This window comes from Schistocerca cancellata, chromosome 5, assembly GCF_023864275.1.
Source record: "Schistocerca cancellata isolate TAMUIC-IGC-003103 chromosome 5, iqSchCanc2.1, whole genome shotgun sequence".
NCBI classification, from domain to species: Eukaryota; Metazoa; Arthropoda; class Insecta; order Orthoptera; family Acrididae; genus Schistocerca; species Schistocerca cancellata.
The window spans coordinates 192,061,129-192,133,217 of NC_064630.1; the positions used below are offsets into that span (position 1 = coordinate 192,061,129).

The window sequence follows — 72,089 nt, forward strand, 5'->3', positions numbered from 1 at the left end:
AGACTGCCCACGACACGTCAGAAGATATCCAGAACAGTCGGGCTGGATGCTGTGAAGTGCAGTGCCCTATGTTACGTAAATGCTGCGTTAACGTCAGGTGTACGTTGGAGAGTACAATGAAAAATTCGATAAGTCAGTACAACATCTCTGCCCAATGGCTATGTTAAACATTCTATAAATCTTTGTGGAGTTTATGAATTCTCATGTATGCCTTCTAGTGTCACCCGTTTTGGAACTGTAGAGAAGTTATATCACTGTTTTCACCTTTAGCATGTTTATAAATGGGTATTCCTTGTAGAAAGAAAAGGAAAATAGTTTTAAGCGATTGTCTGGTACTAGCTGAAGTACTCATTAATTCAGTTAGTCATAAAAGAAAACATAAAACAATTGTGGACACTCTGGAATCATATGCCGGATCCATCTAAGACAACCCTTGATGATGGATCTGCAGCAAGCTTGCCTTTTCGACCTTCATCAGCATTTAGTACACGATACTGGATGAAGTAAATTTATCCCACCAATATCTACAGTCTCCAAAAATGATTCTGTATGAAAGACTAGCCAAATTAGAAACCCTGAATAAGATTTCATTGATGAAACGGACTACAGTTAAAGAGAATGCTATCATATTTGGCACTAAAAATGCAGTTATATGGACATTAACATTGATCGACGACGAAGAAAGAGGACAAATAAAACAATACCAGATGAACTAGATGATTACGCTGGATTATCAATTGAAGAATTGGGAATGCAGAGAACGATTTATACTCTGACGGGGGAAAAAATCGCGATGCCAAGAAGGAGTTTGGCGACGTTAACAAAAGTTAGTAGGTGTGTTTCTACATTTGAAAGATGATGTCTATTCCAAATTCGCGCCAGTCGCATAAGAGTGGCGCTGGTAACGCCACTGCGAGGATGCAAATCAGGTTTTCTTTAAATACACGCTGTAACGGTAGTTAGCTGTGAGATTGGACGTGATGAGCTGATGTTAGCCACGAATACCTGTAAGGCGACGAAGACGCCATTATCAGTACCTCACTGAATTTGAACGAGGTCGTGTAATAGGGCTACGACAAGCTGGATGTTCCTTCTGCGATACTACAGGAAGACTTGGCAGGTTCAAATGGTTCAAATGGCTCTTAGCACTATGGGACTTAACTTCTGAGGTCGTCAGTCCCCTAGAACTTAGAACTACTTAAACCTAACTAACCTAAGGACACCACACACATCCATGCCCGAGACAGGATTCGAACCTGCGACCGTAGGGGTCGCGCGGTTCCAAACTGTAGCGCCTAGAACCGCTCGGCCACCACGGCCGGCGACTTGGCAGGAATGTAGCCATTGTACATTAGTACTGGCAGCGATGGTCACGAGAATGTATGGTCGCAAGAAGACTTGTCTCCAGCAGCCACATGACAGTATCGAGAGGAAAGGCCATCACGTTCACCGTGTGGCTCTGGCGCATCGTACTGCATCTGCAGCTACAATCTGAGCAGCAGTTGACACCACAGTGACACAATGAACTGGTATACATCGATTACTTCAAGAACAATCCCTAGTCGGACGCCTTGTAGCTTGCATTTCACTGATACCAAATCCCTCCATTTTCAACTTCATTGGGGTCAAGTGAGAGCTCATTGGAGGGCAGGTTTGAAGTATGTTGTGTTACCTGATGGAAGCTGGTTCTGCCTCGGTACCATTGAGGCCGTGTGTTGGTTGTAAGGATGCCAATTGAGAGTCTGCAACCAACCTGCTTGTGTGCTAGACACACTGGACCTACACCTGGAGTTATGGTCTGGGTTGCGATTTCGTATGACAGCAAGAAAAGTCTCGTGGTCACCCCGCGCACCATGACTGCAAATCTGTACGTCAGTCTGGTGATTCGACCTGTTGTGCTGCCATTCATGAACAGCATTCCAGGAGGTGTTTTCCAACAGGATAATGCTCACTCACGTACTGCTGTTGTAGCTCAACGTGCTCTACAGAATGTCGACATGTTGCCTTGTCCCTTTTCGAGCACTAAATCTGTCTCCAATCGAGCACTTATGAGACATCTTCGGACGACACCTCCAGTGTCGTCCACAAGCAGCATTAAATGTCGCTGTACTGACCGACCAAGTGCAACAGACATGGAACTCCATACCACGAACTGACACCCGGAACCTGTACAACACAACGCAAGCACGTTTGCACGCTTGCATTCAATATTTTGACGGTTACATCGGGTAATAATGTACCAGTATTTCACAGTTGCAATTGCTTATTTCTCGGTTACATTAACTTGTGACCTTGCAACGGCAATCACTTAAATATTTTACCTAGACAAATGTATTCCCAAAATTTCATTACTCTAAATTTTTATTTTTTGGTGCTGCGATTTTTTTCCCGTCAGTGTACAAGAATTGTCACTACGCTACAAGGCCACGAAAGAAATCACCAAACTTTTCCAAACTGTTGAAATAAAATTTATGCTTGAAGCTTTCACTGACGCTTTTGCTGAACCACTTGAGAATCTTGTAGAAATTTACGATAAGTTTGATAAGAAGCGAGTACAGCAAGAAACAAAAAGGTACCTCAGGCATTTACGTGAATCCAATACGGGTGGGACGTTGCTGCTAGATGGACAGCCCAAGAAATCCTTCAATTTACAAATAAGTGAGGCACCAGTGAATTATTGCTGTGGAGAGGTCTTTCTGAACTGAAACTAATAACATATTTTGGAAAATGGATTTTAACCATCAGCTGTTTTATTTACTCTGTATATCAGTTTCGGTCATAGATCATCATGACTGGATGTAAGGTAAAACAGATAACTTAAAAACATATCCCACTTCCTTTTAAGTCGATACAACGTCAAGGCTATTACAGTGAAACTATCCAAACCCGTCCTTGAAATACTAACGAACATTTCTCACAATGCTTCAAGTAAAATAGACAACGTAACATAGAAGAACGAGACGAACATCGTTCTTCTATGGCTTGAGGGAAGATTGATTGTCGGTAAGTCTCTGCATTAGCTCAAAGTTTTCGAATTTTCTCGTCGTGGTCATGTCGCGAGACGTATGTGGGAGGAAGTAATACGTTCTCCGACTCTCCTCGGAAGGTACTCTCTCGAAATTTCATTAGTAAACGTCACTATTATGCACAATGCCTCTCTAGTAGGGTCTAACACTGGAATTCGACGAGCATCTCTGTAACTTTCTCGCGCTGACCCAACGACTCCATGACGAAAGGCTCCGCTCTTGGCTGGACCTTCTCTTTTCTATCAGTCCTACTCGGTAAGGGCCTCAGACTGTTGGATGAGGTACATTTCCATAAGATTCGTCCTATGAATCTCAGTCTGACATATGCTTTTCCTACTATTTATCGTATGTGGTCATTCCACTTAACATTGCTTTGTATAGTTACTCCTAGGTATTTTACGGTAGATATTGTTTCCAGCCATTTTTCATTGGTAGTGTAGTAGTACATTAGTTGATTTCTTTTTCTATGTATGCGCAGCATTTGACTTTTATTGACGTTCAGGGTCAACTGCTAGATCCTGCACCTTTCATCAGTCGTCTGTAGGTCATTCTGCAAATCGATACTGTGTTATGGCGTTGCTAGTTTCTTACAGACAACCGCATCATCTCAACAGTTTAAGAGCTTCCGATGCTTTCTGCTAGATAATTTATATACGTTGTAAACAGGAACGGTCCATCACACTTTCTTGATGATGATGATGTTTGGTTTTGTGGGGCGCTCAACGACGTGGTTATCAGCGCCCGTACAATTATCCAATCTTTACTCAGTCCAATTTCGCCACTTTCCTGGATGATGATGAAATGATGAGGACAACACAAACACCCAGTCATCTCGAGGCAGGTGAAAATCCCTGACCCCGCCGGGAATCGAACCCGGGACCCCGTGCTCGGGAAGCGAGAACGCTACCGCGAAACCACGAGCGGCGGACACACTTTCTTGGGATACTCCGGAAGTTACCTTCACGTTTGTCGATTTTGTTCCTTTAAGAACGACTTGTTGAGCTGTTTCTGCAAGGAAGTCTTGAATCCAGTCGCAAATCTGGTCCGATTCTCGGTAGGCTTGTATTTTTTTCACTAAACGGCAGTGCGGAACGTTGTCAGATACCTTCCTAAAATCAAGCATCAACCTGAGCGCCGTTGTCTACAGAGCTATTGGATCTCATGGAGCTAAAGAGCGAGCTGAGCTTCGCAGGATCTCTGTTTGCAAAATCCATGTTGATTTTTATAGAGCAGATTTTGGTTTTCAAAAAACATCATAAGTCTCGAGCATAAAACATGTTCCATGATTTTACAACACATTGATGTCAGCTGTGTAGGCCTATAAATATGTGCAATGTCCTGCGACCCTTCTTGAAAATGTAAACGACCTGCGCTTTTTCCCTATCTCTAGGTACCCTTCGTTGCTCTAGCGATCTACGATAAACTGTTGCTAGAAGGGGAGCAAGTTCTATCTCAAAATCCTTATGGAATCTAACAGGTATCACATGTGACCTTAATGCCTTACCACTACAGAGCGATTGTATTTGATTTTCTGTTCTGCTATCGTTTATCACAATATCTGCCATTTCGACGTACGTATGTTTCTTAAAAGGAGGGACCGTATTACGATCTTCCGCGGTAAAACGATTTGGCAAGACCGAATTCAGTATTTCGGTGTTCTCTTTGTTACCTTTCCGTTTGGATACTAGTACGGTCACCGAATGATAGAATAGAAGATTTTACGTAATAACAAAGCCTCTTAGGGTTTATAGTCAGATCAACTGACAAAATTTTATTTTCAAAGTCACTGAATACTTGTCTCATTGCTCTCCTGATGCTCCTGTTCGCTTCGTTCACCGTTCGTTTGTCGGGTAGGATCTGACTCCTCTTTAATCTGCGGTGAAGCTCTCTTTCTTTGCGTGACAGTTTTCTAACACGGCTATTAAACGATTGTGTGTCTTTCCCATCCGTTAAGACCTTGCTCAAAACATGCTTGTTTGAGGCATATGAAGAAGAACGACTAGCCAATTTGTCCATTTTATCAAATGAAAGAAAAGTTTCACATGAAACAGATTTCAGAGACGTTATTAAGAATTTAAGGAAAATAAAGGCACGAGAAAATGTACTGTAATAATATCGATAATAACTACTATCTCGTACTTAAGTTACGAGACTGACTAATATTATAATTGTAGAAGCTTTATTTCCAGACATTTAAAATAAAAGGTAATTTTCTGATTCTAATCTTTATCATTTCTTTGCACTCTACCTGATGGTTGCTGTGCTAAATGATGATTCACATTCTACGTTTCTCACCTATATATTTAAGTATGTATATTACAATTACTGGACGCTAGAGAACACACATTACAAGAGTTGGTTCTTTTGTTGGTCATTACATCTATTATATTCATTTTCTACAAAACATACACTACAAATACATCAATTTATAAGCAGGTCAGGGACCTCATTTTAGTTATGCCGTCCCAGACCTCCGATGGGCTTTGTCCACCATTGCCAAGAACCACAAGGAGGCAAACACGGCATCTGAACTTCAAGACAAGGAGTCTTGAAGAGTATTTCAGGATTTAAATTTTCCTTCCTTTTACAGAATGTTTCATCAGGCAGCCCAAGGACAGGTTCTTAACGTAGCGAAAAAATAATGCGAGCATCGAATGAAGACTTATAAACTACTGTTGATGCTATAGTAAAACAGTGGCCTAATATTGCGTATGCATCACCAGAGACTTTCTTCAATGAACTGAAGATGAGGAGAAGAAATCTCCTTAACCAGAAAGGTCACCTCTTACTAACCACCGATTTTATTACCAGTATATCTTCAAATATATGTAATGAAATTATTTTTCCGTGCACTCATAAGGCACTGAAACTTTTCTGCACATAGCTGGTAACGGCAGCTACTGCAGAAAGTTCGTTCTCAACATTGTGGCATTTGAAGACTTATTTAAAGAGGAAAATGCCAGTAGACAGATTAAATGGACCAGCCTTGATGTATATTCACAAAAAAAGAGATAAAAACGAGTGAAGTACTGGATAAAACGTCTAAGAAACATCGCCACCCTCTTTTGTAAGTTCCATTTTGTCGTTACTTGTACATTAAAGTCATTATAATGTTTGTGACTATATTATGTTAGTTCTGATTATTACGTTTTACCAATTCCTGAAATAAATCAGTCCTCCCCCCCATCCTTGCCCCCCCCTCCCCCCCCCCGAGAAACCTTCTGTGTCAGCTCTGCTCGTCTCATCAGTTCCTTTTTTTTGTGCAGTCATGTCAAATGGACTACACAAATGGTATAACGATACCTGCATGTTGCACTGTGCTGAGAAGATTGTGGATTATGTTTCGGCAATGTCATCTAAAGGTCCCCATCCGCCATTACTCTAAAACAACGCTGAAACCGTCTCTGCGCCAAGGAAATAGTATAGTGCCCTGTGAACGTTCTGACAACAAAACGAATCCAAGTTCTGTAATACAGTCCTTGCTAATACCATAGCATTCCCTTTTTCATTTGACATTGCTAAATCGGGTCTCAGCAGCATTTCAATTATTTTCAGGAAAGGGTGTGAATCCTGTCAGGAATAGGGAGTCTACGATCCTGATTCCAGGAGGAGCCAAGTGTCCCCTCTTGCCCCCCACCCCCTTGTGGACGTCGATGTCGCCTACTGTCTCTACCGACACTGATGAGAGTAAAAGTCAAATGCCATAACCAGATTTCCCAGAAACTACGCCCAGTGGAAGAGCGGTCAAAATAAGCAAACACATGTCTCGGCTTAGTCGTAATACTCGACAGTTTCTGAGAAACCAACAAGCAAAGATTTCGAGGTGCTTTATGTGCCTTTTAGCGAATATGTGGTGTAAGTGAAGTTGTGGCACAGCGGGTTATGTTGCGGTTTCACACTTTTGCGCCCCATCTTCGAAACCCAGTTATTATTTTTATTTTTGTTTTTCATGTATGTACTGATGTCAGTAGAAGATTACTACACGGATGTTTCCCAAAATACAAAAAAAAAAAAAGATTTTTTTATTTGTCTGCTAATTACATGCCTGGCGAATGAATTTAAAAAAGCAATAACTGAATGGGAACGCTATTTGAAATTGCTTCCAGTGTATTCCTGTAGTGTATTTTGATTTATTGTCAATTGCAAGCACTAGTCTTCGGGAAAATGATCCGTTATGCGTTGTTTGCCGCTAAATTATTGCCAAGACTTAAAATCTTCGGCAGTGTTTAACGACATTTCCTTCCCGAGTGAGATTCATACAAAGAAATGTTGCTGTGTCAAACCTGCCTTCGGCTGATGCTCGTGGTGTTTGGAATTTCTATGTTTCGAGTTTGTTTTACGATCAATATCACCCAAGCGAATAGCCCTAATCTTCCTGAAGAATAAACATAAAAATAAAATATAAGAATCAAGACTTGATATAAGAAAGAAATATAAGATTGTAAATAGATTGCAACCCTTGAAAATACCTTGCACGCGTGTATTACATATTCTGAAGTGCCAAAGAAACTGGTATAAGCATGCGTATTCAAATAGATATGTAAACAGGCAGAATACGGCACTGCGGTCGCAACGCGTGTAAAAGACAAGTGTCCGGTGCAGCTGTTAGATCGGTTACTGCTGCTACAATGGCAGGTTATCAAGATTTAAGTTAGTTTACACGAGGTGTTATAGTCGGAGCACGAGCGATGGCAGACATCTCCAAGATATCGATGAAGTGGGGATTTTCCCGTACTACCATTTCACGAGTGTACCGTGAATATCAGGTATCTGTTAAAACATCAGATCTCCGACATCGCTGCGGCCGGCAAAAGATCCTGTAACAACGGGACCAATGATGATTGAAGAGAACCGTTCAACATGAAAGAAGTGCAACCCTTCCGCAAATTGCTGCAGGTTTCAATGCTGGGCCATCAACAAGTGTCATCGTGCAGACCAATCAACAAAACATCATCGCTATGGGCTTTCAGAGCCAAAGGCCCGCTCATACTTCCTTGATGACTGCACGACACAAAGCTTTACGCCTTGCCTGGGCCCGTCAACACCGTGGACTGTTGACGATTGGTGGAGTCTCTGCAATGGTGTGGGGCTAGGGCAGTTGGAGTGATTGGGACCCCTGATATGTGTAGATAAGACTCTGACACATGACACATATGTAAGCATCCTGTCTGATCATCTGCATCCATTCATGTCCATTGTGCTTTCTGACAGACTTGGGCAGGACAATGCGACACCCTACATGTCCAGAACTGCTACAGAGTGGCTCAAGGAACACTCTTCTGAGCTTAAACACTTCCGCTGGCCACCAAACTCCCAAGACATGAACGTTATTGAGCATATCTGGAATGCCTTGCAACGTGCTGCTCAGAAGAGACCTCCAACCCCTCATAGTCTTACGGATTTATAGGCAGCCCTGCAGGATTTATGGTGACAGTCCCTTCCAACACTACATCAGACATTAGTCAAGTCCATACCACAAAAGTGGGATAAGGCAGGCGTCACCCCACTTTCCATTGTTGCCAGATGTATTCAAGATGGCGGCGATGACGTCATCCAAGATGGCGGCCTGTAGACTTGGCAACAGTGCCTGACGTCATCCAAGATGGCTGCTGTGACGTCATTCGAGACGGTGGGTTTTGGTAGCAAGATAGGTCACTTGGGCTCCCTCCACTAATGTAACCCCCTCCCCATCCCCTCCCCCCTCCACCAGAAAATGGCAGTAAGTTCAAATTCCATCAGTACCATGCAGCACACCTCAACTAACCTAAGAAAATGGCGGGAAAAGTAGGTCACTTGGGCTACCTCCAGTAACCTCAGTCATCCGACCGCCACCTCTTCCTAGGAACTGGTGGGAAGTTTGAATTCTGGAGGGAAGGTAGGTCAATTGGGCTATCTCTACTAACTTAAGAAAATGGCAGTGAGGAAAGAAGTACTACCTCCACTAACCTCAGTCCTCTGACCGCCACCTCGTCCTAGGAAATGGCGGGAAGAGGACTCAACCTGTGCTGGTGATATGTCTTTATTTTGCATGCACTATTTATTTAAACAGTTAAAGGCAGTACCAGCTTCAAGAGTAGTTTCCATGAGGTCCAGAATCCAACAGACCTAGTACACAGTACTACCTCCAGAGGGCGTTGTCATCCATTCTGTCACATAATCCAAGATGGCTGTCTGGGGTGGGGGGTGGGTGAATGGCAGGAAATAGTGTGGTCGCCATGGGGTTCAGAGTCCAACTGACCTAGTACATAGTTCTGCCACTAGAGAGCACTGTCATCCATTCCGCGACATAATGCCAGATGGCGGGGGAAAATGGTGGGAAACAGTGTGTTCTCCAGGAGGTCTGGGTCTAGTACACAGTATCGCCACCAGTGTGTGCTGTCATCCATTCCGTGACGTAACTCAAGATGCCTGTCTGGAGGGGAAAATGACAGCCTGCACTGGGCTGCTGGAGAGAGGAAGGAGTGTGCCTTATGTATTTTGGAACAATTTATTTAGGGATGGATTTGAGATAGTATATTTATCACAATGATACAAAACACACGCCCTGACATGCTTGGGGTCACACCACACAGCCTACAGACCTGTAAACTACTGGTAAATTACCGAAATAACGCTCTGCAGACATGTAAACAACTCCTAAATTACCAAATAAGCAGCAATCAGTCGCAAAATCATGTGTTCTTTATTTACTTGTGCAAATCGATTTCAACTGTTTAACAGCCATCATCGGTGCTACAAATACAAAAATAAAAGTAAAAATAGTTAGTAACAGTGACCAAATGAATAAATGTACATAAAGCAACGTAAAACCAATTAAATGTATGTAGATGCATTAAACCATTTAAAATGCACATACAAATTCACCTTTCAACGAATATGTGCCCTGAGTAGTAACACTGTCTTAAGCAGAGGTCAAACATAAAGTTGTCATAGTCAATTCTCGATGTATCACTTTATGTTTGACCTCTGCTTAAGACAGTGTTACTACTCAGGGCACATATTCGTTGAAAGGTAATTTTGTATATTCATTTTAAATGGTTTAATGCATCTGTATACATTTAATTAGTTTTACATTGCTTTATGTGCATTTCTTCATTTGGTCACTGTTATTAATTATTTTTATTTTTATTCTTGTATTTGTAATGATGGCTGTTAATCAGCTGAAATCGATTTGCAAAAGTAAATAAAGAAAACATGATTTTGCGACTGGTTGCTGCTTATTTGGTAATTTTATGGTTTACGGTCACTGCCAAACTTGGGAATCACATGGAGCCCACCATTCAGAACTCGTAAATTACGGAAATAATTTCAGTACACAGCTCAGCGACATGCAAATTCCTCCTAAATAATGCAGTACACTGATGTGCAGACACGAAATCAACTTATAATCTGTCCATATAATACATAGCACCGCTTACAGACCTGCTCGCAAAGGAATGCAACAGACATGCAAACAACTGTCAGCCCCCATGAAGTGACGCAGCTGTCATCTGCCAAGCCATGCACAGGTGCCCATCTGGGTCCCTCAAGAATGAAGTGGCGGCATCCCTAACACGTTTTCTAATCGTCAACTGTCAAATTCATGCACGGCACACCTGTTCATAAAATAATGCAACAAGCCCATAACAACTCCTAAATCGTCAAAAGATATGCATGTGTAATGCTCACAACGCTTAAATAGCCGAAAATAATCCAGTGCACAAACACTCAGTGCACGTAAAAAGCGCTTCCGAATTATCATCAACCGCAACTGTCAGAGGCTCCAACATGCTTTGCAGTGGCAGCCGGATGCAAGCCAGTGCAGGAGTGCTGCCGACAGCATGTCAAAGTCCCCTTTACAGTTAAAGTTCTTCAAGTGTTATACTGACATCACATGTCTGTCTAAATAAGCGCCAAGTCATCCTCTGGGCCACGTGTGTGTTCACTGCTGCTGGTGTGATCCCTTTCTCTACCTGCAGTCCAGCGAAGACCTATTTGCCTGTGACTCACCCTCACAGACGCTGTAGAAATCAGTTCCCAAAATGGCATAGGTCTAACATCGACTGGCAATGGCCTTGCCATGGTGGGTACACTGGTTCCCATGAGATCACCGAAGTTAAGCACTGTCGGGCATGGCCGGCACTTGGATGGGTGACCATCCAGCAGCCATGCGCTGTTGCCATTTTTTGGGGTGCACTCAGCCTCGTGATGCCAATTGAGGAGCTACTCGACTGAACAGTAGTGTCTCCGGTCAAAGAAAGCCATCATAACGACCGGGAGAGCGGTGTGCTGACCACGTGTCCCTCCGATCCGCATCCTCAACTGAGAATAACACGGCGGTTGGGTACCCCGATGGGCCACTTGTCGCCTGAAGATGGAGTGCTAACATCGACTGCTTTCCCCCAAACAAACTTAATGGGACTTCACGTGTTCCCTTCCTGGAAATCGTGCTGTCAACATTCATCTCAGCAATGTTAAACATTCTCACCACTAAAAGCCTTCATCATCTCCATGCATGCTCTCGAAAATACCATTAATCATAAAAGTTTTCTTGTTATTTGGAAAGAGAGCACCGTCTAAGCACAGACAGGAGGAAATCAGAACAATTACGCAAACAGAATTCGAAGCACTGTCCTAAAGAAGAGAATAATGGTAGGAATTTTCGCTATCCTACAGCTACTGATCTGGATATGTTCTAACACCACATTCGCAGATTAGTGACTGCATCGTCGGCCAGAGGTCGATGGTCTGCTTCAACTTGTCTTTGAACACTAGCTTTCTTAGAACTTTCCATAGATACCTAGTCTCCATCTTGTTCGAATCAGTTGGTAGATGCACCAATATCCCAGTACAAAGGATGTCTTGTGAAATGAATGGGGCATTATTATTAGCTCTTATCGAATTTCTCCTCCAAATTTCTGATGCCTCCACTGTGGAAGCACGAACTGCATTTTCTTTTTCTTGCTGCAGACGAGACTTTCAGTGGCAAAAAGCTATTTTACACAAATCATCATGGTGCACCGACAGTTAAACCTTACAGATGGTCAAATATGAAAAGACCATTACTCAGTTCCACTGCTCTCCCACTGAGGACAGGATCTTGAATATTAGAGTGTAAAACCAATCTCCAACCTATCAATATATCATTGTGTACCATGTCGATGCAGTGAACACACAATTCATATCCTGCGCCATACAAAATCACCCATTTTACATCATTCACACATATTCCGTGAAGACATACAGCACCATATATACTCCTCACAGCACTAGATATGTTCCCACAGCCGTCGGTCACTAGTGATCCACTCCCAAGCTGAAGCTGAAGATGGGGTGATATGTGTAAATTGAGCGAATATACACCAAAACGCGAGGAAATTTAGGAAGTACTTGCGAAACTACTGGTTCGTGCAAAACAGTTTGTACATGGAAACAAGTATGCACCAGCAAGAAGAATGCGAGAAAACGTCGACATGGAAGCGAAGGGAATCAGGGAAGCAGTCAATTTTTCTCCATTGTGGTTGCGTTATACTGTATGTCTATTGAAGTACCAGTGATACACACAAGTTGACTATTGTATTTGACGCTTTACAGGAAGACAGAGAACCTTCCTCCTCTAAGCTTACATGCATCTGCGTTAGAAGATGAGAGAGAGACGACAGGTGATCGATTTAGAAGGAGCTGTAACGAGGTTCGATTTAATGGTAGACTGATGATGCATTCTAGATGGGGAGAAGTTTCTGTGGGTCGATTTTTCCACTGTTCTGTCAGGATGCATCAGTTGCTTAACATAGCCTGTGTTCGACTTGTATACAGCCACATGTTCCGTATCTGATTTAAAGCACTGTCTACCTGTGATCATTAACGGTAAACCTGTCAATCATCAGAGGATTTCCATCTCATGTGTGATGAAACGTGAAAAATTCCTCTAAACGGCCTTTGATTTATGCAATGTACCCCATCCCCTGTCGCATCTTGGGTGTAAAATCGAGACTTCAGCATCATAACTAAGTTAGCGATAGGTGCTTGTGAGCCACTGGAATCCCTGTGTATTCATTTACCTGTCAGATGTGCTGTTTACAGAGTTAGTGGCGGAATGACTTGTAATTTTCAAATGTCAGACGCTGCTGCTACGCGTTTATCTGTTTCCTTGTAAGAGGTATTACCCGTTACTGATTATCATTTGATATAGGGCTGAGGCATGCATAGTACAATTTCTGAACTGTGACCGGATGTGAACATTGGAGGCTATACATCTCTGGAAAGCTGTACTCGTGTCACACAGAGCAATTGTTTTAAGAAAATAGTTTCTTCGTTTTACTGTTTGATAACATAGTTTATCGTAGAGAAACCGGGAAGAAGGATGTACATCAAGCGCTTGAAATATATTTCTTACATTGGAATATTAACAGCGCTACATTCCATATGGGTGATAGGTCGGAAATGCAAGCGATCTAACATTATAGCCCATTTGAAGTGCAGAACGTTGCGGCCTTAGGAGTGTGTGTGTGTGTGTGTGTGTGTGTGCGTTTATGTTCTCTCTTACCAGTACCTTCCAGCTAATGTTCCTAGACTCTGCAGTAAATTGATAGCTTGTTTGATTTACATAAAAATGCGTCGAACTCCATCTCTCTGGAGCTCCATCACGAATAAAAATCATCCATTTCTTGTTCTTCTGAACTGTCTGCTATTATATCACGACACTTTCAAATCTGTTACTATACATCGATAAGGAGTGCTAACGTCCTTGACATGGGATCATCTCGAGAAATATTATGCACTTGGATGGGTGAGGACTCGGCAAACTCCATTCATTCACGAGACATGGAATGTAGTGATCTACTTCTGTTCGGTTGCAGATTACATCGGTAACGGTGCTGCAGGGCAGGTTGGTCAATGACAGTGTGAGGGGGTCTTACAGTCTCTGCTTTTATCCTAATACTGCAAGAATGCGCTGTGACTCCCATCAGCATAGAGATAAACTGTAAATTAAGCACTATGCTCGAGGTGTCAGAAATATGTAGAGCATTGTCAGATATGCTTTGGTGATGTATGTATTCGAAAATTAACGCTGAATGGATGTACTGCATAGTCATATATCCACATTCACAATGATACTCGCAAAATGGAGAAGGGGTGGATTAGCTATGATACTGAAAGTGGAAAAAAGGCTCTCACATCACTGGTTCGTGTTAACATTTGTGCAAAATTGCTAAAACTGTTCACAGTATCAACTGTGATGCTTATTATTTCAGTACATCGGTGGTTGGTTACGACATAATGATTGACTGACAATGCTTGTTTGAGTTGGAGAAAGAGTTTTGTGGAGGGACAACAGCTTCAGGGGTGGACAGCACCGAAACAGTCATCACGTACATGACTGCAATATGAGGAATCAGTCGAAATGGAATGGAATGCAGAGTAATCGGCTGATGACTTTAAATATAGGGCTCGTGAATCACCTTCGAGTTTGGAAAGCCTCCCACAACGCCACAAAACTTGTCCAATTTCCTTATGTTGTAACTGTCTTTTATTTAAAATGATCCAGTGTGTGTGGTGTGTTATGGTAACAGCTATAACAACATGATTTACAGCGTGGAATGTCTAGTTTCCTGCAACAGGCCATGGATCAAAACATCTTAATGTCAGTTTAGAACCTAACACAGACCTTGAAGTCGTGGCAGAAAAACAAAATGTTTGGAAGTGTACAAAGGGTGTTACAGCAGAGAAAACAGTGTTTCAAACAACTAGACAGGGCCACAGGGAGCGTCTCTTGCGATTTACAGTATAGTCCGTGGGATACGATCATCCTCCTACAGTACAGGTGATGAAACTTTAAACTGGCCTCTGCAGTGATCAACACCTGTATATTTAATAGGATCGTTCCACACCAGCAGCAGTTTGACGGGTAAATTCAGTGACAGACGGGGTGTCCCGAGCTATGCATCATCGCGCCGGTAATGGTGCCTAGGTGAGTTCTACATCGAGTGATGTTAGTGGAGCTTTTGGAGTTCGTAATTTTTCTCTGTTTGATGGTACAGAATAACGATGATAGCGTTCTGGGTTGATAGATGTCAATGGACACGGATCTGCTTCGGGCTGTAGTATCTGTATTTAGTTTGGAGACGCACCATAATGCACCCATTTGCACCGAATGGTCAAAACACGGTTCTGTTGCACCAGTTCAGGTCACTCTGTTTCTACATGGGTTGCAGAAAGTGGTGGATATGACTTTTTCCGACTTCTGCTCAGTTCCAACTTAAATTGGGACGATCACATGCGCAAAGCTGCAGAAATGGCAGCAGTTGCAAGATGCATAGGGGCTGACTAAAACTACGTTGTATTTTTACTGTATCAGACAGGTTCGAGAAAGATGACGCGTTTCGAGATATGAGAGTGCCAGAAATATGCTTCACTTGTGGCTGTAATCATTAAAAGTTCCAACGCAGGATATGCTTGAATTGAGGGACTTGATTCCAAATCCCTGACAGCATTTCTAGCACAACATTAGAGATCTAAAAAGTTAGACTAGATGCCGTACGACCTCAATCAGCACACCATCTATTACTGTTTGTGATCCTTCTCAATCAGTTATCGCGTATAACTCAGTAGATATATCACAGTGTCTCTGACATGGCATCGAGAGATAATAGGTTACAAATACTGTAGAAAGATCTAGCTGGGGTGGTGTGAGGGAGTCGCAAAAACCAGTTTCATACCACTTTCCGTAGCCAAATCACTTTCAAAATTCAACGATTTTATCACGAGGTTGCATTGTGGGCTACATCTAACCGGACTGTTAGTCTGATAATATACACTCCTATGATCACCGTCACAGTATCTGTGTGGAAAAGAAACCACCTCATTCAGAGGTAATTTCATGCCTCGGTTTATGAAGGAAGTATAGCTTTTAACATCCATACTTGTATGCACCTGTAGAACCAAGACTGCTTGTGATGGTGATATGGTTATGTTTTTTTTTAACATCTCGCTGTTTGTAAGATGATTACACCTCTCCTTCTAAGACACAGTGGTAGCACTCCAAAGAAAAGCTTACAAGACATGTCCACCCATCTTTGATTTTTGGTCAGTGTTATTTTGTATCGCCAGCAATCAGTTACTGATGAAATATTATACTTAGTAGTTGTATGGGATGTGTGAAGGATTCGCGTTATGGTTCAAATAAAATGGCTCTGAGCACTATGGGACTTAACATCTGTGGTCATCAGGGCCCTAGAACTTAGAACTACTTAAATCTAACTAACCTAAGGACATCACACACATCCATGCCTGGGGCAGGATTCGAACCTGCAACCGTAGCAGTTGAGCGGTTCCGGACTGAGCGCCTAGAACCGCGAGACCACCGCGGCCGGCTCGCGTTAAGTATCAGGCTTATAAAATATATGTTTGTGGTCAGACATGAGCAAAGGAAGGTATGGATTTGATGTGGAATACTGTGATGGCAAAGGGAAGAGTATGTCAAGTCATAAGAATGGTACAGATATTTCTATTTCCAGAGCCGTCAGCAGGTTGCTTTTCCGATATTTTGCTCATTGTTGAATGTCATTCAACTGAAACCACAATCGTAACATTTAAGTGTAAGTATAGCGATCAAATATACATGTGATTGAATTTCGTTGGATGATTCCGTCTATGCGTGGCCTGTGGTGGGAATGATTCAAGTTTCCAGCTAACGGTAGAGGCCGTCCGAACGGAGACAGCCGAAAAGCGAACAAATACTTAGTATGTGTTGGATAGCTTTGTGATCTCATGGAAATTTGAGAAGATTCAATATGGACATGTGTTTGAGCTGGGCCATTATTCCCTCCTATGTAAATTGTTCAGTTGACTGCTTGTTCCATTTCGTGTCTTTATTTAGTTGAGAGAACTTCGATTGTGGTGTGTGCTTCTAGCAGGTGGAAGACATGTTTGCTGGTTCGTTAAGACATGAGAAGCACCTTACTTGACTTTGTAAATTATACGAATGACTTGTAATCTGTTACATCATAGACATCGGTATTAGAGAGTGGAAATATCAATTTCGTGTATTTGTTTTGAGTTCTCACGTAAAGGTCTTCACAGACGGGATAAGTTTCTAGTTACTCAGTGGTCTATAGCACACTTGACCTAGCTAAACTTCTGGGTTGCTAGAGAAATAATTTCCAGTGTATGTCTTTGGTATTATGTTGCGCGGGCGATATTGATATGTGCTTGATATCGAGAAGTACTGTGAAAATGGTGTGATATTCTAGCAAACAATGTGAAATCAGATATGTTCTCGTAATCCCTGAGTCTGGAGATGGGTGTAGGAAAGCGAGCGAGCAAGCAAGCAAGCAGGTTCAGACCAGAAACAGTAACAGTTTGTGCCCAGGGGAAACGAGACTGAATTTATACAACAGTTCTGAGAGCGACTTTGGTCCCATGAGGGTGCTCTGGTCGCGTGTTGGGAGTGGATGACTTGTGACCGATGGCTGTTGTAACATATCTACTGTTGTGAGGAGTATATACAGTGCTGTATGTCTTCCCAGTATATGTATGAAGGATGTAAAATGGGTGATTTTGTATGGCGCAGAATGTGAATTGTATGTTTCCTACATCGACATGGTACATGGTGATATATTGATGGGTTGGAGATTGGTTTTACACTCTGATATTCAAGCTCCTGTCCTCAGTGGGAGAGCAGTCTAATTGAGTAAGAGTCTTTCCATATTTGACCATCTGTAGGGCACTTTGCTAGATTTAATTGTCAGTTCAGTATGATAATCTGTGTAAAATAGTTTTTTTGCCACTGAAAGTCTCGTCTGCAGCAAGAAAAATAAAATGCGGATGGTGCTTCCACAGTGGCAGCATCAGTAATTTGGAGGAGAAATTCGATAAGAGCTAATAATAATGTCCCATTCATTTCACAAAACATTCTTTGTGCTGGGATATTGGTGTGTCTACCAACTGATTCGAACACGATGGAGGCTAGGTATCTTCAGAAAGTTCTGAGAAACCAAGTGTTCAAAGACAAGTTGGAGCAGACCATCGATCTCAGGCCAGGAATGCCATCACTATTCCATGACTGTGGCATTAGGACATCTCCAGACCAGTAGCTGTAGCTGATAGCGAAAATTCCTACCATTATTCTCTTCTTTAGGACAGTGCTTCGAATTCTGTTTGCGTAATTGTTCTGATTTCCTCTTCTCTGTGCCTAGACAGTGCTCTCTTTCCAAAAAAACAAGAATACTTTTATGATTAACGGTTTTTTCGAGAGCATGCATGGAGATGATGAAGGTTTTTAGCGGTGAGAATGTTTAACGTTTCTGAGATGAATGTTGACAGCACGATTTCCAGGAAGGGAACACGTGATGTCCCATTAGGATTTCTTGGGGGAAAGCAGTCTATGTTAGATCCATGACATCAGTACATGTGCACTGCCTAGATGCAGCCCGAATGTCCCATTAGGATGGCGAGGAATACAAAGTAGCCTGTGTTATTTTGGGAACTGATTTCTACAGCATCTGTGAGGGTGAGTCACTCTGCAAATAGGTCTTTGCTAGACTACAGGTAGAGAAAGGGATCACACCAGCAGCGGTGAACGCATGCTTGGCCCAGAGGATGATTTGGCGCTTATTTAGATAGACATTTTATGTCAGTATAACACTCGAAGAACGTTAACTGTAGAGGTGACTTTGACATGCCGTTGTCAGCGCTCCTGCACTGGCTTGCATCCGGCTGCCCCTGCAGATCAGGTTGGAGCCTCTGATAGTTGCGGTTGATGATAAATCAGAAGCGCTTTTTACGTGCACTGAGTGTTTGTGCACTGGATTATTTTTGGCTGTTTAAGCATTGTGAGCATCACACATGCATTACCTTTTGACGATTTAGGAGTTTTTATGGTGCTTGTTGCATTATTTTGTGAACAGGTGTGCCGTGCATGGTTTCGACAGTTGACGATTAGCAAACGTGTTAGTGATGCCGCTGCCTCATGCTTGAGGGACCCAAATGGGCACCTGTGCATGGCTTGGCAGATGACGGCTATGTCACTTTGTGGGGGCTGATGGTTGTTTGCGAGTGTGTTGCATTACTTTGCGAGCAGGTCTGTAGGCTGTGCTATGCGTTATTTGGACAGATTATGAGTTGATTTCATGTTTGCACATTAGTGTACTGCATTATTTAGGAGAAATTTGCACGCCGCTGTGCTGTGTACTGAAATTATTTTGGTAATTTAGGAGTTGTTTACGTGTCTGAAGAGTGATATTTCGGTAATTTACCAGTAGTTTACAGGTCTGTAGGCTGTGTGGTGTGACCTCAAGAATGTCAGGGCATGTGTTTTGCATTGGTGTGATAAATATACTATCTCAAATCCATGCCTTAATAAATTGTCCCTTAAATAAATGAAGTACACTCCTTCCTCTCTCCAGCAGCCCAGTGCAGGTTGAGTCATTTTCCCCTCCCTCTACGACACAGAAAGGACGACTGCACCCTCTGGTGGGGGTACTGTGTACTAGACCCAGACCCCCTGGTGAACACACTGTTTCCCACCATTTTCCCCCATCATCTTGGATTACGTCACAGAATGGACAGCCGGCCGGAGTAACCCAGCTGTTCTAGGCACTTCAGTCTGGAACCGCGCGACCGCTACAGTCACAGGTTCGAATCCTGCCTCGGGCATGGATGTGTGTAATGTCCTTAGGTTAGTTAGGTTTAAGTAGTTCTAAGTTCTATGGGACTGATGACGTAAGATATTAAGTCCCATAGTGCTCAGAGCCATTTGAACAGAATGGATGACAGCGGCCTCTGGTGGCAGTACTGTGTACTAGGTGAGTTTGACTCTGGACACCATGTCGACCACACTGTTTCCTGACATTTCTCCCCCACCCCCTCCCCAACCACAGATCGCCATCTTGGATTACGTCATGGATCAGACAACAGTGCCTTGTGGTGGCAGTACTGTGTATTAGGTCAGTTGGACTCTGGACCCCATGGCAACTACACTTGATGGTGGTACTGCCTCTAATTGTTTAAATAAATAGTGCATGCAAAATAAAGACTTATGTCCAACACAGGTTGAGTTGTCTTGCCACCATTTCCTAGGACGAGGTGGCAGTTGGATGACTTAGGTTAGTGGAGGTAATCCTACTGCCCTTTCCTTCCTGCTGTTTTCTTAGGTTAGTAAAGATAGCCCAATTGAACAATCTTCTCTCCAAAATTCACCTTACCACCAGTTCATAGGGAAAGGTGGCGGTCAGATGACTTAGGTTGTTGGAGGGTGCCCAAGTGACCTATTTCCTCCATTTTCTTTGGTTAGTAGAGGTGTGTTGCATTGTAATGATGGAATTTGAATGTCCCGCCATTTTCTGGGGGGAGAGGGGAAGGGGATTGGGAGGGGGTTAGGTTAGTGGAGGTAGTCCAAGTGATCTATCTTCCCACCAAAATCCGCCATCTTGACTGACATCACGGCCGCCATTTTGGATGATGTCAGGCTCAGGTTGCCAAGTCTACAGGCCGCCATCTTGGATGGCGTCATCGCCGCCATCTTGGATACGTCTGGGAACAATGGGAACTGGGGTGTCGCTGACCTAGTGCCACTACTTGCCATGTTGTGTTGCGGCACTTCTGCATGCTCATGGGGGCCGTATGCGATATTAGGCAGATGTACCAGTCTCTTTCGCTCTTCAGTGTAATAAATATACGAACGTATTTTGAAACCCAGCTGTAATTTTACAATTAATATAACGCCCTTGTACACCTAAGTGGATGAGAAACATTTGTGTAGTAACACTCTGCGGATACGGGTAGATGAGTGAAAAAAAATAATATTTGGGTTTCGATGCTAGCTGCTCTGCCAACAGTTGGACTGAGCTTACCATCCGTTAAACAGCACCTAAATTATGATGTAAACTTTGATGGTCGTTTTCTCAGAAGCAGCTGAATATCTACAAATAAGCCGAGACACGTGTTCACTTGTTTTCAAGCCTCTTACACTGAGCAAAGTGTCTGATAAATCAGTTTATGGCACTTGGTGTGATCTGCTAGTGAGAAGGATGCGACTACGAGGTCTTCGAGCTCTGGGTACCCTCCAAACAACTTCCAGTGCCCAGAAAATTGTACCAAATACAACAGCTTTGCGACGAGAAATAATAAACGTTAACTGACTTAACACTTGCAACTGCAGTTACTGAACAGACAAGTAATTCGGTCAGTTTCTAATATAAAATCCATCCTCTACTGATATTGCCGCTTTTGAAAGCGTTTGACCACTGAGGCGCTTCGTAGTTAGTTTTAGCAAAAGTACTGTAATATAGATGCACACCTGTGGGTCCAAAACGGTCTTGAGCCCGCGAATCGAGTTTCTGGCATCGTGGCTTTTGAGGTGACTGCAAGCAGGCAGGAGAGGGTGATGACAGAACCGCTCAGTTACAAAATATTATTAACTTTTCGAAGCACAAAAAAATCCTAGAGACTCTGCCGTGCCCGCAGCTTGTGAGTGGACAAAGAAAGACAACGCTGATAGTGCGCGGTTGGGCGCGGGAAAGGGAGGCGGTGGCCCAGTTAACATAGGTTTGTGGAGCCATTAAACAGGTGATGCGACCCGCCCACTGACGCTGGCTAGGTTGCAGACGCGGTGTATGCGTATGCGCAGTCCGGAATAGAAACAAGTCAAGCTGAACATAAATCTAAAACTTCATGGATTCAGTTCATAGCATTTGCCAGTTAGTTAGCAGTACAATCGACTGCAAATTACGTGGATAGAGCGTCAGTCTCTTGTTTGATCTTGATGGGTGTTGAATGAAGTCCGATTAGCAATGAATAATTAACCAGCAGCCGGTGAGTACATCGAAAGCAGTTGGATATTTCACAGAATAGAGTGTTCCATATAGTGTAGGACATTCTTTACATATTCAGGACCCCCAGGTGATTTGTAGTTTTTACAGTTTTTATTGCTTCTTTTGGACACTTTCTTCCACCTTACTATGCTCCATTTATTTCCGAATTTCACAGCAAATGCTGGATCTGTTCCTTCTTTTCAATATCTTTAAAAATTATTCGTGACATTTATCTCGACTCCAAGAATTAGAGCAAGAGGTAGGCTTTTTCTTGTGCTCATTAGGCCTAAACATATCCCACGTTGCCTTGCAATAACTGTGAGCTTCTTCAGTAACCCTATCACTGCTTTCCGTTTTTGCTTTTTCTGTTTCATTTCTATAGATCATTTTGATCTGTAAATAATTACAGAACAGTCTCTCCTTCATGCCAAAATCATTAGCTGCTTTGACCTTATGATTTAGTATTTGGAAAATGGTTCAAATGGCTCTGAGCACTATGGGACTTAACTTCTGAGGTCATCAGTCCCCTAGAACTTAGAACTACTTAAACCTAACTAACCTAAGGACGTCACTCACATCCATGCCCGAGACAGGATTCGAACCTGCGACCGTAGCGGTCACGCGGTTCCAGACTGTAGTGTCTAGAACCACTCGGCTACCTGGGCCAGCTAGTATTTGGACAATGCATTTTATTTTAGCTGGTCCAGAAGCATACCACCTCTTAACTTTGATAGTTTTCTTTGTGCATTTAGTTTTGGAAGACACTTCAGTTTTCAAAGCAGCTAAATTTTTCTTTGTAATAAAACATTTTATGAACACACAATTTGATTGCCAACTGGGAATTTGTTGTATACTCACTGCGTTTTTCCATGGCTTCCTCATTACTACTCTGTAATCTGCAAGCACAAGGTCGCCAGCCTTACTTACTTTGTAGTTCAAACTAGTGGCGTACTTTGAGGAGAAGCAACTGCAGTGTTAGCGGTAGCAGGCGGAAGACGCATTTTCTTAGCGCTTCACATTTTAGCGATTTTAACCTAGACAAACTCGCGCTGCAGTATTCGTCCTCGGCACGTCAGTGCAGAAGTGTACACAGAAAAAGCTACGTGAAAAATCCATGCAATACGCACGTTTATTTATATGTAAAAGCCGACTGCGGAATTTTCCTTTCTGTGAGATTCCATGTACACGATTTGTGTGAGGATTGGAGGTTCTAGATTCGTTTATTTTACTGTTCGCGTCGCTTCTGCATGGTCTTTCATTGATTGTACCAGTATCCGATCATGTATTGTGATATATTGTGGAATTTCGAACATTCGCGAGAACCGCGATAAACTGGTACTGTTATTGTCAATTGAAGAATTAAATTTAATTGCCTTTTTTAATTTTTGAGGACAGTAGGCTTGTTCTCTCAAAACAATCATTCTCTAATTTCTTGGCATAATTATAGAAATGGCTATTTTTGAGAATTTTTGGAGGCTTAAAAACCATTTTCGTATGTTACTGATGCGAGTGTTTTGGATACATAGCTTACTTCGTAAGAAATCAGCGTTTGTGGTTCACAGTTACTGCCAAAGAATACATCACCCCGGAATTTCATTGTATGTCAACACAAATAAACGTGCGGTTTTGAGAATTTTTGGAAGCGAGGATTGTCCTATGTGTAATTTATGAGTAATTTGTACTAAATCGGCTTTTGTGATTTTGTTACTGTAGCAGATATTCTAACAAACATGTTGCATTACATCTAGCTTTCCCTTAAAGAGGATAGCTCTAGATATTATCTACATCTATCACAAATGAATTCTGTTTTCGAATTTGCTAACAACTACAATTAACCCCAAACCGTTTTAGAAAACTAGTAATTTTTACCATAGGTCTTTGGGTTGCCTTAATAGAAATCTTGATCAGTGTATTTGCTTCAATTCTTATAGGGAATTAACAACTTTTTGTCTCAACAGATTTAAAGATAATCAGGTGGCTTTATTTAAAGTTATTTGTTCACTGCCCTTTAATATGTTGCACCAGGCAAAATGCAGCTTCACTGTGTATGCTGTTGTTGAACACGAGATGAGTTGGTCGGTGTTCATAAGCAGCTGGAAATCATCATGAGTGTCAAACGATTGGTAGCTGCTGTGAATTGGAGTGTTGGAAGAGCTCTCGAGAGTTGTGTACCTGTGATGCTCGTACCAGAGGTTCCTCAAGTACTATCCTAATCATTAGCAGTTAAAACGATTGGCGAATGATGGTACTCCTTAGGGAAATGGCAGCAAAGGTAAATTGCGAGATGAGGTCGATGTGGCAAAATTTCCTTGTTGCGGTGTTGATTGCATCTGCAAAACGCTTGTGGATGATGCAAATGGTTAAAGAGAACATCCGTCAGTGTCATCTAAAAAATGGCGGACCACCTCACAGATGTCCAAGAGCTCCCTATCAGAAGTCGGTAATTTCCAAGAATGATTGCCTATCGAAGTTGGAGGGCCCCAAACGATACATATCGAACGGGGGATAGCAAATCGATTACGGAAGTCTCGTGGAGGGCGTTACGAGTATGTTTCAAGTTGTCACTACAGCAACGAAAAAAGAAAAGCATTAGAGAAGCACTTGTAAATTCAAAGGAGGCGACTTACCTTACTCGTCGGCGGTGTTATCGTCTTGTGACAGTCCGCGTGATGTATAAGCTACAAGGGCAATTCCTTTTTTCCCGTACCCAGGGTAAACACAGCCAATATCACGCAGGAATATCGGCAGAGTGTCCCATGCAAACGCAATTTGTGGAAGTATAGGTACTGGAACAAGTACAGTTCGTCCCTCTGTCTTGGACGGCCTTCTCTTTTTATGGTAGACTTGACAGACTTCCACAGCTGTTCTGTATTCTGGGTATGGACACTGGCGTCATCTGAAGAGACAAACTCCTCGGAGTGGTTGACAAATTCGTGGTCGAACCCTTCAGCTTTCAGAGTCTGGTACGACTGAAACCCGCTTGTGATGACTTTTGTTCCAGGCAGTATGAAATGTTTAATGAGACCCACTAAAGTCACCTTGTCTCGGGACAATACCCTCACAATGAAACACTTCCGGGACTCTCTTTCTATCCCACAGAAAACCCAAATATGATCTACTTCACTTTTAGAAGGTCATCCTCTCTGATTCTTTCGTCTAGCAATATGAGATTTGTCTACTTCTACTGTTTTATTCGGTCCACCAATTGGCAAACTGTCATTTGTCACTACCACATAGCACACTTCTCGGCAAAACCCAAAGTAGTTACACATGGTATTTGCTGATAACTCAGTTTCTGATGCTGTGGCTTGCAACGTGTAATCTCGAATCCAGCACGACACAAGAATTACACTTGTCTGAATCGATAATTTGGAGGACTTCAACCATGTACACTCCTGGAAATGGAAAAAAGAACACATTGACATCGGTGTGTCAGACCCACCATACTTGCTCCGGACACTGTGAGAGGGCTGTACAAGCAATGATCACACACACGGCACAGCGGACACACCAGGAACCGCGGTGTTGGCCGTCGAATGGCGCTAGCTGCGCAGCATTTGTCCACCGTCGCCGTCAGTGTCAGCCAGTTTGCCGTGGCATACGGAGCTCCATCGCAGTCTTTAACACTGGTAGCATGCCGCGACAGCGTGGACGTGAACCGTATGTGCAGTTGACGGTCTTTGAGCGAGGGCGTATAGTGGGCATGCGGGAGGCCGGGTGGACGTACCGCCGAATTGCTCAACACGTGGGGCGTGAGGTCTCCACAGTACATCGATGTTGTCGCCAGTGGTCGGCGGAAGGTGCACGTGCCCGTCGACCTGGGACCGGACCGCAGCGACGCACGGATGCACGCCAAGACCGTAGGATCCTACGCAGTGCCGTAGGGGACCGCACCGCCACTTCCCAGCAAATTAGGGACACTGTTGCTCCTGGGGTATCGGCGAGGACCATTCGCAACCGTCTCCATGAAGCTGGGCTACGGTCCCGCACACCGTTAGGCCGTCTTCCGCTCACGCTCCAACATCGTGCAGCCCGCCTCCAGTGGTGTCGCGACAGGCGTGAATGGAGGGACGAATGGAGACGTGTCGTCTTCAGCGATGAGAGTCGCTTCTGCCTTAGTGCCAATGATGGTCGTATGCGTGTTTGGCGCCGTGCAGGTGAGCGCCACAATTAGGACTGCATACGACCGAGGCACACAGGGCCAACACCCGGCATCATGGTGTGGGGAGCGATCTCCTACACTGGCCGTACACCACTGGTGATCGTCGAGGGGACACTGCATAGTGCACGGTACATCCAAACCGTCATCGAACCCATCGTTCTACCATTCCTAGGCCGGCAAGGGAACTTGCTGTTCTAACAGGACAACGCACGTCCGCATGTATCCCGTGCCACCCGACGTGCTCTAGAAGGTGTAAGTCAACTACCCTGGCCAGCAAGATCACCGGATCTGTCCCCCATTGAGCATGTTTGGGACTGGATGAAGCGTCGTCTCACGCGGTCTGCACGTCCAGCACGAACGCTGGTCCAACTGAGGCGCCAGGTGGAAATGGCATGGCAAGCCATTCCACAGGACTACATCCAGCATCTCTACGATCGTCTTCATGGGAGAATAGCAGCCTGCATTGCTGCGAAAGGTGGATATACACTGTACTAGTGCCGACATTGTGCATGCTCTGTTGCCTGTGTCTATGTGCCTGTGGTTCTGTCAGTGTGATCATGTGATGTATCTGACCCCAGGAATGTGTCAATAAAATTCCCCCTTCCTGGGACAATGAATTCACGGTGTTCTTATTTCAATTTCCAGGAGTGTATTTTTCCTGATGCTGGTTCGCTTTCTGCAAAGTACGCAATGAAATTGCCACGGAATCTCAGTGTCGACACTCCTCTTACGAAGTTTTACAGATTTCACAACACCACAGTCAACACAGTCCCTTCTTTCCTTGTCGGGCAGAAGTCCATATTTCCAGGAAAAAGTCAAACATTTGTCTATGCTGGATTTGCATGGAATTAGAGTTTTCCATGTCAGGCAATCCACTCGCGCTCAAGAGAAACCGTGTCGATTTCCCAATGGAATCACAAATAATTACGGTGGGAGTGTAATGTACACGAACTGAAGAAACAACGGAAAACTGACGGAAAAATGATTATCACAAATAATTGACCATAATGCGCGCCACAAGACTTCTGTAATTGATTTACTATCGTACGTTCGATATGTATCGTTTGGAGCCCTCCAACTTCGATAGACAATCGTTCTTGGAAATTACCCAGAAGTCTACCACTTCTGAGTATCGGTCAACTTTCAAGAGAAGAAGTGCAGTGGCTGTGTTATGCCGGCAATCTTTTGTTGCAGCACCACGCCAGTCATGCAGTCACTGGCATCTGCAGTCAACATGAGAAGTGTATACAGTGATGGAAGGGTGAGGGTGACAGCCTTTGTGAGGCCAGGTTTAATCTCGTTGAAGGCCATTTGCATTTCAGGCATCCACCTCAGTTGTCATTTGCCAGTGGTGTTCTTGAAGCACTGTGGCTCATTCAGAGGCAAGAGCGTTTCACCACCATGTGGCAGAATACGCTGTAAAAATTGATGACTCCAAGGATAGTTCTTGATAGTCCGAGGGAGGAGGCAGATTTGCTCCCTTTTCTCCAGCATGTGGTGTATCTCTGAATTGTCAACCAAATGTCCAATGAAGGTGACATGATTGCCATAGTTGGAGTTTATCATTATTAATTACAATGCTGTGTGCCACTAAATTCGTGTAAATTCTTGAAACACTACAGACTCAGGACGATGAAAACATGCTACCGTCTGGATTTGGTGCTGAATAAGTTTGATTACCTCCTCAGCTCTTCAATGTTTCTATGTAATGCAACTGTAATTTCATTAATTGTTTGTACAAAAGTGATTTGTTTAATGCAGAAACCAAACTTTTTGTACCTTCCAATAAAAAGATCTCAATAAAACACTTAATTATTTATATGAAGATAGTAACTGTTCTTGAAAGAACAGAATACCATTGATGATTGTGCAGCTTCTCTAGAATAAATGATAATTGACTAAAACCCTCAGCTGCTGACCGGTGTAGTTGATATATCTCGATGGGGACAGCAGAAAATGTGTGCCCCAAATGGAATCTCCTGCTTATATGGCAGATGCTCTATCCATCTGAGCCACCAATAACACAGACGAATAGCGTGACTGGAGGGACTTATCCCTTGCACGCTTCCCGTGAGACTCACATTCCCAGCTGTCCAGAATTTACATACATAATGTACATAATAGATATTTGCCCATCCACTCATTACTTGTGCACACTAAGGTGACGATTCCTGTATGAGGAAGGTCAATGGCTGGGTAGCCTTTAACTACACTCCTGGAAATGGAAAAAAGAACACATTGACACCGGTGTGTCAGACCCACCATACTTGCTCCGGACACTGCGAGAGGGCTGTACAAGCAATGATCACACACACGGCACAGCGGACACACCAGGAACCGCGGTGTTGGCCGTCGAATGGCGCTAGCTGCGCAGCATTTGTCCACCGCCGCCGTCAGTGTCAGCCAGTTTGCCGTGGCATACGGAGCTCCATCGCAGTCTTTAACACTGGTAGCATGCCGCGACAGCGTGGACGTAAACCGTATGTGCAGTTGACGGACTTTGAGCGAGGGCGTATAGTGGGCATGCGGGAGGCCGGGTGGACGTACCGCCAAATTGCTCAACACGTGGGGCGTGAGGTCTCCACAGTACATCGATGTTGTCGCCAGTGGTCGGCGGAAGGTGCACGTGCCCGTCGACCTGGGACCGGACCGCAACGATGCACGGATGCACGCCAAGACCGTAGGATCCTACGCAGTGCCGTAGGGGACCGCACCGCCACTTCCCAGCAAATTTGGGACACTGTTGCTCCTGGGGTATCGGCGAGGACCATTCGCAACCGTCTCCATGAAGCTGGGCTACAGTCCCGCACACCGTTAGGCCATCTTCCGCTCACGCCCCAACATCGTGCAGCCCGCCTCCAGTGGTGTCGCGACAGGCATGAATGGAGGGACGAATGGAGACGTGTCGTCTTCAGCGATGAGAGTCGCTTCTGCCTTGGTGCCAATGATGGTCGTATGCGTGTTTGGCGCCGTGCAGGTGAGCGCCACAATCAGGACTGCATACGACCGAGGCACACAGGGCCAACACCCGGCATCATGGTGTGGGGAGCGATCTCCTACACTGGCCGTACACCACTGGTGATCGTCGAGGGGACACTGAATAGTGCACGGTACATCCAAACCGTCATCGAACCCATCGTTCTACCATTCCTAGACCGGCAAGGGAACTTGCTGTTCCAACAGGACAATGCACGTCCGCATGTATCCCGTGCCACCCAACGTGCTCTAGAAGGTGTAAGTCAACTACCCTGGCCAGCAAGATCTCCGGATCTGTCCCCCATTGAGCATGTTTGGGACTGGATGAAGCGTCGTCTCATGCGGCCTGCACGTCCAGCACGAACGCTGGTCCAACTGAGGCGCCAGGTGGAAATGGCATGGAAAGCCGTTCCACAGGACTACATCCAGCATCTCTACGATCGTCTCCATGGGAGAATAGCAGCCTGCATTGCTGCGAAAGGTGGATATACACTGTACTAGTGCCGACATTGTGCATGCTCTGTTGCCTGTGTCTATGTGCCTGTGGTTCTGTCAGTGTGATCATGTGATGTATCTGACCCCAGGAATGTGTCAATAAAGTTTCCCCTTCCTGGGACAATGAATTCACAATGTTCTTATTTCAATTTCCGGGAGTGTATATATATGACTATAGAGTAAATGTTCCTGAAAGAACAGAATACCGTTGATGACCATGCAGCTTCTCTAGAATAAATGATAATTAATTGAAACCCTCAGCTGCATACAGGTGTTGTTGATATACCTCTTGCGAATGCAGGTGTTGTTGATATACCTCTGTGCGAATGCCCACAGGTTGCCCAATCTCTTATGGGAATCATCACCTTAGTGTGCATGAGTAATGAGTGGATGGGTAAATATCTATTAGGTACATTACGTATGTAGATTGTGGACAGTTGGGAATGTGAGTCTCATGGGAAGCATGCAAGGGAGAAGTCCCTGCAGTCACGCTAGTTATCTGTGTCCTCGGTGGCTCAGATGGATAGAGAGTCTGCCATGTAAGCAGGAGATCAGGGGTTCAAGTCCCAGTCGGAGCACACATTTTCAACTGTCCCCGTCGAGGTATATCAACAACACCTGTTGGCAGCTGAGGGTTTCAATTAATTATCACTTAATTATTTATTTTAACATATTAGTCAACATTTCATTAAAGATTAAACTGTAAAAAGTGACTCATTTCCCTCAAACAAACACAAACATGTTTCTCTAGTTTTCTCAAAATGTCGAGAATTCCACTTGGATCATTATGGTCCAACTGTGCAATCAAATGCGACCAAAACACTACTGAAACAAACTTGTTTAAAAATGCAGTTAAAGAGTAGCTTTTAACCCAAACATTCTATGCAATGAAGGTTTATTTAGATTACACAGAGAGGGGTTTTAGTAAAAAGTGTAGCACAAATAATAATAACAATAATAAAACTTCTGAAATTCCACACAACACTTTCACTCTATATCTTTCCTTCTTTTTCTTTTTTTTTCCTCTTCTGGAAAAACTTGCTCCCAAAACTATGCAGTGTATAGTACTAACACCATATTGTCCTTCTGAACTCAAATCTCACTCGTTGTAGAGGAATGATGTCTGACTCAGTTTTTGAAGCTAGCAAAAGGAAAGTTGCATGGCACAAAACGTTCCTGGCATCACCCGATGGTATGTGTAGTGTTATGAACCAATGTGTGTATAGTGTGTGCAGTATGTGCAGTAACTGGGAGTGAGTAATGAATGAACATTGTGGCACAGGGGCATTCAAATATCATTCTTCCCACATTCTGTACGTGAATGAAACAGTAAGAAACCTTAATAACTGGTACAGTGGGAAGTACTCTCTGCCATGCACCTCATGATGGTTTGCAGAGAATAGATGTAGATGCAGATTAGCTTTTTTCATTATCAACTAACTTACTTGTAAAACTGTATTGTGTACTAGGGGTAAACCAAATGAAGCAGCACTTTTTTCAATAGATTTGTCTTGTATCTGGGAGGGTGGAGGGTCCAATCTTTATCCACTCATCCTGATTTTGCTTTTCTGTGGTTTCCCTAAATCATTTCAAGAAAATGACAGGACGGTTCATGCTATAAGGTCATGACATGTCCCATTCTTGTCACACTAGACCTGTTAGTTTGTAAATGTATGTTTATGTGAATTACTATGTTTCGGTTCTCTTAAATTGTGATAGCAAGGTATGTCCAATATTCTTGTAAATGGGACATGTGGATGAATAAAACTATTAACAACTACTACTGCTAACTAATGCAACATTCTGTTATTGTGATCACACTTGGCCTACTGTTCCCTGTTCTTATGATTTGTGGCATTTTTTTTTCTATGTATTCAACTTAAAGGCTAAGCATCCTGCAACATTTAATCCTCAAAGAAGAAGCTTTGTAAGTCCAAGCTATCTAAATAAAAAAAGGATGCATTTCTCTGATGTTGTTATTTATTAACTTAGTTTGTTGTGACATGACAGCCCTATAAAAATGAATGTCTACAGTACAATGCATAATCCTTTGTTGCAGCAATCATGATAACTTTGACACCCCTACAACTGCATCAGCTTGTAGGATTGAGAGGAGATGTAGCTTCTGCTTGGCTGTCACAGTTAGGAGGCTACTCTGAATTTGCTAAAGGACTTGATACACATGAAAAGGAAGGTATGACAAATAATTCACATAATTGAAATAATGTTAATTAATTTCTTCTCATAATGAATTAATGTACTGTGAAAAATTAAAGTGTGTTCATATGACTACCACATGAAATCAGAATTTGATGCTGATAGTTATTGATTAAAGTCTCACTTATATGACAAAACATAAAATAACAATTTCATGGCAAAATTTGTGGGCAGCAGGTAAGAAAAAGTATACTTTCAGCAAATAATATGTTTTTACACCTAAAAAGATGCCTGTGTACATCTGCACACTTCAAAATAGCAAGGAAATGAAGCATGTGTTAACTTGATGTGATTTTTGAAGCTGTGAAGTAAGTTTTACCCCTCCAGTATCTTCAGTTAAAAGATTTTCTGTGTAATTGATGGACTGACAGCTACACTTTAAATAAAAAAAAATAAAAAAAAAACACACAGTGACACTGAGTAATCCTGTGACACTGCTTCAAAATTCCTTATACAGTGAAGCTAAAGTTTTTTTGTAAATATACATACATTTATCTTGTCACCATTTGTTAGAAGCAACCAAAATACCGACAAACAATTTGATTTGTAGTTCTTAAGTGTAGAAACAAATTACATTGTGTTCCTGAACCAGTATAATGATTTTTGCTGTGATAAAAGCAGTACAGGATGTTCAATTATGAGGTACAATGTTTGGATGACTTCTGTGTACATTCATCTTTTTGCTGATAACATACACATATTTAAAATTATGGGGTAGGATAGCTTACCAGAGTTTACCTCCAGGGGACAATATATTTAGTATTGCCAACAGACAGAACGATTTTTGTATCCCCTCATCTTCACAAAAGGTAGGTCCCTTCCATCATGGGGTCTGAGTGAGTGATCTGCTCTTCCTCTTTAACCTTCTTCAACATATCCCCTCCCCTCTCCTCTCCTCAGAGAAAGAAGTCTATAGTTCTAAACACTAGGATATGTAGTGTTGTATAATTTTGTATCTATCTATCAGCAGTACTAAATTTTATCATCATGGAAGTACTGCTTGTAAATTCTGTCTCATGATTTATTAGTTTTTTGATTGAATTTTCCATTTAAATTGCTAGTTTTGTGTCATTTCTATTTTCAAAAAAGTCTCACTTGTACATAACCTCAATCCCATGAAGAGATTTCTAACCACCTGAAGCTGTACCATCACATGGCTAAGTTAACCACAAATCTTAGTTCTGCCTGCATGTTTTTCACACTGTCACTCAGTACTGTCTTACACCATTATGTTCTAGGACATTGCTACAATCTTAAATTTATTCTTCAAAAGAGTGCAGGAACAATATTATCTAAATTTGGTTATCTGACATCTTGCAAAAGTATTTTCAGGGACTCTGATATTAGTATTCTTTTGTGCCCATACATGTACTCTATGATTTCTGTGGTGAATAATAAATGTGAAGTTAAAACAACAACACCACAAGTACAAATAATTTCCGTATAGACTGTACAGTGCTACGTAGGGTTCAGGAGGGTGATTTATATTCTGGTGCAAAAGTCTGTATCAAGTTATTGACAGACACCATTCAGGGAAATAGTTCATGGGTGAACTGCCAGATGTTGCTGTCCAGTGGGCACAATATTTCGGCAAATGACAGTGTTGCCATCAGCATGTTCGCTGATGAACTGACTGATGGGGCGCTGGTCCCTTGCTTCTATCTCCTCCCCCTCTCCTTCTCATTGACCACTCCATTGGCTGTCTGTGCCACCACTTCTCCCTCTGACTCAGTGTTCCGTCCTAGGTTTGCACCCTGATGCATGTGCTGGAGGCACCTCCGCTGCTCCTCTGCCTGCCCCCGAAGCCAGTTCATTGTCTAGTATTTCATCCCTCTCCTTGACCATTCTTATAATGGTGTCCCATGCCTTGCTAAGTGTGTACCCGCTATCATGATTTATTAGCAAGTTCCCTTACTCAAATCTCAATAGATTCCTTAATGACACAGTCCCAGAATTTGGATGTCTGTGTCAGAACCTTGGTGTGATTACAGTCCATTCCATGCAATCCCATTAGGCAATGTTCTGTGACTGCTGACCAGTTAACTTGCTGAAACCTGGTATGGCATTGGTGTTCTCAACAACGATATTCGACAGTACGCAGCATATGATCTATATAAGTTTGCTCATCTAGGTTTCTTTTGTCAGAAACCCTATAATTTTTCTGGCAGTATCCATCTGTTTTGTACCTGGATCTGTGTAGTGTGTATCTGCTGCTTCTCCCAGGCATGTCATGCCAATATTTTGAAGGTGCATTGCTGTTACTGTTTTGTCCATAATACATTATTCTGTATGTTCTGTCTTTATTATTTTGCTCTATTCTTTGAGTGTGGAAAGAATTATTACAGATTCCTATATCACATTATTCTGGTTGCTTGAGTACCTTCCTCACTTGATCAGCTGTATTGATAATTGTTTTGATCAGCCTCTCATGTGTGTCTAATAGTAATCTGTTGATCACCAAGTCTATAAATACGGTAGCCATTTCCACAAAGACATAGTCAATTGCAAGCTAGCTTTCTGTGGGTACAGTTACTATGTCATCATCTAATTTTCAGTGTAGATGTATAGCTCATCAAATCACTTCCTCAGTTACAGTTGGAAACGATCTAACATGAAAGCAAAACAATGGAATGCAAATTACTCGTGGCCGACAGATGTTTTGCTGTTCTACAGCAATGACAATTCATAGATATGACAGACAACAATGACTGCTGCCAGTGCATTCTTGGTGCATCACATTGCCCACATCCATGAGAAGCCAATTTAACACAAGACATACTGTACTCTCAAGTCACTCACAGCTAAAACACACGGGTCAAACTAGTTTTGCCCAATTTCAGAATGACAGTAGTAGACTGTATGTCTTAGAAAACTAAACAAATCAATACTTCCTGATCAGTACTGGCTCAGAATCAAACAGAATTCCCAGATGGAAACCACCAACAGAGCTTACAATGCCTGCTGTTTAACTACATCCTGCAAATGATATATTAAAACTTTCAGAACACTTATGTATTTGGTGGACCTCAATCTGCATGAGAAATTTCCATGGTAGTTTCTGGTCGCAGATGTTGGGGAACTGATCTTAGCTGCAGATTTTCTGTGTTGATTTCATCGCCACCAAATCTAACATTATCTATCCTCAGGCAAATCAGCAGTGGGATACTGAGTATCACTGATAGTCTGCCACCACATCCACAGGCAGGTCTGGAGGAGACTGGTCTGAGAACAGCTCCCTCAGTCTCTACACATGATATCCTTCTTAACTCCTTAATGACCATCATGCTTTATATTTGGAAATACAGAAGGTGATGGTGGCTAATGAAGAAATGTGAAAGGAGAATCTGGAACTGCACGCCAAAAAACTGTTATTGGAAGTAAACTGTATGCTATGAAGTCTTACCTGTGGCTTGTAAAGTGGGAGTGATATCACCATCTCCAAATACTCAGCTTGAAAGAGACAGCGTCTGCCATTATGCTGGCAGATGGCACAAATGCACAGTTGGGACATACCGCATCACACTCAGTACAGTGAACTTTTCTAAAAGTATGCATTTAATTTCCCACATGTGCTCCCTGTGTTCTCCTGACAAAATGTGTGGCATTTAAACTGAGAGGCATTAGACATGACACTGTCCAAAAAATTAATAATACACCAGGTCTTCCAGTCTGCCACAATCTGTAGAGAGTGGCACCAGACAGATTCTGAGCAGCAAAAACTGATGTAGATGACTTACTGAGAGATTGCCTAGTCAGGCAGTCAGATAATTCATGGGCTTAGGCCATACACCTAGTTCCCAGGAAAGACAGGTGTACAGATTATGTAGTGATTGTAAGTTCCTTGACACACACACAATACCTGATAGTTACCTGATACCAGACATCCAAGACTTTACTTACACCTTAGCAGGTGATTCCATGTTTAGCACTCTACATTACAAAAAAACTTACCTGTAGATTACCATGACTACTCATGACATATTCAAAGTGATAATAACACTGTACAGGATGTATGAATTTTTGTTAATTCCCTACAGTTCTAAAAACGTGGCCCATACATGCCAATGGTTCATTGATTACAGTCTCTTCAATTTCCTATTTTGTTACATGTAACTGGATAGTGTTTTAGCTTTTTTGGCACCTCCACAAGAATATGGGGAACGTCTTACTCATTTTTTGAGACTGGTGAACATTTTGGTGTATTGATAGAAGACAAGTGCCAACTTTGATGACCAAGATTAACATTTACAGGACAGTGCGTTAGTCAAACCATTTTTTCATGTCCCCTGCTTTTGCCCAATTATCTTTCATACTACATATTCCCTTTGGGTTATTGTTTGTTGGCTATTTTATGAAATGTTACTGTCAATATATTTTATAGAAAATTCCTGCTTTGAAAGAAAAAAATAAATAAACTTATTATGGGTCCAACAACCCCCTGCCCCCCTTTAGACTTCCATGATATAGAAAATTTCCCTTAGTAGGATTTCATATTTTTCATCTCTACAACAATGCATGTTAGTTTCTTGTTGGTTGGTATTCTTGATATTCACAACAATCAGACCCTTTCACTATCAGGAAGCCTATTCTTGATAGCTTGCATGGACTGTCACACCTGGCAGTATACCTGACTACTAAACTTGTTACAGAATAATTTGCCCAGTGGGGATGTGAAGTGAGACAGCAAACTGTGAACATGAACAGCTTGACAGTGCTGCAAAACTTGTGGACATGCATGTCTAAAAAAATGGGCAATATGAAATACTCAAAGGCCAGTTACAACATGTCCACATTGACCTGGTTTGCTCATTACTGGAGTTGGATGGTTTCCGGTATATTCTTTCCATGATAGATCGGGTCACATACTCTGTTGAGGCAATATGCTTGCCAGACATACTGGCAGAAATGATGATGAACAATTGTGGATACTGCATTTTGGTTGTCAAACTTCCATCACTACTGATCAAGGCCACCAGCTTGAGTCTGCACTATTCTATGAACTATGTAACCTTTGCAATGACCAGTGCTATCATACCACAGCCTACTATCCACACAGCAATGGTTTTGATGAATTCTGGCACTGAACACTCAAATAAGCCCTTTTGTGCCATGGGGAGTTAGTGGACAGAGTCCTTCCCTGGGTTCTTTTAGGCATCTGTTCCAAGTTCAAAGAAGACCTCGATGCCTCTTCGGCAGAATTTTTACATGGTGGGCTACTCAGTTTATCAGCAGATTTTGTCTCCCTTGTACAGCCACAGATGATGCATGGCTATCAGCTCTAGTCTGGAGAGTGAAACAACACATTGTGTGACTAAGAATACTGACACCCCAGCCACAGGGCTCACCAAGAATATCTGCATTCATGAAGCTTTAGCAGACTATGAGTACATCATGTTACGGGGTGATACAATAACAGCAGCATTACATTGTCTCTTCTTACCGAGAAATGGTGTAGCTGTGCCCTGCAATGGAACCAATCATGGCACAGCTGGTCATGCATAGCTGACCTCAGCAGCTATGAGCTTCAGTGACATCCTTCTGCCAGGGAATGGACAGTGTCAGGGGGGAGCGAGGGAGGGGGGGGGGGGGGGGGGGGGGGGGGAACAAGGGGGACTCAGCCTCTGTTGTGTCTGTTCCTTTTCAGGAGTGAGTTTAGCCTCCTACAGGGAGAGTATCTTTGGCTCAAACAATTTGTTGTGTCGTGCACACATGGTTCTTTGTATGTCCTTGTTTGGCACTAAATGTGTGTTACTTGTATTTATTGACCTTTTGCTTCTTCCTATGAGTATTCCCAGTTGGAATTCTCACTTACTTGTTTTATGATATTGATACAAATACTTAAAAAGCTGATTATTGAGCTGAACTTAGTATTATTATACATGTGGAGAGAAATGAAAAGCAAATTCTAGACCGGGGTGCACATTATTTAATAACGGTTCACCACATTTAATAGTCACAGAAGGAAGATTATAGAAGAAATTCAATGAGCCTGAGGCACATGCAACAGGTCAGTAACCTACAAAGGGCTGTCGTATTTCTGATTTATGAGATGTGGCTATGAAATAATGGGACTGATGCTGTCCCAGAGTAAATATGCATGTGCCAAAGATAAACAATCAATAACTATGAAGTGTGGAGCCTTCTCAGTCAAATGCGACATCTATGGTGTCTGGAGACAATTTGGTGTGGCTGTGGCTTTTGTGTGTGGAAGAGCTGTTGTTTTGTTTTGTTGGAAAAAGATAAGTTTGATGATACAACCCACAACTGTCATGATTTCACATGAAAAAAAAAAAAAAAAAAAAAAAAAAAGAAAACTGCTACTGAAACCTATCTTTTACTAAAAGAAGTATGTGATGAAGACTGTTTATCACATATGTGAATTTTTGTGTGGTTTAAGCATTTCCAAGATGGCCATGAAGAAGTTTAAGATGACTCATGCCTGGGATGCTCTTCAACATCGAAGTTGGATGAAAAAACCAAAGAATTAGGTATTCTGATTTGGCCTGACCATCAGTTGAATATTTGATTAGTTGTTGAAACTGTAGGAATTTACAAAGTATGTGTTAGGCAAATTTTATGTAACCAATGTAACATGAGAAAAATGTGAGCAGAACTAGTGGCAAAAATACTCACAAATGAACAGAAAGAAGTTCATGAAAATGTTTCTACTGACACTTTGAATACCATTGAAAATGATCCTAATTTCTTGGAAAGAATGATAACATGTGATGAACCTTGTTTTTTCACCTGTAATTCAGAAACCATGGAATTGTGGATTTCACTTGGTTCCTGGAGGTGAAAGATTAGAGACTGGATTCGATTCAGTTTTCGTTTCATAAATGATTCTTGTGATGTGGAACATCTAAGAAAGTATAACATAAAAAACGTAAAACATTTGAATATAACACTCACTGCCCTGATTGTTTGTCAGGAGACTATCAAAATAGGTGAATACATTACGTTTAACTGGAATGGCTAATATTTACAGAATTAATACACTGTCAGAATGAAACTTACATATGCACCTTTAATAAATTTATCATACACAAAGTACCTAATTATCCCTTGTGACTAAGTGCACTCAAAACTGAAATGTAACAGGAAATTTTACTTAAGCTGGCCTAACACTCCCTGTTAAGATATGCATCTATGGAGTAGAAGCATTTGTGTATCTAGAAGTCTTTCAGACTCTGTTTAAATGGTGCTTTATCTGAAATCAAATTTTTAATGGTTGCTGGCAATTTGTTGAAAACGTGTGTTCCTGCATATTGGACCTGTTTTTGGACAAAGGTAAGTGGTTTTAGGGTTGTATGTAGCTTGTTCTTACTCCTAGTATTGACACGATGTATTGAGTTATTGGTTGGAAACAGAAATATTACTTGTAACAGATTTCACTAAGGAATAAATATACTGAGAAGCAGTGGTTAGAATACAAAGTTACTTGAACAGATTTTTACATGATGTTCTTGAATTTACCCAACAAATCATTCTTGTTACATGCTTTTGCATGTTAAAAACTTTTGCTCGATTTGATGAGTTATCCCAGAATATGATGCCGAATGAGATTGTGGTGGTTATCGACTGCAAGAGCCGACTGCCTCATCTTTGACAACGAACTTCTTTGAAAGCTGTTGATCTCAGTGTGTTCTAAACTCTGTATTTGAGCAGATGTGTTTGTACCGATATGATCAAAGTAAAGTTAATTCATTATGAACAGGCAAATACTTAATGTTGAGTTCGATATTACCGTATGTAACATCTCAATCCACATACTGGTGACCCCGATGCTCATGAACACCACTTATGATGCCAGAAATGTGTACTGGAACATCGCCATGGACAAACAATGCAGCAACCCTTTGTCGGATTTCTACGTCCATCGACTTTGCATCGCGCCACATCTGGATGCAGTGTACAGAAAGTGTAATTAGTGTGTAAATTCCCAACTCTTATGTGAATCGTGCTTTTTGGTAACTTTTGTCACCTTATCACGCATCGAAAATCTGACTGAGGTGCACACATTGTCCTTCAAAACCCACTCAATGCGTTGGTAATTTCACTTCTGGACAGTGCAGTGCTCCTTCACTGATTAATTTGGACAATTTTGACTTGCTTTTCTGTAATGAATTAACTTTGTGCAGTGCTTCGACATCGGACAATCATGCCAAACAAGGACTGCAACAAACGGGGACTATGTAGCAAATCCTAGTTTGCACGAACTCCGAACTATGGCTAAATCACATGCCTGGTCAAATTCACAAACGCCCGTTATGGCTACTGCGTCTTCCACGCTGCATGCAAATTCGTTTGACCCGGTTTCCGCACAAGCCGTCTTCCAGAGTTCGAATGTTTGTGCCAACTTTTACGCCGCTTCTCCATGCTTGTCCCTCATTTGCAGCATTCAACTACCAACATTTCTCTCGGACCAACTTCCAATGTCATTCATGGCCGCAGAGTATATATTCTCCTCTTATGGCATCACCGACGAAAGTGAAAAATACCTTGTACTCTAAAGGACTATCATTATATAATTACGGACATTATCTGTGACAATTTGAGTGACAAGTACACCAGAGCGAAAGCCCCTTTAATTCAGTGCCTGTCACCAACATCACAGGAACAGTTTCACAAAGGGCATCCTATCGATCAACAACAATGCACCAATTACACCAACGACAATGCCGGCTATTTCTCAGTGCAACACTGGACGTGGCACGCCTCCCTCTATGCAGCACCCGAGCCACACCGACTCTGCTCGACCGCTACTGACAGCAACATCACGGCCACCGCCTGCTGGCTCACTGACCTTGGCCCAGTCAAGACAAGCAGCTGCGCGACATATGAATGAACCTGCCATGGCTACCGCACCCACATCTTGTCAACAACTTGCCGACACTATGCACGCTTAATGCCCAGCCATTCACTACTCGATCGCGCTCGCAACTTGTTCACCCATCCCAGAAGACGATTTCAGCCGTGTCAATGCTTTATACAGCAGTGAACGTGTTCTCACTCCGCCACCACTGAGTACTTAGTTTTACATTTGCGATCGCACACACGATCTCTTCTACTCAAACTGTTATGTCAATACTGTGCTGCCGACCTTGTCTTGTATGCCAGGTTACCCTTTGATAGAGACAGATTCTGATTTCGATCTCATCTTACTCAGTGATACAGAGCACACCGCTTCACGACATACATTTTTGCCTGAACACCTGCGACAGCTACATGAGCAAATTGCGACATACAACTTGTCGGTACAAGATCAGTTACACATGCTGCAGCTGACACTGACTGAGCACGACATGCAATGAGATGCATTTTCACCTGAACAACTGCAACAGCTACGTGAGCAAATTGCAACATACAACTTGCTGGTACAAGATCAGTTACACATGCTGCAGCCGACACCGACCGAGCACGACATGCAACGAGATGCTCCTGTCATTGTTCCGCCTCCGACTGCTGATGATCCTTCACTGTTACTACCAGCTACAACTAATAACCTGATGATCGCGCTACATGAATCTATGTCCCAGATGTCACAACTGTCATTATCATGCCACCTCAAGTGGAAATTCTGTGTTACTGATGTGATACAACTAACTTATTTACGCCACTGCCACCTTCCCTTGGTAGTCCCAGACACTTTGTTTCTGTACCATGGCATAACCAGCCGCATTCCAGTGCCGCTTGATTTGCTGCCCTATTCACTACCTCTGCAATGTATGACCAACACATCTTCTGTTTCTGCTTTGACGAGTGAGCATCTTTCCGCTCCGACACACGACTGTGCAGCAGTTTCGCATGAGCAGCTTGCAGCCTAACGACTTGACCGCAGCGCCAACAGCGACAGCACACACACAGCTCCAGTTCCATTGAACTGTGTTGCCTCTCCACCATGGACCAGTAGTTCATCTGCCGATTTGACTTCTTCATGTTCACACTACGTCTCATTGCCGTCCTACTCCAACCATGGTTTCGCCGACCACGTCCGCCTTCCACCACCTCTCGCCGTCGCCATGCCTCATGCACAGGGCTCACGGCCATGCCCGCAACCTTTGATCACGGCTGTTTCGCACATCAAAACACTGATACTGTCAACTCCGCTTGGAACATCCTGCCATCTACTGCTGTGACATACTGACCGTCCATGGACTCTGAGGTGATGCTTCCGTCTACACCGAAGTCATCCGCCACCAAGGTCAGCCATGTGCAGCTTGCTGTTTTCTTCCCTGCTGCGACATCAAGTGACTCTATAACTCCGTCAGTACTGCGAGTGTTGCTCATCCGGCATCTCTCACGCAACCTGTTATGCCACAGCGTGCTTGTTCCTTTTTGTCATACGCCCAATAATAAACTGTTACTGGACACATTGCACTTACCAGGGCGCTCGCCGGCAAATACTTTGGCAATACATCGCATCGCATCTTCGACGCGCTCTGCGCTTTTGATCAGATCATAACTCCGCTGCGCCGCACGGCCTCGGCATGACGATGTTCTTCCCACCAACACGCCGCCGCCTTCTGCTTCCACCGTGCCATCAGCAGCATGGCGCGGTCAACCTGTGGATGCCTTCCGAGCCTTCTTCCCTCCGCTGGTCGTGCCTACCAATACAATGAGAAACAGTCTGATCATACCTCGCACTAGCGCCTGCCACGACACAATCGGTCACGCGCTCCTGCACCACCAGCCGGCCGGGTTGACACACGCCTCTTGTCATCCTTACCGTGCTCGGCACTACCGGCAGGGGCTCTGTGGTGGTTATCGACTGTAAGAGTCGACCGCCTCATCTTTAAGAATTAACTTCTTTGAAAACTGTTGATCTCAGTGTGTTCCGAACTCTGTATTCGATTGGATGTGTTTGTACCGACATGATCAAAATAAAGTTAATTCATTATAAACGAGCAAATACTTAATGTTGGGTTCAATATTACCATATGTAACATCTTGATCCCCACAAGATAATAGAACCAATGCAAGCAAAGTATGCAAGTTATATTTATATCTCCTACATGTGACATAACTCTCACGCCAAATACAGACATGTTTAGGTGCTTCAGCAATGCATTTCACAACTGAATTTATTATCGAGTTGTAATCCCAGAAATTTAACCCTGTCAACCTCTTCGATCTGCATGTCCTCATATGTAATACATATGCTGGAAGGAAATCTCATACAGGTTATGAACTGCATATAGTGGGTCTTTTCAAAGTTTAATGATGGTGAATTTAACTTCATACAATTTATTGACATCAGTGAAAATCTGATTAGCAGTCATTTCTGAATCTGTACTTGACTTGCCATTTATTGCAATGTTTGTATCATCTGCAAACAAAATGAATGTAGCATCTGGCAGTGTAACACACAAGAGATCATTAATACACACAAGAAAAAGCAACAGGCCCAAAATGGAACCTTGAAGAATATAACATGTAATTAATTCCCAATCAGATGAAGACTGACTGCTTATTGTGCAGGTATTTTGCAATGACACCCTTTATTTCCTATTGGTTAGATAAGACTCAAACCATTTTGCAGCACTGCCAGTGGCACCATAATATTCTAATTTACTCAAGAGAGTGCTGTGATTCACACAGTCAAAGGCTTTTGATGGGTCACAGAAAATGCCAGTACCCTCTGATTTGTTATCTAATGATTTAAGTAGATCTTACAAAAGCAGTTGTGCTGAAAGTTGCAAATGGGAACCAGGAATACATATTACAACAATGTTTATCATCATCATAAATGAGCCACAAAGCATAATTTGCTCAGCTAAAAGTGTATAAAAGCTCTAGAATGATAATCAATGGAACTTTAATACTTACACAAACAATATAAACATTGACATTAGGGAACAATGTGACAAATTTGGTGCAATATTCATCAATATTCATTGGCCCAAACAAATTTCCAACTGAAAAATGTTTGGAAATGGATGGCGTGCACTTATTTGGACTAGGCACAATGACCCTTAGCATGAAATAATTAAAAATAATATCTGAAGAAGGTGGTAATTCACAAATGTCTTTAAGAGAAGTGAATGTAATTGAATTCCTGATGCACTTAAAATTATTCACAATAACAATAAAATATAGAGAAGGATAATGCTAAAGCAGTAATAATAAATTAACAACTGTTCACCAAAATATTCACTGTCTAACAAATGAGGTACAAAAGCTTGAGATTGAGGTGGAGTGTGTAGATTGCTCAGTTTTTTGTATCACAGAACGCCAGTGCAAATAATCTTAAATTAATCATGTAGTATTAAAGTCTTACAATTTAGCTTGTGCATACAGTAGAACATCTATGAACTGTGGAGGTTGTTGTATTTCTGTGAAAGTAGCCATTGAATTTCAGAAGTGAGCTGTATGCAATCAGTGAAGAGAAACATTTTAAGTTCACAGCAGTAGAATTAAGGGACCAAAATAAGTGCAGAAAACTGATTATTTTATGTTTATATGGATCTACTAGTGGAGATATGAATATCTTTTTGTCTAACTTCATGAGAACATTGGCCTCCAAGGTACCATCACTGGCAGTTGACTCATCTCTGGTGCAACAGTATCTTTGAGTGGCAGTTGGTCTAATGACTTGATTGTGTTAGCACACTTATGTATATATGCTCTTGTCAATAATAAATATTTTTCTACATTGAATTAGGACTGTGTGCTCATTTGCTGTAAGAATCTCATTTATGCTCTAGATCCATGCTGATGACTCTCAACAATCATGATCACACAGAAATTCATCATTCCAACAATTTCATATTGACAATGTTACTGATGTCCTCCCATTGTGCTGCACAGTTTTCACTGACAGACAATGTATCTTCATCCAATATATCTGCCACCATGGATCAACATTCACGAAACCACATATGAGGTAATTATCCTGCCGATACGGTTACTACACAAGATAATTGTGACCCTGGCATAACCATCATTTGCACGCCACACGTATGTTTTCTGGACAGCGCAAGGCTTCTCAATAGACTCTTTGACTATCTATAGACATAAGTTGTGCAAGTGTTGTGCTTCAGTACTGTGGTTCAGCTTATGACTATGGTGCTGAACAAGGGGGAGTAAAAAACAATTTACTGTGGGACTTCACCACTGTTCCCATCTTGCAAAAAAAGCATGCAATTGATGAACTGCGATATTCCATCTAATTGGATTCATGCTTGTTTAACACAATTCAATGTCCTTCGTGGACAAAAGATGATCAGTTACACCAAGAACATTTCAATGAACACCAACAAGCACTCATATCATTCGCAACAATACTGGCAGCCATGTGCTACAATGTCAGCCTCGGCATGCTTACTTCCAAGCAGTGGACAAGGCTGACTGACTTTGCCTGACTGTTTCCTTCTCTGTCATCTCTGTGCCCAGCCATACTGATATCATTTGCTGCATGACACCAACAATCCCCACTTCCCTGCCATCCAAGTTGCTCTCATGCTGACACAGAATACTGCTAACCACCCTGTGTCTGTACCTGTGCAGAACACCACCAACTACATTGTGCCCAGACCTGCACAGAATACCACTAAGTAAGCTGGGCTCATGCCTGCACGGAACACCTCTATCCACATCTGCCCATGCAGCTGCAATGCATGACTGACCACATTGGACATGAGCAGAACCACTTCTGCTGATACCATATGACAAATGATGACATTCTGAGAAACTAGCCCCACATGCCACTATGACCACATGGGACACCATGCACACAGGACACTGTGCTCAACTGTTGCCTGTCTTGTGGCCACATGACAGTGCCTGCAACTGGCTCCCCAATTCATTAAGTATTAGTACTGGGCTTCCAAACAGGATTTCACTACAACTTCACAACAATGCCTGCATACCATCAAATTTAACTTATCCCACACTTCAGTATATTGCATGCAACAACTGCGTACTCCACATTGCATGTGGTGGGTGAATTTATGCACACTTTGAACATGTTTTCACATGCTGTCACACCATTTGCACTTCTGGGAACTGCATTTTCAACTGCACCACCTGCCTCTTACCTTCTGATGTAACACCTTTCAGGAGACCTAAGTTCTGACTTCAAGCCTCTACCACTTGATGACTCATTGCAAGGAACAAACCTACGGCACTGCAACTGCACGAGGCTACCAGCTCGTCAATTGATGTGCATGGATTCATGACCCAGTCCCTGGAACTGTCACTTATCTTGTCACATCATATGGACATTTTTGATGAAGGACACCATAAAACCAGACCTAGGAATGGACCTTTTACACTACTTCCACCTTATACCAGTCACACATCATACTGCACTCCTGCACTTTGACACAGACTGATACAGGGGACAGGGGGCTCACTGTTCTGTGAGGTATCATTACTTTGGTTAACTCACCTCTGATGCAAACAACTCTTTGACCAGCAGTCAATGTGGTGACTTGATTATATTCACATGCTTGTGGGTGTGTGCTCTCATTGGTAATAAATATTGTTCTACAGTGCATTACAACTGTGTGGTTGTTCACCATAATCATCTTCTATACCCTGTGGATTTACAAACAGTGAAGTTCTTGATATGATATCCACTCCTAATGGCAACATCCTCATATGTGGAGATGTACATATAAATGCACTGAATCCTAATTCTACCTGGAATTATTCCTTAGCATCACACAAAGTTTTAATTTAGTGTGGTCAGTTAAGAATGCAACAAGAATAACTATCCAATTAATGACAGGTACTGGCCCTATGTTTTCAGATTTAGACAAAGAAAACTGTAGGACAGGTGTAGCAGATCTAGGGTTATCTGATCACATAAGTGAAATTATGAAATTATGATTATATAAGTGGCCACAAAAAAAGCCTATCTACCAACAGTATATTTTCTATACCAAATGGCACAAGTTCATGAAACAAATAGGACATCAAACATGTAATGTAGTATACAGGGAGGTAGATGAAAATGATAAATTAAAAATTTTGTGGTGCTATTGAAACCAAAATTTGAAGAAAAACTTCTCATAAAGCATTATGTCCATTAACAACAGTTACACAAAACAAACAGGCAACAGAAAGCATCACAAAAATCATCTAAAGTACCTCAGCTCCATTAAAAACAGGCAAAGTAATTCAACTTTCTCAGATTTTTATAAATGATATAGGAAAAAATATGGGAAAGTGTTGCTTGTAGTGGGGTGGGCTCATAATTCCAAAATGATACTCGCTTGTTGTTGTTGTTGTCTTCAGTCCTGAGACTGGTTTGATGCAGCTCTCCATGCTACTCTATCCTGTGCAAGCTTCTTCATCTCCCAGTACCTACTGCAACCTACATCCTTCTGAATATGCTTAGTGTATTCATCTCTTGGTCTCACCCTGCGATTTTTACCCTCCACGCTGCCTTCCAATACTAAATTGGTGATCCCTTGATGCCTCAGAACATGTCCTACCAACCGATCCCTTCTTCTGGTCAAGTTGTGCCACAAACTTCTCTTCTCCCCAATCCTATTCAATACTTCCTCATTAGTTATGTGATCTACCCATCTAATCTTCAGCATTCTTCTGTAGCACCACATTTCAAAAGCTTCTATTCTCTTCTTGTCCAAACTATTTACCGTCCATGTTTCACTTCCATACATGGCTACACTCCATACAAATACTTTCAGAAATGACTTCCTGACACTTAAATCTATACTCGATGTTAACAAATTTCTCTTCTTCAGAAACGCTTTCTTTGCCATTGCCAGTCTACATTTTATATCCTCTCTACTTCGACCATCATCGGTTATTTTGCTCCCCAAATAGCAAAACTCCTTTACTACTATAAGTGTCTCATTTCCTAATCTGATACCCTCAGCATCACCCGACTTAATTCGACTACATTCCATTATCCTCGTTTTGCTTTTGTTGATGTTCATCTTATATCCTCCCTTCAAGACACCATCCATTCCGTTCAACTGCTCTTCCAAGTCCTTTGCTGTCTCTGACAGAATTACAATGTCATCGGCGAACCTCAAAGTTTTTATTTCTTCTCCATGGATTTTAATACCTACTCCAAATTTTTCTTTTGTTTCCTTTACTGCTTGCTCAATATACAGATTGAATAACATTGGGGAGAGGTTGCAACCCTGTCTCACTCCCTTCCCAACCGCTGCTTCCCTCTCATGCCCCTCGACTCTTATAACTGCCATCTGGTTTCTGTACAAATTGTAAATAGCCTTTCGCTCCCTGTATTTTACCCCTGCCGCCTTTAGAATTTGAAAGAGAGTATTCCAGTCAACATTATCAAAAGCTTTCTCTAAGTCTACAAATGCTAGAAACGTAGGTTTGCCTTTCCTTAATCTTTCTTCTAAGATAAGTCGTAAGGTCAGTATTGCCTCACGTGTTCCAGTATTTCTACAGAATCCAAACTGATCTTCCCCGAGGTCAGCTTCTACTAGTTTTTCCATTCGTCTGTAAAGAATTCGTGTTAGTATTTTGCAGCTGTGGCTTATTAAACTGATTGTTCGGTAATTTTCACACCTGTCAACACCTGCTTTCTTTGGGATTGGAATGATTATATTCTTCTTGAAGTCTGAGGGTATTTCACCTGTTTCATACATCTTGCTCACCAGGACTAGCTCTCCCAAGGCCGTCAGCAGTTCTACTGGAATGTTGTCTACTCCGGGGGCCTTGTTTCGACTCAGGTCTTTCAGTGCTCTGTCAAACTCTTCACGCAGTATCGTATCTCCCATTTCATCTTCATCTACATCCTCTTCCATTTCCATAATATTGTCCTCAAGTACATCGCCCTTGTATAGACCCTCTATATACTCCTTCCACCTCTCTGCTTTCCCTTCTTTGCTTAGAACTGGGTTTCCATCTGAGCTCTTGATGTTCATACAAGTGGTTCTCTTATCTCCAAAGGTCTCTTTAATTTTCCTGTAGGCAGTATCTATCTTACCCCTAGTGAGATAAGCCTCAACAGCCTTACATTTGTCCTCTAGCCATCCCTGCTTAGCCATTCTGCACTTCCTGTTCATCTCATTTTTGAGACGTTTGTATTCCTTTTTGCCTGCTTCATTTACTGAATTTTTATATTTTCTTTCATCAATTAAATTCAATATTTCTTCTGTTACCCAAGGATTTCTACTAGCCCTCGTCTTTTTACCTACTTGATCGTCTGCTGCCTTCACTACTTCATCCCTCAAAGCTACCCATTCTTCTTCTACTGTATTTCTTTCCCCCATTCCTGTCAATTGTTCCCTTATGCTCTCCCTGAAACTCTCTACAACCTCTGGTTCTTTCAGTTTATCCAGGTCCCATCTCCTTAAATTCCCACCTTTTTGCAGTTTCTTCAGTTTTAATCTACAGGTCATAACCAATAGATTGTGGTCAGAGTCCACATCTGCCCCTGGAAATGTCTTACAATTTAAAACCTGGTTCCTAAATCTCTGTCTTACCATTATATAATCTATCTGATACCTTTTAGTATCTCCAGGGTTCTTCCATGTATACAACCTTCTATCATGATTCTTAAACCAAGTGTTAGCTATGATTATCGCTGCTGAAAGCAAAAACAAAGCAGTATGGAAAACTGTAAAGCAGGAAGCAGGCAACATAAAGATCAATCAATCAAACATAAAAGTCAAAGACAAAGGGATGCTAGTAAAAAAATCCACAGTATCTGGCAGACTACACAAACAACTAATCTGGCAGTATAGGAACAGAGATAATGGTAAAATTTCAAGAAGTTGCTTATACGAACAAGCAGTTTACAAACTGAGAAATAAAATTTCAGTAGGTTTTGATAAAATAACAATTTGTCTGATTAAGGACTGTTTAGAGAACCTAATATTGCCATTAGTTGCCATGATAAACTAATCATTCAAACAGGGCTGCTTTCTTGACTTATTGAAATATGCTAAAGTACTACCACTCTTCTAATTCTGATAATATAGGAAATCATAGGTCACCCTCACTGCTCTTTTGATAGGGTTAGATTAGATTTACTTTCATTCCAATTGATTCGTAGTGAGGAGGTCCTCCAGGATGTAGAACATGTCAGAAATACAACAATATATGACAAATATTTACAACTAAAACAAACCATTCCACAGGTCCAAATTGGAATGATTGTCATTTTTTAATGAACACTATATGAAAGAGTCATTTTACAAATACTAATGCACTGAATTAAAAAAAAATATATTTATTTATTTATAAGGTAATAAACATGCAATACAACTACTATAATACTTATTTGCAATTAACACATTACTGCACTGAAATGATGCAGAAGTAAGATTTTACTTACACACACACACACACACACACACACACACACACACACACACACACACACACATTTACAGTGAACACATTACTGCACTGAAATTGTGCAGAAGTTGTATATCATCAGGAAAGAGGGAAGGAGAGGGAAAGACAAAAGGATGTGGGTTTTAAGGGAGAGGGGGAGATGGTAAGGAGTCATTCCAATCCTGGGAGCGGAAAGACTTACCTTGGGGGGAAAAAAGGACAGGTATACACTCGCATATCCATATCCAACCGTACATACACAGACACAAGCAGACATTTGTAAAGGCCTTTTGTGTGTATGTTTGTGTTCGTTTGTGTGTCTATCGACCTGCCAATGCTTTCGTTTGGTAAGTCACATCATCTTTATTTTTAGATATATTTTTCCTATATATATATATATATCAGTTGGTTTTACTGAGAAATTCATCAATGGAGTAGAAGGAGTTGGCCACCAATAAATCCTTTAGGCTTCTCTTAAACTGAATTTCATTGGTGGTTAAGCTTTTTATGGCTGCTGGCAAGTTTTTGAAAATGTGTGGTCCTGAATAATGCACACCTTTTTGTACAAGACTAAGTGACTTTAAATCCTTGTGAAGGTTATTCGTATTTCTAGTATTGATTCCATGAATTGAGCTGTTGGCTTGTAAAAGTTATATATTTTTAATGAAAAATTTCATTAAGGAATAAATATATTGGGAAGCAGTAGTTAGTATTCCTCATTCCCTAAACAGGCTTCTACAGGATGTTCTTCAGTTCACACCACATATAACTCTTACTGCACATTTTTGTGCCTGGAAAACTTCAGCTTGGCTTGATGAATTACCCCAAAAAATAATCCCATATGACATTATGGAATGAAAGTAAGCATAGTATGCCAGCTTTTTCATTTATATATCCCTTATGTCTGACACAATTCGTATTGCAAATAGAGATTTGTTAAGATGCTTCAGCAGGTCTGTGGTGTGCTCCTCCCAGTTGAATTTATTATCAAGCTGTAATCCCAAGAATTTAACACTGTCCACTTCTTCTATCTTCTTGTCATTGTATGTTAGACGTATACTCGTGGGGCACCCCTTACAAGTTCTGAACTGTGAACTGTGTGTAGTGTGTTTTTTCAAAGTTTGGCTAGGAACCAGTGATTAATGTCCACAAATATTTTATTAGCTGATCTTTCTAAGACTACACTTGATTTGCTATTTATTGCAATGTTTGTATCATCAGCAAACAAAATGAACTTGGCATCTGGTAATGTTACTGATGAAAGGTCATTGATATACACAAGAAAATGTAAGGGCCCCAAAATGGAACCTTGTGGGACCCCACATGTAATTAGTTCCCCGTTAGATGATGCCTGATAGCTCAATACATGTCTCTTTCCTAATAACACCCTTTGTTTGCTGCCAGAGATATAAGATTTGAACCATTAGATACTGTCATACTTGACAGTAATAATGGAAACTATTATGAAAGACAGACTTATAAATTATTTAAATAAATATAGCCAACTTTCAAAAGAACAGCGTATCTTACAAAATACATCCTAGAAGCACTGTATAAAGAGAATTATGCAAAAGGTATATTCTTCTGTTTAGCTAATGCATTTGACGTTGTGGATCATAAAATTCTATTAAATAAGCTAAATGATGTGGGCGTAATGGGGTGGTTAACAAGTGGTTCCAGTCATACCTAGAAAATAGTACAGCTGACTGAAATTATATGTATGTCAATGAGCTCTAACTTTATTAAAAAATGTACTTCTGACCCTAAATACATAAATATAGGCATACTGTGGGGTTGTGTGCTTTGTCCAGTAGTGTTCCTAATTTACTTTAATGGTTTCCCACAAAGTATCAAGTATGGGTAAACAACATTATTTATGGATGACTCTTAAGTAATGATTACTGACAAGCCACCAGAAGCACTATGACAGAAAGCTGGACACATAGAAGTGTATATAAGTGGGCAACAAGCAATTAAGCACATTGAGCAGAAGAGAAAGTGTGTTGACTTTGCATACATTAACACAGGTGGCATAGGACAATACTGTCACTTGAGATTCAAGATGACATGAGTACGCTGTATTGGAAGGTGTGCGTAGCTAGTGTCTGTACTTATTTGTGAGTTTGCCAATGGTGTTGCGAGTGAGTGCTGCACAGTTGCAGGATTCGGTGATAAAGCGGTGTTAAGAGTTATAGCTTCTTTTATTTAAATAAGAATAATAAAAAATGCCCACTTGTCTCATTCAAATATGTAGATCTGTCTACAGAGAAAGTAAAGGTAAACATTTTCTGTAGAGCTCAAAAATGGGTGAGAGCAGTACCTTGGAAAGACACATTTGTTTTGTGTGTGATTCACATTTCAGTGGGGAACTTATTACAACAGCAGACTTTTACCTGAAGCAGGAAATGGCGAAAGAAACAGAAGGTGTGTATGGGAATCCATAGAGAGTGGTTCCAAGGGGAGAGTGGTTCCAAGATGGCCGCCGAGTAAGTGACGCCAGAAATCATTTCCAGAAAGTTAAGTGATTTAGACAGGAATATAATTTAGTTTAACGCTGACAACAAATTAAATACATGCATTAGTGTATCATTTAGTCTTGCCGTTAAAGGTTTGACTTTTCTTTGCATATTTTTTCAGAAAACACGAAAAGATCGTAACTACGCGAAGTCGCGCTTAGGCTTAAATTTTGTAAACGTGTTTGTTTCTTGTTTCACGGTAATTTAACTAATTTCTCGGTAACAAATAAGTAAACTACCGTAAATAGCGTATAACTTTATTGTTTTAAAACAGATTTCAGAAAAACAGCGTAACTCTATATCAGAAACTTGCTTATATACATTTGTTTATAGGCCTAATTCTCGTAACGTTTTTGGAGAATCAAAGTTAAAGTATCTCGTTTAATTGTCCATTTTTTCATTCCATCGAGTGAAATATAAAATAAATAGCGTATACCTTCATTGTTTTAATACAGATCTCAGAAAAACAGCGGAATTTTAAATCAGAAACTTGCTTATATACATTTGTGAATAGGCTTAATTCTTGTAACGTCTTTTTTGATTTTCGGTAATTTAATTGATTTATTCTGGCTAACGTATTATTTTTGCCATGAGTGAGAAGTGCCTGACTTGCCGTAGAATTGTTAGTTCCGGGATTTGGTGTGATGGATGCAGTAGTTTTTTTCACTGGGGGGACTGCAGTGGCGTGGGTGTCGGGAAAGTGGATCAGGCTCATCAGTGGTTATGTAGGATTTGCAGCAGAGATAGGAAGATAGTGGAACAGGAGGGGAAAATTGCTGCCCTTCAGGCTGAGCTAGATCAGGCTAGGGAAGATCTGGACAGGTTAAGGAGGGAGAAGGGCAAAGAGAGGTGGGAAGTGGCAACAGGTAGTAGAAGGAACAGGCCTAGAACTAAATCTGACAGTTTTGTGGTGAATGTCAAAAATAAGTTTGACCTGTTGCTTCAGTTAGAAACTGATGAGCCTCAAGCAGAGGTAGGTGTAGACAGGACACAACAAACTTTCAATAGGAAATTGAAAAAGAATGTAGGAAAGCCATCGAAAAGGAAGAAAGTTTTGTTGTTAGGTAGTTCTCATGCCAGAGGTGTAGGCCAACTTCTGCAGGAGGGATTAGGACCAGAATACCAGGTCACAAATTTTTTCAAACCAAGTGCTAGTCTGGATCAGGTGACAGAGGATTTAGGTTCACTCTGTAAAGGATTTACCAGGGAAGACACCGTGGTTATTGTGGGAGGGCCAGGGAACAGCATCGACAGAGATCCTGGGTACAGTGTAGAGTGTGACCTGGCAAAGATTGCGTCGGCATCGAGACACACCAATGTTGAATTTGTATCTGTCCTGAGACGCCATGACCGGCCCCATTTGAACTCTTCTGTTGGGAGAGTTAATTTGGAGTTGGAACGGCTGCTTGGGTCGGGTGCGGGGGCTCATATTGGTGTGGTTCCTGTTGACTCTCTCAGTAGGTGGGACTATACCAGGCATGGCCTACATCTCAACAGGAAAGGGAAGGGGAAACTGGCTGGGGTAATAGCAGGAAATTTAAGGGGGGGAGGCACTGCCATGAATGGTAAAATACCAGTGGTTACAGGTGTTGGAGCAGCACCTTTTTTAGGATAGGTAAGACAGAAAGATGTCAAGTTCTACGAGAGGTCAGGATTGAAACAAATCTTCAGTTTAGGAAAGAAATTAAACAGCACAATTCTAGCACATTGGATCACCAATCACAGCTGTCAATTATAAATTTTCACCAATCACCAGAAATTTTATCTCCACCAAGTTGTATCTCAGTCCTAGGTAATTGCATTGATGAATTAAAGTCACCCAACCCAGTTGACATAATCTGCCTCTCTGAACACCATGTGACCACTGGTATAGCAACTAGGCCTAAGCACAATGAGAAACTCAGACAGGAGAGTACTGCAAATGTTAGAATAAGGAAAGGTTCTCATGAAAGTATGATTAAAAATAATGTAAGTATATTTCATCAAAATATCGGGAGTTTAAAGAATAAAACAGATGAGCTTCTGGTTTGTTTAGAAGATTTAGAAGCTGAGGATGAAATAGATATACTATGCCTGTCTGAGCATCACATTGTTACTGATATGGATAAGGTAAATGTAAGTGGATATAAGCTCTCTGCACATGTAATGAGAGAAAATATGGAGAAAGGAGGAGTTGCCATATATGTCAAAAGTTATCATTGTGCAAAAAGTATAGAAACAAAAAAGTTTTGTGTAGAGAAACATATAGAAGCATGTGCCTGTGAGCTTAAATTAAATAAAGGCACATTTATAATTGTAACTGTATATAGGTCCCCATCAGGAAATTTTCATCTATTTCTGAAAAATTTGGACTCCTTGTTGTGCTATCTGTCAGACAGGGGGAAGCAAATTATTATTTGTGGGGACTTCAATGTAGATTCTATGAAAGAGGGTAATAGGAAAAATGACCTCGAAGTATTACTCGGTTCTTTCAATTTGACACCCATTATTGATTTTCCTACTCGGGTGGTAAAGGATAGCAGCTCACTGATAGATAACTTCTTTATAGACCAAGATAAGTTTAACCATATAAATGCTCAGCCTGTTGAGAATGGTCTTTCTGATCATGGTGCACAGCTAGTTACAATATATGACATAGCTCCATTCAGCAATACTAAACAGTCCTCCAAAGTAGTACGTTCAGTCAACGATTTAACAATTGCAAATTTCAGGGAAAGCCTACAGCAGTTAGACTGGGATGAGGTGTACCGTGAACCTGATGCCAATTTAAAATATAATTTATTTCATGACATTTTTGTAAATGCATTTGAAAACTGCTTCCCCAAGAAAATAGTTAAATATACTCGTAAGAAACCTCGTAACAAACCATGGCTTACTAAGGGTATAAAAATATCTTGTAACCGGAAAAGGGAAATGTATCTGACAGCAAGAAAGAGTAGTGACCCAGAAACTATCAAACATTATAAAAACTACTGTGTTATATTAAGAAAAGTTATTAAAAAATCCAGAAGTATGTGTATCATGTCTGAAATCAGCAACTCTGATAATAAAATTAAAACAATTTGGAATATTATTAAAAGAGAAACAGGTCAACCAAGAACACAGGAAGACAGTATTACCATCAAATTGAATGAAAACTTTACGAACAAAAAGTCAGAAGTTGAAAATATTTTTAATAATCATTTTCTAAATGTTGTGGATATAGTAGGATCCAGGTGTTCATTAGAAGATGCTAGGCTGTTAATGGAAGAGGCCATACCTATGCAATTTGATACAATTGAAATCTCACCCACTTCTCCCCCTGAAATTAGGAAAATAATAAATTTGCTTAAAAGCAAAAACTCACATGGAATTGATGGTATTTCCAGCAAAATACTAAAAGCTTGTTCTCAACAGATAAGTAAGATTCTCAGCCACCTGTGTAATAGCTCTCTGGAACAGGGCATTTTCCCTGATAGACTGAAATATGCTATTGTTATACCTTTGCATAAAAAGGGGGATAGATCTGATGTCAACAATTACCGTCCAATCTCCCTTCTAACAGCTTTATCCAAAGTTTTTGAGAAAGTAATGTATTCAAGAGTAGCTTCACATATCTGTAACAATGAAGTACTAACAAAATGTCAGTTTGGTTTCCAGAAAGGTTTATCGACAGAAAATGCCATATATGCTTTCACCAATCAAATTTTGAATGATCTGAATAACCGAACACCACCCATTGGGATTTTTTGTGACCTCTCAAAGGCTTTTGATTGTGTAAATCATGAAATTCTGCTAGACAAGCTCAAGTATTGTGGCATGAGTGGGACAGTGCACAAATGGTTTAATTCGTACCTAACTGGAAGAGTGCAGAAAGTTGAAATAAGTAGTCCTCATAATATGCAAAGATCAGCACATTCCTCAAACTGGGGAACTATCAAGAATGGGGTTCCACAAGGGTCAGTCTTGGGTCCTTTGTTGTTCTTAATATATATTAATGACTTGCCATTCTATATTCATGAAGAGGCAAAGTTAGTTCTCTTTGCTGATGATACAAGTATAGTAATCACACCTGACAAACAAGAATTAACTGATGAAATTGTCAATACTGTCTTTCAGAAAATTACTAAGTGGTTCCTTGTAAACGGACTCTCACTGAATTTTGATAAGACACAGTACATACAGTTCCGTACAGTGAATGGTATGACGCCATTAATAAATATAGACCTTAATCAGAAGCATATAGCTAAGGTAGAATATTCCAAATTTTTAGGTGTGTCCATTGATGAGAGATTAAATTGGAAGAAACACATTGATGATCTGCTGAAACGTTTGAGTTCAGCTACTTATGCAATAAGGGTCATTGCAAATTTTGGTGATAAACATCTTAGTAAATTAGCTTACTACGCCTATTTTCACTCGTTGCTTTCATATGGCATCATATTTTGGGGTAATTCATCACTGAGGAATAAAGTATTTATTGCACAAAAGCGTGTAATCAGAATAATAGCTGGAGTCCACCCAAGATCATCCTGCAGGCATTTATTTAAGGATCTAGGGATATTCACAGTAGCTTGTCAGTATATATACTCTCTTATGAAATTTGTTATTAACAACCAAACCCAATTCAAAAGTAATAGCAGTGTGCATAACTACAATACTAGGAGAAAGGATGATCTTCACTATTCAAGATTAAATCTAACTTTGGCACAGAAAGGGGTGAATTATACTGGCACTAAAGTCTTTGGTCACTTACCAAATAATATCAAAAGTCTGACAGATAACCAACAAGTATTTAAGAAGAAATTAAAAGAGTTTCTGAATGACAACTCCTTCTACTCCATAGAGGAATTTTTAGATATAAATTTAAAAAAAAAAATATTTAAAAAAAACAAAAAAATATAAAAAAAATAAATAAATAAAATAAAAAACACAAAAAAATGAAAGAGTTGTTATATTAACTTAAGTGTGTTGTTAAATTAACTTAATTATGTCATGTATTGGAAAATTTGACTCGTTCCACATCATTACGAAATATCGTATTCATGATCCATGGAACTAGTATTAATCTAATCTAATCTAAGCTTCCAACCAGTGGTAATTCAATGGCAGAAGTCAAAAATTAGTGCTGGACTGGTACTAGAAACCTTGATTTATTGCTTCTCTTGAGCAGATGCTGTAACAATTTCAGTCATTTGGACACAGCCCTTGAATGATTCAAATTTCCAACATATTGCACACTGCAATGCAGCGTCCCTTGTCCATTAATCTCCTATTTACAAATTATTGGTTCTCATAGGAGTTTGGACAATATTTGTGCATCCACCCTGAAATAAACATCAAGAGTCTGTCGTGGTCTTACAGAAATGCAGTGGAAAAGTTGCACCAGACAGCACAAATTTTCAACTTTGCCATGTGTTACCACAATGCCCTATGGGGCTGGAAGTCATGAATTCTGACTTGTCTCTTTGCATTCTTTCCCCATTGTCTATTTCACATAAATGTATGCACGAGCTGCATCATCACACATGGTCTCTATTCTGTTGGACATGCCTGACAGAACTGAAACCACCCAAATATTACATCACTGTAAGAGCACGGTGGTTCCTCAATGTTCATTTCAGTGTATATGCACTAATGTTATCTGAATCCATACGGGCAGTAATCTGTGAGTTAGGGTTATGGATGAGGGACACTACATTGTAGCATGCAGTGAGTTGGGAAATTTGAGTTGATCGTGGTTAATGTGTGGATGCCCAAAGTAGTTAAGGCAACCACTCATGAGTAGTGGTAAATCTGGGTTCAAGTCTTGGTCCAGTGCAAATTTTCAACTTTTAAATTGCATTACCTCAATGCCCTATATGGCTGGAAGTCAAGAATTCCCACTCATCCCTTCCCTTTATTTCCTTGTTATCTGTTTTTATAAATGTATGCACCAGCTGCATCATCATTAATAGACACAAAAGCATCAACGATAAACAAGTTGAAATTCTAAGAGACACGTGGTTTCTAACATGAGGGACAGTTCCTCATTTATTTCCCAGACAATCATTCCTGGTTGTCAAGTCGTATGACAGGAGACAGGTTGGCGTCCCACCACTGCCTGGTGCATCTCCAGACATGTCTTAAGCCTAGAATCTGGAACATAACTGTCTTCAGAGAAGAGTCCTGCTTCAAACTGAGCCCCATTAGTTTGTATATGTACATCACATATACTGATTTCCATCCCATTTTGATAATTCATTCATAGTGCCTTTTTTTTTGGTCTTAGAAATGTGTGCAAATGTTAATTACAATAAGGTGTAAAAATTTGAAGTTAATTGGTGAAATACTTTTTGATATTTCTGGTAACAGCATTTTCCCTTTATATTTTACACACAAAGATAGCTGTATAAAATCACGTGAATATTTGAATTTACATTTTTATTAATACAGAAGTAACTGGTTGTTTGTTCAAAATTATAAATCTCCAAACATTTTTCACCAATTATGTTGAAATTTTGACACAATGTTGCATTCAAATGCCTACGTGTTTTTACATACCTACTGGAGTGGCATGTGGTATATAAATATGTACGTGTATGACACATAAATGGGATACATTGTTAGCAAAGATCTCATATTTGTTTGTTTAAAATCTTAACTCTCCACTATGTTGCATCTGAATACATGCATTTTTATATACAAATTATATAAATATGGGCACACCACTAATCTATTTTATGTACACACATACACACACACACACACACACACACACACACACACACACACACACACACACACATTCCACATGGGAAAAATATATATAAAAACAAAGGTGCTGTAACCCCTACCCTTGTACCAACCCTGGTGTAAAACCTGTCCCATGCACCCTTCCACCACCACCTACTCCAGTCCTGTAACCCGGAAGGTGTACACGATCAAAGGCAGAGCCACGTGTGAAAGCACCCACGTGATTTACCAACTGACATGCCTACACTGTGAAACCTTCTATGTGGGAATGACCAGCAACAAACTGTCCATTCACATGAACGGACACAGGCAGACAGTGTTTGTTGGTAATGAGGATCACCCTGTGGCTAAACATGCCTTGGTGCATGGCCAGCACATCTTGGCACAGTATTACACCATCTGGGTTATCTGGATACTTCCCACTGACACCAACCTATCAGAACTCTGGAGATGGGAACTTTCCCTTCAATATATTCTCTCTTTCCGTTACCCACCAGGCCTCAAGCTCCACTAATTTCAAGTTGCTGCCCCTCGTACCTCATCTGTCATTCAATAACATCTTTGCCTCTGTACTTCTGCCTCGACTGACATCTCTGCCCAACCTCTTTGCATTTACATATGTCTGCTTGTGTCTGTATATGTGCGGATGGATATGTGTGTGTGTGCAAGTGTATACCTGTCCATTTTTCCCCTTAAGGTAAGTCTTTCCGCTCCTGGGATTGGAATGACTCCTTACCCTCTCCCTTAAAACCCATATCCTTTCATCTTTCCCTCTCCTTCCCTCTTTCCTGATGATGCAACTGTGGGTTGTGAAAGCTTGATATAACACAATCTGGAACCACAACACCACAATTCAGTAGTTAACCTTTCCTCCAAACCTCTCTCCCAATCTGAAACCTCTGTCCTATCCAAAGGCCTCACCTTCAGCCCTACTCCCAGATTCAACCAAACAGCCCTCGTCAAAGATTTACTGTCCTACACTCATACTCTCTGCTGGAAATATCACTTTGCCATGAAGAAGAATAACCCTGATCCTACTCCTAATGATCCAACTCCCCAAGACACTATCCAAATTGAACCCTGCCTGGAGCAGTTCCGTCCTCTGTCACAGCGGGACCCACCTCCTCTTCCTCAAAATCACCCTCTCCAAACCTTCCAGGAATTTCACACTTCCAGCCTTGCCTTTCAATCCTCCTTGAAAATCGTTAATCCTATTCCCAACATCACCACAGCTGAAGCTCAGGCTATCCGTGATCTGAAGGCTGACCAACCCATCGTCATTCTTCCGGTGGACAAGGGTTCCATGACCGTGGTTCTTGATCGTCGGGAGTATGTGGCTGAGGGACTGTGTCAGCTTTCAGGCAACACTACATACAAAGTTTGCCAAGGTAATCCGATTCCTGATGTCCAGGTGGAGCTTCAAGGAATCCTCAGAACCTTAGGCTGCTGCCAGCTGGGGTGGCCAAGCGGTTAAAGGCGCTACAGTCTGGAACCGCGCGACCGCTACGGTCGCAGGTTCGAATCCTGCCTCGGGCATGGATGTGTGTGATGTCCTTAGGTTAGTTAGGTTTAAGTAGTTCTAAGTTCTAGGGGACTGATGACCTTAGAAATTAAGTCCCATAGTACTCAGAGCCATTTGAACCATTTTGAACCTTAGGCCACCACAATACCTTTCACCTGACTCCATCAACCTCCTGACCCCACCGACACCCCGCACCCCGCACCCCTACCTTCTACCTACTTCCTAAAATTCACCGACCCAATCATCCTGGCCGCCCCATTGTAGCTGGTTACCAAGCCCCCACAGAACGTATCTCTGCCTACGTAGATCAACACCTTCAACCCATTACATGCAGTCTCCCATCCTTCATCAAAGACACCAACCACTTTCTCAAACACCTGGAAGCCTTACCCAATCTGTTACCCCCGGAAACCATCCTTGTAACCATTGATGCCACTTCCTTACACACAAATATCCCGCACATCCAGGGCCTCGCTGCGATGGAGCACTTCCTTTCACGCCGATCACCTGCCTTCCTACCTAAAACCTCTTTCCTCATTACCTTAGCCAGCTTCATCCTGACCCACAACTTCTTCACTTTCAAAGGTCAGACATACCAACAATTAAACGGAACAGCCATGGGTACCAGCATGGCCCCCTCGTACGCCAACCTATTTATGGGTCCCTTAGAGGAAGCCTTCTTGGTTACCCAGGCCAGCCAACACAAAGTTTGGTACAGATTTATTGATGACATCTTCATGATCTGGACTCACAGTGGAGAAGAACTCCAGAATTTCCTCTCCAACCTCAACTCCTTTGGTTCCATCAGATTCACCTGGTCCTACTCCAAATCCCATGCCACCTTCCTCAATGTTGAGCTCCATCTGTCCAATGGCCAGCTTCATACATTTGTCCACATCAAACCCACCAACAAGCAACAGTACCACCATTGTGACAGCTGCCACCCATTCCATATCAAACGGTCCCTTCCCTACAGCCTAGGTCTTCGTGGCAGACGAATCTGCTCCAATCCTGAATCCCTGAACCATTACACCAACAACCTGAAAACAGCTTTTGCATCCTGCAACTACCCTCCCGACCTGGTACAGAAGCAAATAACCAAAGCCACTTCCTTATCCCCCCAAACCCAGAACCTCCCACAGAAGAATCCCAAAAGTACCCCACTTGTGACAGGATACTTTCTGGGACTGGATCAGTCTCTGAATGTGGCTCTCCAGCAGGGATACGACTTCCTCAAATCCTGCCCTGAAATGAGATCCATCCTTCACGAAATCCTCCCCACTCCACCAAGAGTGTCTTTCTGCCATCCACCTAACCTTTGTAACCTCTTGGTTCATCCCTATGAAATCCCCAAACCACCTTCCCTACCCTCTGGCTCCTACCCTTGTAATCGCCCCTGGTGTAAAACCTGTCCCATGCACCCTTCCACCACCACCTACTCCAGTCTTGTAACCTGGAAGGTGTACACGATCAAAGGCAGAGCCACGTGTGACAGCACCCACGTGATTTACCAACTGACCTGCCTACACTGTGACGCATTCTATGTGGGAATGACCAGCAACAAACTGTCCATTCACATGAACGGACACAGGCAGACAGTGTTTGTTGGTAATGAGGATCACCCTGTGGCTAAACATGCCTTGGTGCACGGCCAGCACATCTTGGCACAGTGTTACACCATCCAGGTTATCTGGATACTTCCCACTAACACCAACCTGTCAGAACTCCGGAGATGGGAACTTGCCCTTCAGCATATCCTCTCTTCTTGCTATCCGCCAGCCCTCAATCTCCGCTAATTTCTAATTTCAATTTGCCGCCGCTCATACCTCACCTGTCTGTCAACATCATCTTTGCCTCTGTACTTCCGCCCCGACTGACATCTCTGCCCAAACTCTTTGCCTTTACAAATGTCTGCTTGTGTCTGTGTATATGCGGATGGATATGTGTGTGTGTGTGTGTGTGCGAGTGTATACCTGTCCTTTTTTCCCCCTAAGGTAAGTCTTTTCGCTCCCGGGATTGGAATGACTCCTTACCCTCTCCCTTAAAACCCAAATCCTTTTGTCTTTCCCGATGTGGATTTTAAGGGAGAGGGTAAGGAGTCATTCCAGTCCCGGGAGCGGAAAGACTTACCTTAGGGGGAAAAAAGGACGGGTATACACTCGCACACACACACATATCCATCCACACATATACAGACACAAGCAGACATTTTTAAAGACAAATAGTATGGGCATACTCTTTGTCAATGCTTTACACAGCAGTGAATGTGTTCTCACTCCATGGCCACTGAGTACTGAGTTTCACATTCGTGATTGCAAACACAATCTCTTCTCCTGGAACGTCAATACTGTGCTGCCGACCTTGCCTTGTACGCCATGTTACCCTTTGATAGAGACAGATTCTGATTTTGACCCCATCTTACTCAGTGATACACAGCAGACTGCTTCACGATATACATTTTTGCCTAAACAACTGCGACAGCTACATGAGCAAATTGCGACATACAACTTGTTGGTACAAGATCAGTTACACATGTTGCAGCCGCCACCGACTGAGCACGACATGCGAGATGCTCCTGTCATTGTTCAGCCTCCGACTGCTGATAATCATTTGCCGTTACTACCAGCCACAACTAATACCCTGACAATCATGCTACATGGATCTATGTCCAAGATGTCACAACAGTCATCATCACGCCGGCTCAAGTGGAAATTCTACATTACTGATGTGATACAAGCAACTTCGTTTCTGTACCACGGCATAACCAGCCGCATTCCAGTGCCGCTTGCTTTGCCGCCCTCTTCACTACCTCTGCAATGTACGACAAACACATCTCCGTTTCTGCTTCGATGAGTGAGCATCTTTCCGCTCTGACACATGACCGTGCAGCAGTTTCATGTGAGCAGCTTTGCAGCCTTATGACTCGACCGCAGCGCCAACAGCAACAGCACACATGCAGCTCCAGTTCCATTGAACTGTGTCACGTCTCCACCACGGACCAGTAGTTCATCCGGCGATTCGACTTCTTCATGTTCACATTACGTCTTATCACCTTCCTGCTCTGACCACATCCGCCTTCCACCACCTGTTTCCATCGCCATGCCTCATGCACAGGGCTCACGGCTACGCCCCCCAACCTTTGATCACAACTGTTTTGCACATCAAAACACTGACACTGCCAACTCCGCTTGTAACATCCTGCCATCTACCGCTGTAACACACTCACCGTCCACGGACTCTGAGGTGACGCTTCCGTCTACAACGAAGTCATCCACCGCTGTTTTCTCCCCTGCTGCGACATGAAGCACCTTTATAACTCCATCATTACTGCGAGTGTTGCTCATCCAGCATCTCTTATGCAACCTATTAAGCCACAACATGCTTGCTCCTTTATGTCATACGGCCAATAACAAACTGTTATCGGACACGTTGCACTTATTGCAGTGCTCACCGGCAAGTACATCGCATCGCATCTTTGACGCACTCCGCGCCTTTGATCAGATCAAAACCCCGCTGCGCCGCACGGCCTCGGCACGACGATGTTCTCCCCACTGACACGCTGCCACCTTCTGCTTCCACCGTGCCATCAGTAGCATGGCACGGTCAACCTGTGGACCCCTTCTGTGCCTCCTTCCCTCCACTGGTTGCGCCTTCCAAGACATCAAGAAACAGTCTGATTGTGCCTCGCATTAGTGCCTGCCATGACACAATCAGTCACGCGCACCTGCGCCATCAGCCGGATAGGTGGTCACATGCCTCTCATCATCCTTACCGTGCTCCGCACTACTGGCGTGTGCTCTGTGGTGGTTATCGTCTGCAAGAGTCGACCGCATCTTTGAGAACGAACTTCTTTGAAATCTGTTGATCTCAGTGTGTTCCGAACTCTGTATCCAAGCGGATGTGTTTGTACCGACATGATCAAAATAAAGTTAATTCATTATAAACGAGTGAATACTTAATGTTGGGTTCGATATTACCGTACGTAACATCTCGATCCCCACAACACTATTATTGCAGCTTATTGTTGCCATTTACAATTTTTGTATCCATATCCCAAAAAATCAAAATAATGTTAACTCAAATCTCTATTGCTGTTAGAAAAATGCTTCACGTATATGACTGAACAGGGTAAGGTACTCATACTACTCTTGATTGAGGTGTTACCGAGTGCAGTCATGCAAACTGTAAATTGGAGTTCTTTCTTATCTTATAGACAATCTTCTTAAATGTTGTTGGTACAAGCCCTCCAGTTAATCAGTTTGTAATTTATGCATATTATGTGTTGTTTGCCCTTGATTTTCTCTTGGCATTGGTAATCCAGTCTTGAAACAAGGCAAAAAAAAAAATCTATTAGTACAGTAGAATGCTACACAACTTGTTTTATATCATTTAATTATTGTGCCTGTCTTTTCCTGGCAGCATCAAGGGAACAGTCACCAGTCTACTGATTAATTAATAATTTTAAGAATAATAATTATGATGAAAATTTGCTGGCACCGCACAAGAGGCATAACAATAGTTAGATTTTTTGCAGTAAGTAAAGAGGAATAGCTTTGGGAAGGTTTGGATAGTGTGTCAGCTGATTCAGATCCTTAGGAAGGGAGAGACCCACTGGTAATGGGCACAGTCAGAAAGAAATGCATTTCATTATTCATAAAGGTTATCAGTGCACCTGAAGAGACTTTGCAGGTGAATAATGGAGAAATTATAGAGTAATTTGATGGAGTACATAAATTATGAGTGATATGAGGGAACTACAAATTAGTATAGAGGATTTGAAAAACAAACGAGATAAAATACAGAAACTCAAAGATAAACAAAGCAAGCTACAAATGAAGATCATCAAACAGATAATGAAAAGGATGATTTCGGACAAATAGTTCTTAGAGCTGAGAGGATAATGAAGTACTGTGCCAAGAGTAAACTGAAGATGAAGGCTGTAGAAATGTAAATCCATAAATAAAAATCTGGATTACTTTATGGGACCAACATACTTAGGGACATAATAACTTTATTAATACATGTTTTGAACAATCCACATCTTTCAAATTCATGTCTATCAGCAGCCTTGTCAAATATAAAATTTTTGGCTTATTAACCGCTTTCCTGTTCCTTGATTGAACAGGTATTATATTCACTTGCTATTCTGGTTTGAACCAACCACTTTTTACAGATTACAAAAATAGAAATTCTTCTGTGGAGTAGAAGCAGTTTTCAAGGTGAAATTTCTCAGTCTGTTTTCAAATTTTACATGGCTGTCTGTCAGACATTTATATCATTGGGTAAGTGGTCAAAAATTTTGGTGGCAGCATTGTCACACCTTTTTGTGTTAATGTTAATATTAATGTGGAGTAACGAATGTCATTTCTTCTTCTGGTGTTGTAAGTATGTAATCATTGTTCCTTTTGAACTGCAGTGGATTATTTATAAGAAACTTCCTGAGGGAATAAATATACCGTACTGTATATCAGTAGTCAAAATGCCAAATTCCTTAAACAGGTGTCTTCAAGATGATTGTGGGTAAGAACCATCTATTATTTTTGCAGCACATTTTTGAACAATGAACACTGCTTTCCTAAAGATGAGCTACTCCAGAACATTACTGAATGAAAACACTTAATATGTGTCAACTGATTTGTGTCTCACCAAGACTCACAATAATGCAAATGTAGATGAACTAAGTTGTTTTAGAAGTTCCAAAATGTATTTTTTTCAGTTTAAATTCTCATAAAAACAGATACCTAAAATTTATGAACTTTCCACCCTAGTTATTATGTGCTTACAATGTGTTACACGTATCATTGCTGTAGCATCTCTAAATGTGTAGAACTGATTATGTTGTGTCATGCTGAGATTGAGAGTGGGACCATTCACAGAAAAGCACTCAATAATACTTTTAATCCCTTATTTGGTAATGTTGCTCTCAAACAAAATGTTCTTTCCTATTATCTTGTGGATGGCCTTCATGAACATGGACACTTATTGTCAGTTTTGCAATCTGCTAACAATCCCTGAACATGATTCAGCACGTTGTTGTTCTAATTTTTGGCAGGGAGGTGTGCCAGAAATTGTTTGTTTCAGTGCATGTAATGATTAGCTGTGAGTAAGATGTTTAGTGTTCTAAATTCTTATATGATTTACATGGTAGAGTTCTGAAAAGGTAAATGTATCTGCAATTTATTTGTAGAAAAATGTCTGCCATTGTAATATGAGGCATTATTTGTGGTTCATAAACAAATCTGAAGGACAGAGAAAAGACAAAATATACACGCTGCTGTAGAGCAACATTGACAGTAAATTTAATTGAAAAATAACATCACGGCTAATAGGTACATTTGTTTGCAGCTAAAACGAAGATGAATCCAGTGAGTTTTTATGGAAAAAGGTAGTGTAAAGCCACTATATTTCCTCCTGTGGATCCTTTGATTTGTGACTGACAGTTCAAGTGTGGAACTAGATATTCTAGTGGACAATTCTGATGAAAACCCAGATTACCAGCCTCAAATTTCACAAAAATAATCAGTTTTGTAGCCAAAACTGATTCAGAAGATGATGAAGTATCAACAGACGAAATAGAACCAGATCACCAATGTGACATAAGTGGAACACCAAGATGCTCTGGCTCACCCAAGGATAGACCTCTGCTAGAAAGTCAGTTCAGATGAGTGAAGCAAGGCCTTATGTGTGTGTATTCAGATTGGTCTTATGAATTATGTGAATCATGTAGTGAAACTTCTTTACAGAATTTCAGAAAACTACACTCCTGGAAATGGAAAAAAGAACACATTGACACCGGTGTGTCAGACCCACCATACTTGCTCCGGACACTGCGAGAGGGCTGTACAAGCAATGATCACACGCACGGCACAGCGGACACACCAGGAACCGCGGTGTTGGCCGTCGAATGGCGCTAGCTGCGCAGCATTTGTGCACCGCCGCCGTCAGTGTCAGCCAGTTTGCCGTGGCATACGGAGCTCCATCGCAGTCTTTAACACTGGTAGCATGCCGCGACAGCGTGGACGTGAACCGTATGTGCAGTTGACGGACTTTGAGCGAGGACGTATAGTGCGCATGCGGGAGGCCGAATGGACGTACTGCCGAATTGCTCAACACGTGGGGCATGAGGTCTCCACAGTACATTGATGTTGTCGCCAGTGGTCGGCGGAAGGTGCACGTGCCCGTCGACCTGGGACCGGACTGCAGCGACGCACGGATGCACGCCAAGACCGTAGGATCCTACGCAGTGCCATAGGGGACCGCACCGCCACTTCCCAGCAAATTAGGGTCACTGTTGCTCCTGGGGTATCGGCGAGGACCATTCGCAACCGTCTCCATGAAGCTGGGCTATGGTCCCGCACACCGTTAGGTCGTCTTCCGCTCACGCCCCAACATCGTGCAGCCCGCCTCCAGTGGTGTCACGACAGGCGTGAATGGAGGGACGAATGGAGATGTGTCGTCTTCAGCGATGAGAGTCGCTTCTGCCTTGGTGCCAATGATGGTCGTATGCGTGTTTGGCGCCGTGCAGGTGAGCGCCACAATCAGGACTGCATACGACCGAGGCACACAGGGCCAACACCCGGCATCATGGTGTGGGGAGCGATCTCCTACACTGGCCGTACACCACTGGTGATCGTTGAGGGGACACTGAATAGTGCACGGTACATCCAAACCGTCCTCGAACCCATCGTTCTACCATTCCTAGACCGGCAAGGGAACTTGCTGTTCCAACAGGACAATGCACGTCCGCATGTATCCCGTGCCACCCAACGTGCTCTAGAAGGTGTAAGTCAACTACCCTGGCCAGCAAGATCTCCGGATCTGTCCCCCATTGAGCATGTTTGGGACTGGATGAAGCGTCGTCTCACGCGGTCTGCACGTCCAGCACGAACGCTGGTCCAACTGAGGTGCCAGGTGGAAATGGCATGGCAAGCCGTTCCACAGGACTACATCCAGCATCTCTACGATCGTCTCCATGGGAGAATAGCAGCCTGCATTGCTGCGAAAGGTGGATATACACTGTACTAGTGCCAACATTGTGCATGCTCTGTTGCCTGTGTATATGTGCCTGTGGTTCTGTCAGTGTGATCATGTGATGTATCTGACCCCAGGAATGTGTCAATAAAGTTTCCCCTTCCTGGGACAATGAATTCACGGTGTTCATATTTCAATTTCCAGGAGTGTATTTACAGATAGTGAAACTGCTGGTTGATCAGACAAAGCTATATTCTGTGCAGCAGACATTGTCATCACTGAATACAAATCTAAATGAAATGGAGCCATTCATTGGCATATTAATTTACATGGATATAATAAGTTTGCCTTCACAGATTACTGGGCTCATTGTAGTAATATAGAAAAAAATTTCCATGTTAAGAGTTTGAAAAGATTTCAGAAACACTGCAGATACCTTCACTTCTTGAATAAGGAGAATTCTGCCAGTTCTAATGATAGGCTGGTAAAGATTAGACCTGTTCTGAATGCAGTAGTAAGCAAGTGTCAAAACCTTGATGCAGAAAATGAATATTCAATCAATGAAATTATGGTTCTGTATAAAGGTACCAGGGCTGGCAATCTACATCATCATATTCAGAAGAAACAACACAAATGGGGCTTCAGGATTTTTTTTACAAGTACAAGTGTCTGGTATTGTATATAATTATATTCCATAAATTGGTAAAGGTATGATTATAGACTCATCAGAAGATGAAAAGAAATTTGGATTTGGTGGACAACTTGTAATTCTGCTATGTAAGACAAAAGCAAAGCCATTCAACTCAGGAGTGTACTTTGACAACTTCTTTTTCACACTGGGACTGTTCGAGATGATTTTCTGGGAACTGTATGGAGGAATCATATAAGATTGCCCACTTGAACCAGAGAATAACTATTGAAGTGAGGTCGAGGAGGATTGGATTATAGGTTGGATGAAAATTCAGGAATCATCATAGTTAGGTGGACTGATAACAAGGTGGTTTGTTTAGCAAGTTCATTTTGTGGAATAGAACCAGTGAAGACTATGAAATATTGGAATACTGTTCAAAAATAAAAGACAGATGTGCTGTGTCTGAACATTGTCAGTTTCTACAATAAGCATGTTGGTGGTGTAGACCTGGTGGGAATGCTTATCAAACTATACAGAGTGCCTCTCAAGTTAAAGTGCTGGTACTGGAGAATTTTTGGTTGGTTATAGGACCTGTGTCTCATCAAGGCATGGTAACGTTTTCACTGTGACAATTGTGATATGAAAATTTCATTAAAATCATTTTGGGTAGACATTGCTAATGCTTTGATGATGGATGCAAACAAAAAGAAAGCAGGAAGACCTAATAAGGTATCACCACCACCCAAGAAGAGAGCAAAGATTCCAGTGCCTGTATAAGACTTGAGCTTTGATGGCCGTGACCACTGGCCTATTCATGGATCAAAGGATTTATATCATTATTGCCCAAAAGGTTACTCAATAGTCACATTTTCTGAGTGTAGTATAGTTCTGTGTTTCATGTCTGGAAGAAATTGTTTCAAAGCTTTTCATTCAAAAAGTAATTGTTTTGTGAAAATATCCATCATCGGTAATCTTGATTTTCAGTAGTTGTGTCTATCAGGAGACTGATATTCTTATGTATGAAGACAATAAGTTGGTTGTAGACACATTCATTACAAATAAACTGAAGTGAAGCAGAAAGTAGATTACCTTCAAATTTCAGTATATCAATGTCACTATTTGGCGATGTTGCTCTCCAGCAACATCCTGTATTTTTTATATAATAAATGAATATTACAATTATAACATAATCATAATATAGTGAGGATAAACAAGGAATTTTTTTTCTCTACAACTTTTACATTTGCCAAATAAAGGGTTAAGAACATTGTTTATCATTTATTCTGTTGTATGTATATTTGGATTGATTACAACTCTAGTCCATCCACAAAAATGAAATAACTCTGCTTATAGTATATGGAATAGAAGGTCGTTTACATATATGGAAAACAGTAGTAAACATAAGACTGAGCCTTGTGGCACCCCATAAATAATATCTTCCCAGTCAGAAGAATCTTTCGAGTTTCATTGGCTGAATTATAAAGTGCAGCTTTCTATGTTCTTTTGGTTAGATGTGACATTAACCATTGGTTTGCTTTACCATTAGTTCCTTGAAACTTTAGCTTATCTAGGAGAATATTGTGATTTGTACAATCAGATACCTTAGATGGATCACAGAAAATGCCAACTGGTGCTATTTTGTTTGTCAATGCTTAAAGAAATTTGTTGAGTGAATGTATAAATGGCATTTTCAGTTGAGCAAATCTTCTGAAATCCAAATTGGAAAGAACAAGACCTTCTGAAATATTCTGGAAAAATTCTATCAGTAATGAAATGAGTTGGTAGCTATCCTATCACCTTTCTTATAGAGGGGTTTATCAATGTCGTATTTCAATCTCTCTGGAAAAATGCCCTGAGTTAGTGAAGCAATACATATTTCAGAAGAGACAGCTTTTATTTATGGGAACAAGACTTTAGTACTGTTTTGGAAACACCATCAAATCCAGATGGGCTTTTATTTTTGAGAGAATATATGATTTCTTAATTTCAGAAGGAGATGTTGGTGAGACATTGGTATGATCCAATTTTATGTAAGTTGCTTGTTCACCATAATCCTTTTATTTTTGTCTTGAACTTTTTGTCCCCACATAGTCTAGTACATTTAAGAAATGATAATTAAACATATTGGATAACTGTGATTGATCATTTACAGTCTGTCCATTTAGATTAATAGTGACATTGTCTGTTCTATGGATTTTTCTCCTGTCTCTCATTTTACTACATTTCATATAGCTCCAGAATATTGGTCTGGGAATGGAGTCTGAGCTCTTTATTTTTATGAATAAACAGACATAGATCTGGATTGGGGTGGGGGGTGGTGACTGAGCCTGTAGCCTGCCATGGATTTACCTCAGGTTCTAAGTATACTGACAGAATTACTGATTTTTTTATAACATGCATGTTCTTTGATATTTTAATAACTTTAACAGTAATTTTAAGTAGTTTTGTAGTTTGCAACTGCTGACAGATCTTTGCTTGTTCATACCAAGATACATTTATATTTTTCTTTCATAAAACACTTCACTGTCTCTAGTAATCCTTGTTTTTTATGGGCCTGTTTAATGGCTTTTTTGATTAACTTATGTGAAAAATTAGTCTTAAATAGTGATATGGATTTATCTTGGAATAGATTAAATTTATGACAGCACTTGGTTCATCATAAATTTTGTCCCAGGTCATCTCTTATAAACTATTCATAAAATGTTTGTCCTGGAATCAGTAATTATTCTGAAATGTTTTCCTGTAGAGTATCAGTACTGTAAGGCACTTTCTTGTTT

General features: G+C 41.6%; 1 pseudogene; it reads left to right on the forward strand.

Annotated features, from left to right (window-relative positions):
* The first annotated feature begins 11,070 nt into the window (after positions 1-11,070).
* Positions 11,071-11,187, forward strand: LOC126189431 (5S ribosomal RNA; annotated as a pseudogene).
* The last annotated feature ends 60,902 nt before the right edge of the window (positions 11,188-72,089 follow it).